Raw genomic sequence first — 70,799 nt, forward strand, 5'->3', positions numbered from 1 at the left:
ATCTGGGTTACATCAAGCACAGCATTGCTTGCTGGTCAAAGGAAGTGATTGTCCCACTCTACTCTGCACTGGTGCGGCCTCCCCTCAAGTGCTGTGTACAGAATTGGTCACCGCAATCTAACGACATAAAACTCTTAGAGATTGTCAAAAGGAGCACTACAGAGATGGTGAAGGGCTTAGAGGGCAAAATGTACGAGGAATGGCTGCAGTCCCTTGGTTTGTTCATTCCAGAGAAGAGGAGGCTTCACCGGAGCCTACAGCTTCCTCACAAGGGAGCGGAGGGACAGGTGCTGATCTCTTCTCTCTGGTGAGCAGCAGTAGGACCCGAGGGAACAGCCTGAAGCTGTGTCAGGGGAGGTTCAGCTTGGATATTAGGGAAAGGCTCTTTCCCGAGAGGGTGGTTGGGCATGGGAACAGGCTCCTCAGGGAAGCCATCACAGCACCAAGCTTGCTGGAGCACAAGACAACACCCTCAGAAATGTGGTTAGATTTTTGGGTGGTCCTGTGTGGAGCCACGAGTTGGACGCGATGATCCTCGTCGGTCCCTCACAACTTGGTCTATTCTGTGATTACATGATTCCATCGCATTTGCTGCCTCCCTGCCTTTCTAACAACTCGCTAAGCCAGTCTTTACCCTTGTCTTTCCCATTGGGTGTGCTGTATAGGTAGCTTGGTGGCCGTGGTGCTTGGAAGGTTGTAGGTGGGAGAAAGGAGGCTGCCTGTTTTGTCTTGTGCAAGCTTGGGGCCATCCTTGTGGGTGGCAGTCCAAGGAGGCAGGAGGGGGCTGCTTGTGAAAGCAGGCTGTTGTCCCATGTGGCCTGGTACTGAGCTCACAAGCCCTTTGATGTCAGCAGTCCTGCCATTTTCTCAAAGATTTGCTTTGGCCACTCCATAGCGCTCCCCTTTGCTGACGCCAGCATCTTCCCAGGCTAGGCTTTGGCCCAACGTACTGCTTAATAGGGGCCCCTTGGGACAATTGGGGATGCCTGTGAGATGCCTTGAGACTCATGAGAGGCTGAGGGAGTGGAACTGCGAGGAAGGGCAAGCTGGGGAGCCCGGGTGTTGGGGGTGAGTGCCTTTAGGGTGAGTGTCAAGGTGACAGCTATTTTTATGCCCTATGTTTGATGGTCAGAAAGAGGATCTGGATGTTTCAGAGGGGAGCTGGAGGCATACAGATTAGTAGACCTTGTGCTGATGTTTGCATTCCAAAGGGCGGAATGATGGCAAGGCCTGCCCGAGGGCAGCTGAGGTGGGTGTTTTGCAGGCTGTCTCTCAGGTGAGCAGAGCTTCTTGCAGAGGCAGATGTGTAGGTTGTGCATCTGGATGTGCATAAGTAATCAGGACCTGACGGGTTGCACCCAAAAATGCCGAGGGTTCTGGCTGATATCTGTGTAAGGCCACTTTCAATTATCTTTGAAAGGTTATGGTGACTGGGACAGGACCTGGAAACTGGAAGAAACTCACTCCACTCCTATGTTCAACAAGATGAAGAAGGAAGGTCTGGGAAACTGCAGGCTGGTTGTTCTGTCATCGGTCACTGGGAAGGTTCTGAAAGAAATCCTCCTGGAAAGCACTGACAAGCACATGAGTGATAAGAAAGAGATGGGGAGTAGTCAGCATGGATCTACAAAGAGCAGATCATACAGGTGCCTTCTCACTGTCTTCTGTGTTGAAGTGACCTGCTGGGTGGACAAGGGGAGAGCAACAGCTGTTGCTTACCTTGCCTTTAGTAAAGGCTTTGCTGCTTGCTCCCGTGAAATGCACGCAGAGAATCTGACAAGTACGGGTTACACCAACAAACAGTGGAGTGGTCTGAAAAGTGGCTGCATGCCACTGCACATGGTCCTACACAGCCTGCTGACTGTCCTTGACCACGGAAGTTGTACTACCCGCTGTCAAGAGCTTCCTTCCTGATTATATCATTCTGAGATAGTGTTTCTTGTGATGGTGTAGGATCATAATACAGAAGGAAGCAGCAGTAGGGCGTGTAACACGGGGAAATTTTTTGAGAGGGCATGGGCAGAAGAGCGTTAGCATGATGAAGTCTGTGCTTGGGCACTTGTAGGTCTTGGGTGATGTGTTTTAAGGTCTTGTGGCCCTTTTGGACATGCCCCAATGACCACTTGAGCTTTGCCTTTGTACTGAGGGAAGTGGGAAAGGCGCTGGGAGAAGAAGGGAAGAGGAGGAGCGTCAGGCTGGCATGCTTGAGAACTTTATTGAGGAAAGCGCATGGAAAGGAAGGAGCAGCAAGTGGCACATCCCCGGGGGGTCTTGGATGCACGTAGGGTGACCAACAACGTCATCGTTGTGCGCGGTAAATTTTCTCGGAGCACGGAAATCCTCCAGCCCTGTGATGGGAGCAGCAGAGAGGGAGTCGATCCCTGGTGGCGTTTGGCTTGTGAGCACGTCATAGTAGCAGAGAGAACCAGACATACGAGACAGTGCAAGTCAAGGAAAGAAGTGGCAGAATGGTAGAATGTAAGTCGGCCATGTTTCCAAACATCACGGAATAGCCCACTTCCTTGCTTCTCTGGTTCATGCCTTGAGAGAAATAGCCGTGGTTGTGGAGCTGAAGACGCAGTGGGTCATCGACGGCACAAAGGTGCATCCTCAATCCACGAGGAGTCTCGCACCATATGTGTGGTGTCCGTGTGACGGACAACCCTGTTAAATCATACTGGCCTCACTAGAGGCCCCAGAGGGACACCACTCCTCCCTGGTCTCCACCTGAGCACTGAGCTGTTGACCGCAACTCTTGGTATGTGACCATGCAGGCAATTCATTGTCTGCTGAGTGGCCCATCATGTCTTTCCATTTTAGTGACAAGGATCTATGTAAGAGCATTGTCCAAACGCTTCTTGAACACCACCAGGCTTGGGCCCTGATGGCCACTTGAGCCCTGCTTTTTGTTCTTTTTGTCAGGTGAAGTTGGAAGAGCGTTGGGAGAAGAAAGGAAGAGGAGGCATCTGAGGATGTGGGATGCAGGCGGATTTTATTGAGGAAAACATGAAAAAGAGGGAGCGTCAAGTGGAAGGTGCACATTCGGAGGTGCCTGGAGGGCGACCACCAGCCTATGTCCCTTGCGTAGAGCAGATTTTCCCAGAGCCCCAAGGTCTCGCTACCGTGTGGTGGGAGCAGCCCCAGAAGGTCTCTGGAGGGATTGTGCTAGTGAGCAAGGCATTGCAGCAGAGAGTAGCGGCCGTAGAAGGTGGTGCTATGGACAGGAGAAAGAGGAAGAAAGAAGGAGGTATGTTGGCCTTGTGTCCTGACAGCATGGGCTGGCCCCTTCCTTGCTTGCTTGCTTTGTTGTGCCATGGAATGATGAGCCGCGGCTGGCGAGCCCAGGTGCCATGAAGAGCGCAGAAGTGCGTCCTCAGTCCGAGAGCTGTTTTGCATGGTGTTGGAGGCTTCTGTCAGGGGTGTTGGCGTGGGTCCTTAGCAGGGGTAGCAGGCTCTTCCGCCATTGATGCAGCCCAGGCCTCCAAAGCCAAAGCCTCCAAGGCCAAAGCCTCCAAATCCCCCGGAGGAGATGGGCACTCCCTGGGAGCTGAGGTTGCTGCCCACGGCAGCTGATGCGGAGGATCCAACGGCGGTGTTCTGGGGGAAGGAGCTGAGGATGGGTCCTGGCAGGGTGACCAGCACGGCAGGAGGCTGGATGACGACACGGGAATCCTCGCACTGCCTGACACAGGGCTCGTTGCAGCTGTTAGCCAGCGGGGTGGGTCCGCAGGGGCGGCAGATGTCGTAGCAGGACATGTCTGTGGTGTGGAGGGTCCCTGGAAGAGAGGGCGTTGGGAAGGTGGAGGGTGTTGGGGAGGCGGAGGGTGTTGGGGGCATGAGGAGCGGTGCTGGGGGAGGCCAAGGGAGTGGGAAGGCCCAGGGTGGTACTGTGAGGAGCATGGAGGTGGGGAGGCAGAAGGGCTGCTGAGGCTGGGGGTAAAAGGCCTGTGGAGAGATGGGGCCAATTGGGTGGGTGAAGGAGGGGAGCGGGGTTCAGGCTTACCTTGTTGGGCGCAGGGGAGAAGGCGTCGGGAGGATTGTGTGAGGGTGTGAGACGCAGGGCCGGCTTTTATGCTGGTCCTTGAGTGCCCGCAGGGCGAGAGAGCCTTTGCGCATGACAGCATTTGGCGTGACGTGCTCTTGTATTCCAAAGCCTCCTGTTTAGTATGAGGCAAGTGGTCTTGCCTTGGTCTTTATTACTGTCACTTGTAATGCGCTGCCAAGATTCTGTGAAACAGACACATCCTAAATAAGAGAAAATGAAAAGGGAGCATTGTGGGAATGACAACACACACCACCTCATTACTTGCCATGCTTTGGAATGCAAGAGCAACTCACGCCAAATACTGTCATGCGCAAAGGCTCTCTCGCCCCGCGGGCACTCAAGGACCAGCATAAAAGCCGGCCCTGCGCCTCTCACACTCACAAACTCCTCCCGACGCCTTCTCCCCTGCGCCCAACAAGGTGAGCCTGAACCCCACCCCCTTCCTTCACCCGCCCCAACAGGCCTAGCTCTTCATACGCCCTCTGCCCCCAGCCTCAGCAGCCCTTCCGCCTCCCCACTGCCATGCTCCTCACAGTACCACCCTGGGCCTCCCCACTCCATTGGCCTCCCCCAGCACCACTCCTCACGCCCCCAACACCCTCCGCCTCCCCAACACCCTCTCTTCCAGGGACCCTCCGCACCACAGACATGTCCTGCTACAACCTCTGCCGCCCCTGCGGACCCACCCCGCTGGCTAACAGCTGCAACGAGCCCTGTGTCAGGCAGTGCGAGGACTCCCACGTCGCCATCCAGCCTTCCACCGTGGTGGTCACCCTGCCAGGACCCATCCTCAGCTCCTTCCCCCAGAACACCGCCGTTGGATCCTCCGCATCAGCTGCTGTGGGCAGCAACCTCAGCTCCCAGGGAGTGCCCATCTCCTCCGGGGGATTCGGAGGCTTTGGCCTTGGAGGCTTTGGCTTCGGAGGCCTGGGCTGCTTCTCTGGCAGAAGAGCCTGCTACCCCTGCTAAGGTCCCACACCAACACCATGCAAGCCAGCTCTTCAACTGAGGACACACCTCTGTGCTGTTCATAGCTCATGGGCTCACCAGCCACAGCTCTTCTTCTCAGGGCACTCCACACTCTAGCAGGGAACGGGGCCAGTCCATGCTGCCTGGAAACATGGCTGATGGACAGCCTACTCCTCTCTCACTTCCTTGTTCTCCTTCCACCGTCTTCCATGTCCAGTACTCTCCACTGCAATGACTTGCTCGCAAAGTCCAAAAACACACTTGGCACCTTCCATGTACTGATTCTATTGCAGTGCATGAAGACCTTGGGGCTCTGCGAAAATCTGCTCTACCATGGGACACAGGCTGATGGTTGCACTACTTGCACCACAGAACAGGTCCCTTCTACTCTGCATAACTTTGTACTCTTGTTTTCCACAATAAAGTTCTCGTGCATGTCAGCCTGTGATGTCTCCTCTTCCTTTCTGCTCCCAACACTCCTTCAACTTCACTCAACATTAAGCAGGGCTCAGCAGGCCAGCAGGGCCCAAGCCTGTTGCTGTTCAAGAAGCATCTGGACAGAACTCTTACATACATCCTTGTTTTTAAAATGGAGAGTCACTGTTTTGACAGACGGACCACTTAGCAGACAACTAATTGGCTGGATGAGCACATATAAGGAGTTGCGGCCAACAGCTCAGTGCACACATAGAGACCAGTGAGGAGAGCTTTCTCTCAGGATTCTATCCTGGGACCAGTGTTATTTGACCTCTTTGTTGCTGACATGCCTGGTGGGATTGAGCAGGCCCTCAGCAAGTTTGTGAATGGCACCAAGCTCTGTGGGGTAGCCGACACCTTAGGGGAAAAAGGAATGGAAGGACCTTGACAGGCTTGACAGGTGGGCCCAAGCAAACGCAAAGGCATTCAACAAGGCCGAGTGCAAGGTCCTGCTTTTGGGTCGAGACAATCCCCACCATGAATACAGGCTGAGCAACGAGTGGATTATGAGCTGCCCAGTGAAGAATGATTTAGGGGTATTGGTGGGGAAATGTCTCAACCTGAGCAGCCAGTGCACTCGCAGCCCAGAAAGCCAGCCGTCTCCTGGGCTGCATCATAAGAATTGCAGCTGGCAAAAGGAGGGAGGCTATTCTCCCCCTGTACTCTGCTCTTGTCAGACCCCACCTGCAAGACTGTGTTGAGTGCTTGGGCCCCCAGCATAAGACAGATCTGGAACTGTCAGAGCAGGTTGCGAGGAGGGACACAAAGATGGTCAGACAGCTGGTGCAACTCTCCTACAAAGACAGGCTGAGAGAGCCGGGCTTGTTCAGCCTGGAGAAGAGAAGGCTCCAGGCAGACGTTATAGAGACCCTCCAGTAATTAAAACAGGCCTACAGGAATCATGGAATTAGCATGCCTTCCAACTGAAAACATTCAATCATTCAATTATTCTATCTGGTTTAACACCCAGGTTGCCTTGTATGTTGTCAGGACTCGGACTCATGGAGCCTCAAGGATCTGGATACTCTACAGTATCTCACAGTCAAGATAGTCTACAATTCTAAGAGTCTATGAAAAGGGACACAAGACCTCTCTCAGCAAGTATGTCACTGACAACAGCACCAATGGGCTGCTACTGTTCTTCTGGCATATGACACAAGCCCTTCACTTGCAAAACCAAAGGCCTGGGCACACTAAGGGACTTCTGCATGGGTCAGAAATCAGCACGCACTGAACAACTCTCTTTCCCATCAGGATTTTCTGGCCACCACCTCTGACAAATACCATCAAGACGCTGCAAGCAATGACATGGAATGAGGGTTGCACCTCTGGCATGAGTCTGGATCTTGGGCTCACCAAATTCTCAACCATGGCTCTTTCTCAAAGAAACCCGTACTTTCTCAGCTTCAGAATGGCCATGTCGTCTGAGGGAGCATCAAAGCTTTTACTAAAGGCAAGGTAAGCAACAGACACGGCTCTTCCCTCATTTACCAGGAGAGTTACTTCAACGCAGAAGACACTGAGGAGGCTCAAGCATGACTTCAGTTCTCTAAATCCATGCTGAATACTCCCCATCGCATTCTTATCATTTGTGTGCTGGGCAGTGCTTCCCAAGAGGATTTCCTTCCGCACCTTCCCAGAGACTGATGGCAGGCAAACCATCCTGCGGTTCCCCAGACCTTCCTTCTTGATCTTGTTGAACATAGGAGTGGGATGAGTCTATTCCAGTCTTCAGGAGCCCAGTCACCATCAACTTTCAAAGAAAGCTGAAAGTAGCCTTGTGAAGATATCAGCCAGGACTCTCAGCATTTGTGGGTGCAACCTGACAGGTCCTGTGCACTTCAGTACATCCAGTGGCACAACTTCTCCATCTTCCTCAGCAACATGCACTACTCACCTGTCAGACAGCCTGCAAACCAGTCACCTTGCCTAACCAGTGGAAGGCTTTGATATCACCCACCCTTTTGAGTTGCAGACCGCATGCCTCCAGTTCCCATCTGAAATGTCCAAATCATCTTTCTAAAAATCAAAAACAGGTTTCCCTTTGACCTCACTGATGACACCACACCTCTCCCTTTCTTTGGATGCATCTTCTATCCAGCCTTACACGCACCTTCAAGAACTATTTTTTGGTCTTTAATACTGACACTTGAAATGCGCCGCCATGATCATTGGCCATGCCCTCAGCAGAAGGACCCAAAAAGGGAACATTTGGGGTAGGAAAACACACCCCACTTCATTACTCAACTTACTGTCAACTAGAAGCCACAGATCCCTTTCTTTGGGGCAGCTCCCCAGTACCTCATCCCCCAGTCTGTACATATACTGGGACAGGTTACCGTGCCCCAGGTGCAGAATCTGGTACTTACTCTTCTTAAACTTCATATGACTAGTGATTGCACAGCCCTGTGGTCTGTCAAGATCTCTCTGCACAGCCTCTCCACCCTTGAGGGAGACAACAGCAACTCCTTATTTCCTGTCATCTGTAAACTTACTGAGTATGCATTTGAGGCCTGTATCCAGATCATCTGCAAAAACATCAAAGAGAACTGGGTCCAAAATGGAGTCCTGGGAAACCCCACTAGTGACTGCAGCAAGCGTGACGAACCCCCCCTTTACTACAACCCTTTGAACTTGACCAGTCAGACAACAGTCCACCAACTGTGTTATATATTTATCTACCTGCGTGCCGGACGTTTTGTCCAGGAGGATGTTTTGAGAAACAGTATCAAAAAGGTTTGCTGAAATCCAAAGAAATTGCATGTACTGCCTTCCTTTGGTCAATTAGATGGGTAACCTTGTCATAAAAGGAAGTGGCTGCACTTCATGCCCAGCACATCCAGGAAGCCCCTCCTCACAACACAGCCGCAATCACACCACATGAGAGCAGCACCATGACCTCACTGAAAACACCGCTGCTCTCCTATGCTTGGGTCACGTCTTCTGCTCGCCCTGACATGCACCTTCAGGAACAATCCTTTGGCCTTTAATAATTACTTTGACGTAAAAGGTGCCACTATTGCCAAATGGACATGTCCTCAAGAGAAGGACGTGAAAATTGAGTGTTGCAGGATCAAAAACATGCCCCACCTCATTACTTGCCAGGCTTTGGAATGCAAGAGCAGGTCATGCCAACTGCTGTCACGTGCAAAGGCTCTCTTGCCCCATGGGCACTTGGGGACCAGCATAAAAGCCGGCCCTGTGCCTCGCACCCTCACACAATCCTCCTGACGCCTTCTCCCGTGCGCCCAACAAGGTGAGCCTGAACCGCGCTCCCCTCCTTCGCCCACCTCACCGACCCCATCTCTCCTCAAACCCTCTGCCCCCAGCCTCAGCAGGCCTTCCGCCTCCCCACCGCCATGCTCCCCAAAGTCCCACCCTAGGCCTCCCCAACTCCCTTGGCCTCCCCCAGCACCACTCCTCACGCCCCCAACACCCTCCGACTTCCCAGCACCCTCTCTTCCAGGGACCCTCCGCGCCACAGACATGTCCTGCTACAACCTCTGCCGCCCCTGCGGACCCACCCCGCTGGCTAACAGCTGCAACGAGCCCTGTGTCAGGCAGTGCGAGGACTCCCACGTCGCCATCCAGCCTTCCACCGTGGTGGTCACCCTGCCAGGACCCATCCTCAGCTCCTTCCCCCAGAACACCGCCGTTGGATCCTCCGCATCAGCTGCCGTGGGCAGCAACCTCAGCGCCCAGGGAGTGCCCATCTCCTCCGGGGGATTCGGAGGCTTTGGCCTTGGAGGCTTTGGCTTCGGAGGCCTGGGCTGCTTCTCTGGCAGAAGAGCCTGCTACCCCTGCTAAGGACCCACACCAATATTGCTGACAGCAGTCTCCAACACCGTGAAAGCCAGCTCTCAGACTGTGGATGCACCTCTGTGCTGTTCATGGCACACGGGCTCACCAGCCATAGTTCTTCTTTTCATGGCACTTTCTTCCTCTTTCTCCTTTCCACAGTGCCTCCTTCTATGTCAAGTACTTTCTGCTGCAATTACTCAGAGCAAGAAGCCCTTGGAGACCTCCTTTTTGGTGAATTTATCACAGTACAGGAAGACCTTTTTGCTCTGGGAAAATCTGCTGTGCACAAGGCACGTAAGCCGATGATTGCCCTACTTGCACCTTTGTATTCGTCCCTTTTATTCTGTATGCCTTCCTTTTTGATGTTTTTTCTTCAATAAAATCATCCTGCAATGCATTCTGAGATGCCTCCTCTTCCTTTCTTCTCCCAACACTCTTTCAACTTCATCCACAAGAAAGACAGGGCTCAAGAGGTCATCATTCCAGATGGTGAAGGGCCTTGTGCTCAGACTCCATCAAGCCTAACACAGAAATCCCATCCCAACATAAACACAGGGATGGCTTGAGAAAGCTATTGGTGAGTTCCCCAAGGTGCCAAGACCTATCCCAAGAAGTATGTTCACCACAGCCAGCATAGCTTGGCACAATTTTTCCTTCCAGAACATGACACAAGCCTTTCACTTGTCCAAACAATGGCTTGGGTATATAAAGACCATCTGGTCAGGTATCTGATGCAATCTCCCTGTGTCACCACACACCTAACTCTCTTCCCCAGCACCACTCTCCAGCCCTCCTAAGATATGTTACCACAGAAGCAGAAAGAAAAGCAAAGAAACAAACAATGAAAAGAAAGAAGAGAGGAACAACGTGACTTCACAGTAAGGGCTCAGCTCCATTGTCACAAAGGGAACATTACTGGCCATGGCCTATGCCCCGTGTCATGTAAAGGCTAAGAATGTCCTGCAGGAAGCATTGCACCCCTCATCCAACCACTCTCCTGCTCCTCAGCTGTTCATCTATTCAAGGCTTTAGGGCTCCTGCACATTTTCCTGAACAAGATGAGACTGTAATAGGCTGCAAGGGAATCTCACAAAAATATCCACAGAGCCTTCCGCTGGCTGCCTCACACAGAAAGATGAATGGAGCAGGAACTGCAGTTCTCAATGGCCACACAGCCTTTTCCAAGACTTCCAGGGCTAAAAGGAAAGACACACAACAGGAAAGAGGGCCCACAAGCAACCATATGGCCACAGGGACAACGAGGATTGAGCATGAGAGTGGGTACAAGGGTTCTGGCACAAATATGCAGCTCACACTGCAACCACCCTTCCAAGTCTCCTTCCTCCAGCACAGAAACCCTTCTCTCCCCCCCACAAAGTCACCAACCTGTCTCACAGCAGGCCCCCAGCCCAGCATGGCATTCCTCCCCCATGCCTCTTCCCTGTCAGTCACCCCAGCGCCCAACAACAGAGAAACGCAGTCACCCTTCCCACCTCACCTCACCTCCTTCAGCAACAAGCCCTGCTTACCTGAGAGACAATGCACAGAACATCCACATGCATCACAGGAAGGCAGGCCACCCACAAACTCCCAGAAAGCGATTTATCCATCCCATTGACCATCTCTAAAGACCTGGGATGCTCCTTCACAAAACAGCCTGTCCCCTGCCTCCTCCCTGCACATCTCTCCCGCAGAGTCCGTGGGCAGCTATTGCAGCCCTCCAGTCATACAAGCTGTCCCACCAGCCTCAGGTAATCCCATGATGCCACAGTTCTCTGAGCTGACACAGGGCTCTTGCTCCTCCTGCCTACTTCCCAGGCTCTGTGCTTTTGCATACGGGCACCTCAGGTGAATCCTTTTCCCACCTCTTGCTTCTTCCCAAGACTTCTGTAGCTCAGTCACCACACCCTATGTACTGACAACCCAACCTCTGTTTCCCCACTTACCTGCAACCTACAATCTTTCAACAGAACCAGCTTACATCCCTACTCATCTGGTTTCACAGTATTGTGGAATGGTTGAGGTTGGAAGGGACCTCTGGCAGTCACCTCATTCATCCCCTCTGCTCAAGCAGCACCACCAAGACCAGATTACCCCAGATTGTCTCCAGGTGGCTTTTGAGTACCTCCAAGGAGGAGAACTTGGTCACCCACACTGTAAAAAAGGTTTCTACAGATTTACGCAGAACATCTGGTCTTCTACTTTGTGCCCATTACCTCTTGTCCTGGCACCACAGAATCACAGAATGGTTGAGGTTGGAGGGAACCTCTGAAGATCATCTAGTCCAATGCTCCTGCCAAGCAGGATCACCTAGAGCACATTGTACAGGATAGTATCCAGGCATGTTTTGAATATCTTCAGAGAAGGAGACTTCACGACCTCTCTGGGCAACCTGTTCCAGTGCTCTTTCACCCTCACAGTAAAGAAGTGCCCTCTCATATTCAGATGAAACTTCCCGTGCTTCAGTCTGTGCCCTTTGCCTCTCGTCCTGGCACTGGACACAACTGAAAAGAGTCTGGTTCCATCCTCTTGACACCCTCCCTTCATATATTTATATGCATTGATGAGATCTCCCCTCGGTCTTCTCTTTTCCAAGCTAAACAGGCCCAGTTCTCTCAGCCTGTCCTCGTATGACAGGTGCTCCAGTCCTCTAATCATCTTCATAGCCCTCCTCTGGCCTTGCTCCAGTAGTTCCATGTCCCTCTTGTACTGGGGAGCCCAGAACTGGACACAATACTCCAGGTGTGGCCTCACCAGGACTGAGCAGGCAGGCAGGATCACCTCCCTTGACCTGCTGGCAACACTCTTCCAAATGCACCCCATGATACCAATGGCCTTCTTGGCCACAAGGGCACATTGCTGACTCATGGTCAGCCTGCTGTCCACCAGGACTCCCAGCTCCCTCTCTGCAGAGCTGCTCCCCAGCAGGTCAGCCCCCAGCCTGTACTGGTTCTTGGGGTTATTCCTCCCTAGGTGCAGGAACCTGCACTTGCCTTTGTTGAACTTCGTGAGGTTCCCCTCAGCCCATCTCTCCAGCCTGTCCAGGTCCCTCTGAATGCCAGCACAGCCCTCTGGGGTATCAGCCACTCCTCCGAGCTTTGTGTCATCAGCAAACTTCCGGAGGGTGCACTCTGTTCCATCGTCGAGGTCATTAATGAATAAGTTGAACAAAACTGGACCCAGTACTGATGCCTGAGGGACACTTCTAGCTACAGGCCTGTAACTAGACTCCTCACCACTGAGCACAACCCTCTGAGCTCTGCCATCCAGCCAATTATCAATCCACCTCAGTGTCCACTCATCTAGCCCGCACATCCTGAGCTTGCCTATGAGGATGTTATGGGAGACAGTGTCAAAAGCCTTGCTGAAGCCAAGGTAGATCACATCCACCGCTCTCCCCTCATCTACCCAGCTAGTCATCTCATCATTGAAAGTTATCAGATTAGTTAAGTATGATTTCCCCTTGGTAAATCCATGCTGACTACTCCTGATCACTCTCTAATCCTCCACATGCTTGGAGATGACCTCCAGGATGAGCTGCTCCATCACCTTTCCAGAAATGGAGGTGAGGCTGACTGGCCTGTATTTTCCTGAGTTCTCCTTCCTGCCCTTTTTGAAGACTGATGTGACATTGGCTTTCTTCCAGTCTTCAGGCACCTCTCTTGCACAACTCACAAGACCCTGGCTTCATCCTCTCTGCACCCTCCCTTCAGGTATTCGTAGACATATGTGAGATCTCTCATGAGCCACGTCTTCTCCAGGCTCAACAGTCCAAGCTCTCTTAGCACTTCCTCATTGAGGAGGCCCAGGTTGGGCCTCACCACTGCTGAGTAGAGGGGAAGGATCACCTCTCTTGATGTGCTGGCAACATTCCCTCTAATATAATGCAAGACACCATTAACCCTCCTACCTGCAAGGGCACATTGCTGCCCCGTGTTCAACCTGGTGTCCACCAGGACACCCAGGTCATTTTCTGCTAAGCTGCTTTCCAGATGGGCAGCCCCCAGCATGTCCTGGTGCCTGGGGCTGTTCCTCCCGAGCTGCAGGGCTTGGCACTTTCCCTGTTTGAACTCCAAGAGGTTCCCATCAGCCTGCTTCTCCAGCCTGTCAAGGTCCTTCAGGATGCCAAGACAATGCTGTGGCAGATCAGCCATTCCTTGGTGTTCTGTCAGCAGGAACCACGTAGAGGCTATGCTCTGCTGCATCACCCGCACCATAAATGAAGATGTTTACCAGGACTGGACCCAGCATTCTCCTCTGGGATCAATCTCTGACTCTCGACCTTAGGCCTGGCTGCTCACCCTGTTTTTGATCCACCTCACTGCTTGATCATCGAGCCCATACTTCAACAGCTTCTCTATAAAAATCTGATGGGAGACAGTGTCAAAAGCCTGACTGAAGTCAGGCAGACAGACAACATCCACTGCTTTCCTGTCTTTTACCAAGCCAGTCATTTCAGCCCAGAGGGTTATCAGGCCAGTCAAGTGTGACTTCCCCTTTGGGAATCCATACTCCTGATGACGTTCTTGTCCTCTGTGTGCCTGGAAATGAATCACCTTCCCAGGGATCAAGGTTAGGCTGACTGGTTTCCAGTTCCTCGGGTCCTCCTTCTTGCCTTTCTTCAAGGAGGAGTGATGTTTGCTTTCCTCCAGTCCTCAGGCCTCCTTCAGTCCTCCTTCACTCCCCATGACCATTTGCACATTACTGAGAGTGGCGTTGCAATGACATCAGCCAGCTCCTTCAGTACTCCTGGGTGCATCCCTTTGTAGCCCTTAGACTTGTGTATGGCTGCTTGACTAGGGGACCTCTTCCTTGCTCCTGAATTTCATGCTGGTCTCTGGGACATTGGATTCCTGAAGGCTGCTCTTGCTAGTGGAGACTCAAGTGAAGAAGACATTCACTACCTCCACCTTTTCCATGTCCTCTGTCATCCACCTCCACCTCATTCAGTGCCTTCCCTACTCTTGCTTTTACTGCTTTACACTTCGAGAACCCATTCTCATTGCCTTTGACATCCCTGGATGTTTGTAAGCAGGTGGACAAAGAGCTCTTACCACGCTGTGTCACAAACATCCCATCTCTCTCCAAAGCATGCCAGCAGCTACTACCACACAGCCGAGCCAGGACAGGCTCTCTTCAACATTCAAGCTCAGCTCAAGCAGCTAGCCCTCATGTCCTGAGTGTCCTGCCGGCGAGGCCATGGCCACTGCAGCACCAAGTCCTGCAACAGCAGTGCCATGGCAACCCTGCATGGCATGTGTTGGGCTCTAGGCCCCGCTACCTCCTGTCATCGCCCACCTCTGCTCCAGCAGTCGCAGCCTACCCTCAGCACAGCCAGGTACTTGCAGCCCGCAGGGACTCCTCAGCCAATCATGAGGCAGTTAACAACCAGCACCTTCCAGTCAGGAGGCAGCTGACAGGCCCCAGCTGCAGCAGAAAAGACAACCAACCATCCTGTTAGAAAGGCCCGTTGAAACAAATTGTTCAGATCAACCAAAGGGCTTACAAAAACAACCAAAAAGAGAGGGAAAAAGAATCAGTCAATAAAACAAAACCCTGAGAACAAAATGGCAAGGAATCCCCAAACAGGGGTTATAAATAAATAAATAAATAAGGGGGGAGGGAGGAGCAGGTGGGGCTGGAAAAATGCTGATTAAAAAGTACTCATGAAAATAAAGTAGATAGACCACACATGTAGGGTTCTGTCATGGTCCCCCCATACTGCAGGGTCCCAGACCCAATGTCCCCATGACTTCCTAGGGCCACAGTCTCACTAACTGCGTATTACCCACTCAGTCTATGAGAGCTATAAAAAATACTGTCCAGCCTTCATATGGAGTCCAGAAGACCCACATGGCCTCAACATACTCAAGACTGCAACCCAGGCAGCATGAAACGTCCTTTCTTGTAGCTACAACCTTACAAGCAAGAAGGGCACTAGGCCACTGACACTGCACACCCAGTGGGAAAGGCAAGGGCTGTAGAGTCTACCTCGACTTCAGCAAGGCCTTTGACACAGTCTCCCATAGTATTCTCCTGGAGAAGCTGGCAGCCCATGGCTTGGACAGGTACACTCTTCGCTGGGTTAAAAACTGGCTGGACGGCCAGACCCAGAGAGTGGTGGTGAACAGAGTGAAATCCAGCTGGCGACCGGTCACCAGTGGTATTCCCCAGGGGTTGGTGTTGGGGTCCATCCTCTTTAATATCTTTTTTGATGATTTGGATGAGGGAATTGAGTGCACCCTCAGTAAGTTTGCAAATGACATCAAGCTGGGGGGAAATGCTAATCTGCCAGAGGGTAGGAAGGCCCTGCAGAGGGACCTGGATAGGATGGGTCCATGGGCAAAGGCCAATGGGATGAGGTTCAACGTGGCTAAGTGCTGGTTCCTGCACTTTGGCCACAACAACCCCATGCAGCGCTACAGGCTTGGGGAAGGCTGGCTGGAAAGCTGTGCAGATGATAAGGATCTGGGGGTGCTAGTTGATGCTCGCCTGAACATGAGCCGGCAGTGTGCCCAGGTGGCCAAGAAGGCCAACAGCATCCTGGCCTGTATCAGGAATAGTGCAGCCAGCAGGACCAGGGAGGTGATCGTTCCCCTGTACTCAGCTCTGGTGAGACTGCACCTCAAGTACTGTGTTCAGCTTTGGGCCCCTCAGTACAAGAAGGACATTGAGGCCCTGGAACGTGTCTAGAGAAGGGTGACGAAGCTGGTGAAGGGCCTGGAACACAAATCCTGTGCACTTGAGGGAGCTGGGGTTGTTTAGTCTGGAGAAGAGGAGGCTCAAGGGAGACGTTACTGCTCTCTACAACTACCTGAGAAGAAGTGGTGGGTAGCTGGGGGTCAGCCTCTTCTCGCAGATAACTAGTGATAGGACTAGAGAGAATGGCTTTGAGTTGCACCAGGGGAGGCTTAGGTTGGAAATTAAGAGACATTTCTTCTCAGAAAGAGTAGTTAGGCATTGGAACAGGTTGCCCAGGGAAGTGCTGAAGTCACCGTCCCTGGGGGTGTTCAAGGAAAGGTTGGACCTGGTACTTAGGGACATGGTGTAGTGGGTGACATTGGTAGTAGGGAGACGGTTAGACCAGATGATCTTGAAGGTCTTTTCCAACCTTAATGATTCTATGATTCTGTGAAGCAATTTTATTCATAATTGCAATGGCAGGTGTCCTGCAAGCAGGAGTGCACAGCAAAAGTATATCATAACCTTATATTACCAATTACCCAACGCTTGATTCCTCCCTGGTTCCTCATCGACTGAGTAATACAGGTTCACAAACTACTTGACGCTTATTATTATACCATATATGTACAATTTTATTTGACCAGCTACTAACTTCTCTTTTTCCTTCTATTTTTCCTTCTCGTCTCATGACAAGAGGGACCTGATTATTTGTTTATACGGATTTCGCACTTCTCCTCCTCTTTTTGTAAGCTGTGCTCCTTAGCTGGGGACAGTGGCACCTTCCCCTTATCTGGTTAACATACTCCCCACTCCCATGCCACTGTCATGCTTGCGCAATCACTTTTCAATATGCAAGGTTTGTGGAATTTTCTACTGCAAAAACACACTCAATGGCAAAAACACCACATTTTTTTTTTTTTTCACATACCCTGCCAAAGCAGGACACACGATGGGAAAGACAAGGGCTAACCGCAGGCTTGCTGAGTTGGGTTGAAGGCACGGAGGGAGTGAACGTGATGCAAGTGGTAGCGCATCATGCCCAGATACCTGGGAAGCCCAGAACAGCCTGCTGGGGATACCAGCAAATGGGCCCCCCTTCTCAAAACAAAGCCACAGAAAACAACTCATGAGTGCCAACCCATGACCTCACTGATGACAACGCACCTCTCCCATGCCTTGGATGGATCTTCTACCCGCCCTTTTGCACACCTTCAAGAACTATTCTTTGGTCTTTATTATTCTCACTTGAAATGTGCCACCAAACCAAACAGACACATACTCAAGAGTAGAAAATGAAAAGGTCGAGTTGTGGGAACGACAATGCACCCCACCTCATTACATGATCGGCTTTGGCATGTAAGAAGAGCTCACACCAAATGCTGTAATGCGCAAAGGCTCTCTCGCCCCGCGGGCACTCACGGACCAGCATAAAAGCCAGCCCTGCACCTCTCACCCTCACACACTCCTCCCGACGCCTTTTCCCCTGCACCCAACAAGGTAAGCCTGGACCCCACTCCCCTCCTTCATCTCTCCACACTCCCTCTGTCCCCAGCCTCAGCATCCTTTCTGCCTCCCCACCGCCATGTTCCCCACAACTCCACCCTAGGCTTTCCCACTCCCTTGGCCTCCGCCAGCACCGCTCCTCACGCCCCCAACACCCTCCGCCTTCCCAACACCATCCGCCTTCCCAACACCCTCCACCTTCCCAACACCCTCTCTTCCAGGGACCCTCCGCACCACAGACATGTCCTGCTACGACATCTGCCGCCCCTGCGGACCCACCCCGCTGGCTAACAGCTGCAACGAGCCCTGTGTCAGGCAGTGCGAGGACTCCCACGTCGCCATCCAGCCTTCCACCGTGGTGGTCACCCTGCCAGGACCCATCCTCAGCTCCTTCCCCCAGAACACCGCCGTTGGATCCTCCGCATCAGCTGCCGTGGGCAGCAACCTCAGCTCCCAGGGAGTGCCCGTCTCCTCTGGAGGCTTTGGAGGATGGGGCCTTGGAGGCTGGGGCCTTGGAGGCCTGGGCTGCTTCTCTGGCAGAAGAGCCTGCTACCCCTGCTAAGGACCCACGCCAGCACCCCTGACAGCAGCTAACAATGCCCTGCAAGCCACTTCATGGACTGAGGATGCTCTCGTCTCCGTGCTCTGGGAATAGCTCCCACACAAAATGCATAGCTGCTGATGGTCACTCTGCTTGCACCTCTGACCACGGCCCTTCTGTTTGTGCTCCTTCCTTTTCATGAGTCTTCCTCAATAAAGTTCTAATGCATGCCAGCCTGAAACTCCTCCTTTCTTCACTCAACGCTCTTCAGCCAAAGGGACCTGGACAGGCTGCAAAAGCGGGCTCATGTGAACCACATGAGCTTCAACAAGTCCAAGTTCAAGGTGTTGCACCTGGGTCGGGGCAATCCCAGTCAGGAGGACAGACTGGGAGAAGAACTCATTGAGAGCAGCCCTGCAGAGATGGACTTGGGTTGTTCTGGTGGACCAAAGGCTCGACAGGACCCAGCAGTGCACGCCTGCAGCCCAGAAAGCCACCTGCACCCTGGGCTGCTTCAACAGAGGTGTGACCAGCAGGTCGAGGGACGTGATTGTCCCCCTCTGCTCTCTCCTCGTGAGGCACCACCTTGAGCACCTCCCCTATGAAAGAAGGCTCAGAGAGCTCGGGATGTTCAGCCTGGAGAAGTGCAGGCTCTGCGGAGACTTCCTTGAGACCTTTCAGTACTTAAAGGGGTCTTCTAAAAAAGACGGAGAACGTCTCTTTCCTTGGGTAGATAATGACAGGACAAGGGGGAATGATCTTCAACTAAAAGAGGATAGATTTAGACTAGTCATGAAAAGGAAATTCTTCACTGTGAGAGGATGAGGCACTGGAACAGGTTGCCAAGAGAAGTTGTGGTTACCCCAGGCGTGGAGGTGTTCAAGGCCAGCCTGGATGGGGCCTTGGCCAACGTGATCTGGTGGGTGGCATCCCTGCCTCCGGCAGGGGGCTGGAGTTAGATGATCCTTAAGGTCCCTTCCAAGGTGAGCCATTCTATGATTCTATGATGACTCCCACTTCACCCTGTATAAATACACGGTTCAAGATCAGGTTGAAAAGTGCCACAAGACCTCCCCTAGTGTTCTGTTTTTACGTGGCAAGGTTTTGGTAGTGGGGGCTGCAGGGGTGGCCTCTATGAGAACAATCCAGCAGTTGCCCCATGTTTGATAAGGGCCTCTTTCAGCCATCTACAAAGGGACCTGCCGCTGCCCAGTGCTGAGCCAATAAGCGATGTTTTTTGTGCCTCTGTGATCCTACACCTTCACAACAAACACTATCACAGAGTCATATATGTAGGACGTCAGTCACTTCTCCGTAGAAGATGCTATGTAGGCACACAGGGGATACGCTCTGTATAAATCCACGCTGACTACTCTCCATCACTTTTCCGTACTTGAGAACACATTCTGGGAGGATTTCCTTCAGAACCTTCCCAGACTCTGACCTCAGGCTGACCAGGCTGCAGTTTCCCAGACATTCCTCCTTCATCTTTTGAACATAAGAGTGGGATGAGTCTCTTCCACTTTTCAGGAACCTCTCCCAGTCGCCATGACTTTTCAAAGGTAACTGAGAGAGCTATTTATTGAAAACATATCAGCCACGACACTCAGCATTTGCAGGTGCAGCCTGTCAGGTCCCACGGACTCCTGCATAACCAGCTACACAGCCTCCCCATCATCCTCGTCAACAAGCTCCAGTGGGACAGCCTACAAAACACTCACCTCGGCAGATCAGGGGCTGCACTTGCCATTCCCCAATCCTCGCAATGCAGCCATCACCACTGGGGCCCCATGTTCACAGCTACAAGCAGCATGCACACCTCCAGCTCCCCTCTAAAACGTCCATATCGTCTGTCTCAACGTTGAACACCACGCACAGAAATAGGATTCCCCCTTGACCCCCACCACAAAGAACAGCCTAAGGGACTCCCACCAAACTGCAGGAGGCCAAAGCCCCGGCTGTCAACATGCTGGCCCCACAAAAGGGAGCGCTACGGAGTCGCCAACGCAACCCTTCGGGAAGCACGGCAGGACTCCCAACGCACTTAGTCCTGTCAGCCCTAAGACAGGCCCGCGACTACAACATCCTGCTATGCAAACTCCCCTCCTCTGCCTCTTTTGACTGCGGCCCCAAGGACAAGACAGGGAGCCCACTTGCTCCCAGATACATCCTCTACCTACAAGATGACCACCAAGCCACCAATGCAGCACACCAAACAGGAAAGACAAGGGCTAAAAGCAGGCTCGTGAGTTGGGATGAAGGCACGGAGGGAGTGAATGTGATGCAAGTGGTAGCGCATCACGCCCAGCATACCTGAGAAGCCCTGACCAGCCTGCTGGGGATGCCAACAACGGGGGCCCCCTCCTCACAACAGAGCCACCGACCACACCTCAGGAGTGCCAAACTATGACCTCACTGACAACAATGCACTTCTCCCATGTCATGCATGCATCTTCTGCCAGCCCTTTAACGAACCTTCAGGAACTATCCCTTTAATACTCTCACTTGAAATGTTCCGCCACTTCCAACATCCTCAACAGGAGGAAATGAAGATGGAGCATCGTGGGGACAACACACCCCACCTCATTACTTCATGGGTTTTGGCATATAAGAGCAGCTCACGCCAAATGCTGTCATGCGCAAAGGCTCTCTCACCCCGCGGGCACCCAAGGACCAGCATAAAAGCGGCCCTGCACCTCGCACCCTCACACACTCCTCCCGACACCTTCTCCTCTGCGCCCCACAAGGTGAGCCTGAGCCCCGCTCCCCTCCTTCACCTGCCCCACTGGACCCATCTCTCCAGATTCTTTCTGCCCCCAGCCTCAACAGCCCTTCCGCTTCACCACCGCCATACTCCCCAAAGTCCCACCCTAGGCCTCCCCACTCCCTTGGCCTCCCCCAGCACCGCTCCTCACGCCCCCAACACCCTCTGACTTCCCAGCACCCTCTCTTCCAGGGACCCTCCGCACCACAGACATGTCCTGCTACGACATCTGCCGCCCCTGCGGACCCACCCCACTGGCTAACAGCTGCAACGAGCCCTGTGTCAGACAGTGCGAGGACTCCCACGTCGCCATCCAGCCTCCCACCGTGCTGGTCACCCTGCCAGGACCCATCCTCAGCTCCTTCCCCCAGAACACCGCCGTTGGATCCTCCGCATCAGCTGCCGTGGGCAGCAACCTCAGCTCCCAGGGAGTGCCCATCTCCTCCGGTGGCTTTGGAGGCTTTGGCCTTGGAGGCCTGGGCTGCTTCTCTGGCGGAAGGGCCTGCTACCCCTGCTAAGGACCCACACCAACACCCCCGACAGAAGCCTCCAACTCCATGCAAGCCAGCTCTTCGACTGAGGACGCACCTCTGCGCTCTTCATAGCGCACAGGCTCCCCAGCCTCGGCTCTTCTTCTCAGGGCACTCCGCACTCTAGCAGGGAACGGGGCCAGTCCATGCTGCCTGGAAACATGGCTGATGGACAGCCTACTCCTCTCTCACTTCCTTGTTCTCCTTCCACCGTCTTCCATGTCCAGTATTCTCCACTGCAATGGCTTACTCCCAGCCACAAACACACCCGGCACCTCCCATGTGCTGATTCTATTGCAGTGCACAAAGACCTTGGGGCTCTGCGAAAACCTGCTGTTCCATGGGACACAGGCTGATGGTGGCACTACTTGCACCACAGAACAGGTCCCTTCTACTCTGCAAGCCTTTGCACTCTTTTTTTCCACAATAAAGTTCTCGTGCATGTCAGCCTGTGATGTCTCCTCTTCCTTTCTGCTCCCAACACTCCTTCAACTTCACTCAACATTAAGCAGGGCTCAGCAGGCCGGCAGGGCCCAAGCCTCTTGCTGTTCAGGAAGCAGCTAGACAGCACTCTTACATATATCCTGGTTTTTAAACAAGAGGAGGCACACATTTGACGGACAGACCACTTAGCAGACAACTAATTGGCTGGATGAGCACATTCAAGGAGTAGCGGCCAACACTTCGATGCCCAGGTAGATAAAATGGAGGAGTGCTTTCTCTCAGGGGTCTGTCCTGGGACCTGTGTTATTTCACCTCCTTGCCCCTGACATACACAGTGGGATGGAGCGGGCCCTCAGCAAGTTTGCACATGGCACCAAGCTCTGTGGGGGGGCCGACACCTTAGAGGAAAGGGATGCCATCTGGAAGGACCTTGACAGGCTTGACAGGTGGGCCCAAGCAAACCTCAAGGAGTTCAACAGGGCCGAATGCAAAGTCCTGCATTTGGGTCGACACAATCCCCAACATGAATACAGCCTGTGCAACGAGTGGATTGAGAGCAGCCCCGCAGAAAATGACTTGGGGGTATTGGTGGAGAAACATCTCAATGTGAGCCAGCGATGTACACTCGCGGCCCAGAAAGCCAGCAATCTCCAGGGCTGCACCAATAGAAGTCAGCACGCACTGAACTACTCTCTTTCCCACTGGGATTTTCTGGACACCACCCATGACAGATACCATCAAGACACTTCAATCAACGTCATAGAATGACGGTTGTGCCTCTGAGATGAGGCTGGATCTTGGGCTCACCAAATCCCCAACCATGGCTCTTTCTCAAAGAGACCCGTACTTCCTCAGCTTCTGAATGGCCATGTCATTGGAGCAATCATCAAAGCCTTTACTAAAGGCAAGGTAAGCAACAATTCCTGCTCTCCCCTTGTCCACCCAGCACGTCACTTCAACGTAGTTCTCACTTCACTGAGAAGGCTCAAGTATGATCTGCTCTTTGTAGATCCATGCTGACTAGTCCCCATCTCTTTCTTACCGTTCATGGGCTTGTCAATGCTTTGCAGGAGGATTTCTTTCAAACCATTCCCAGCGACGGATGACAGAGTGACCAGCCTGCAGTTTCCCAGAACTTCCTTCTCCATCTTGTTGAACATCAGAGTGGGACGAGTCTATTCCAGTCTTCAGGAACCCAGTCACCAAGAACTTTCAAAGAAAGCTGAATGAAGCCTTGTGAAGATTTCAGCCAGGACTCTCAGCATTTGTGGGTGCAACCTGATAGGTCCTGTGCACTTAAGCACATCCAGTGGCACAGCCTCCCCGTCTTCCTCAGCAACACGCACCACTCACCTGTTGGACAGCCTGCAAAACACTCACCTTGGCTAAGCAGTGGAAGGCCTTGACATTCGCCCACACTTTGGAGTTGCAGACCACATGCCTCCAGTTCCGTCTGAAATGTCCAAATCACCTTGCAGAAAATCAAACACTGGGCAGAGAAATAGGTTTCTCCCTTGACACAAATGCCAAATATCACCCCCAATAACACAATGGCTCCCAGCTGGCCCTTTCTGACAGTACCTCTTGTCCTCCGCCTTTCATGAATCTCAGGGCCGCTCATGGACCTCCCCACCCAGCCCAAAACATCCCATCAAGCAGAGCGTCAAGGCTTGACTTTTCTGGTGGCTTCGGCTTTGGAGGAAAGGCGAGGAAGCCTACGGTGTCAGGAAACATGGCCAGTGGAGGACCTACTCATCTCTCATTCCTTCTTTTCATAGCACCCTCTTCTATGCCCGATACGCTCCACTGCAATGATTTCCTCACAGCCACAAAGCCCAGTGTGGCTGGGCCACACCACATAAATGCCATGCAAAGACCTCACTCATGACACCACACCTCAGCCAGCCTTTGGCCACATCATCTACCTGCCCTGCCATGCACCTTTCACAGAAATGCTCCAGCCTCTAATACTCTCACTTTGAAGGTGCCACCACGACCCAACACCATGTCCTCAACAGGAGGAAATGAAAAGGTCGAGTTGTGGGAAGGACACCACACCCCACCTCATTACTTGCCAGGCTTTGGCATGCAAGAGCAGCTCATGCCAAATGCTGTCATGCGCAAAGCCTCTCTCGCCCCGCGGGCACTCAAGGACCAGCATAAAAGCCGGCCCTGCACCTCTCACACTCACACACTCCTCCCGACGCCTTCTCCCCTGCGCCGAACAAGGTGAGCCTGAACCCCACCCCCTTCCTTCACCCGCCCCAACAGGCCTAGCTCTTCATATGCCCTCTGCCCCCAGCCTCAGCAGCCCTTCCGCCTCCCCACTGCCATGCTCCGCAAAACCCCAGGCCTCCCCACTCCCTTGGCTTCCCCCAGCACTGCTTCTCGTGCCCCCAACACCCTCCACCTTCCCAACACCCTCTCTTCCAGGGACCCTCCGCACCACAGACATGTCCTGCTACGACATCTGCCGCCCCTGCGGACCCACCCCGCTGGCTAACAGCTGCAACGAGCCCTGTGTCAGACAGTGCGAGGACTCCCACGTCGCCATCCAGCCTTCCACCGTGGTGGTCACCCTGCCAGGACCCATCCTCAGCTCCTTCCCCCAGAACACCGCCGTTGGATCCTCCGCATCAGCTGCCGTGGGCAGCAACCTCAGCTCCCAGGGAGTGCCCGTCTCCTCTGGAGGCTTTGGAGGATGGGGCCTTGGAGGCTGGGGCCTTGGAGGCCTGGGCTGCTTCTCTGGCAGAAGAGCCTGCTACCCCTGCTAAGGACCCACGCCAGCACCCCTGACAGCAGCTAACAATGCCCTGCAAGCCACTTCATGGACTGAGGATGCTCTCGTCTCCGTGCTCTGGGAATAGCTCCCACACAAAATGCATAGCTGCTGATGGTCACTCTGCTTGCACCTCTGACCACGGCCCTTCTGTTTGTGCTCCTTCCTTTTCATGAGTCTTCCTCAATAAAGTTCTAATGCATGCCAGCCTGACACTCCTCCTTTCTTCACTCAACGCTCTTCAGCCAAAGGGACCTGGACAGGCTGCAGAAGCGGGCTCATGTGAACCACATGAGCTTCAACAAGTCCAAGTTCAAGGTGTTGCACCTGGGTCGGGGCAATCCCAGTCAGGAGGACAGACTGGGAGAAGAACTCATTGAGAGCAGCCCTGCAGAGAAGGACTTGGGTTGTTCTGGTGGACCAAAGGCTCGACAGGACCCAGCAGGGCACGCCTGCAGCCCAGAAAGCCACCTGCACCCTGGGCTGCTTCAACAGAGGTGTGACCAGCAGGTCGAGGGACGTGATTGTCCCCCTCTGCTCTGTCCTTGTGAGGCACCACCTTGAGCACCTCCCCTATGAAAGAAGGCTCAGAGAGCACGGGATGTTCAGCCTGGAGAAGTGCAGGCTCTGCGGAGACTTCCTTGAGACCTTTCAGTACTTGAAGGGGTCTTCTGAAAAAGACGGAGAACGTCTCTTTCCTTGGGTAGATAATGACAGGACAAGGGGGAATGGTCTTCAACTAAAAGAGGATAGATTTAGACTAGACATGAAAAGGAAATTCTTCACTGTGAGAGGATGAGGCACTGGAACAGGTTGCCAAGAGAAGTTGTGGTTACCCCAGGCGTGGAGGTGTTCAAGGCCAGCCTGGATGGGGCCTTGGCCAACGTGATCTGGTGGGTGGCATCCCTGCCTCCGGCAGGGGGCTGGAGTTAGATGATCCTTAAGGTCCCTTCCAAGGTGAGCCATTCTATGATTCTATGATGACTCCCACTTCACCCTGTATAAATACACGGTTCAAGATCAGGTTGAAAAGTGCCACAAGACCTCCCCTAGTGTTCTGTTTTTACGTGGCAAGGTTTTGGTAGTGGGGGCTGCAGGGGTGGCCTCTATGAGAACAATCCAGCAGTTGCCCCATGTTTGATAAGGGCCTCTTTCAGCCATCTACAAAGGGACCTGCCGCTGCCCAGTGCTGAGCCAATAAGCGATGTTTTTTGTGCCTCTGTGATCCTACACCTTCACAACAAACACTATCACAGAGTCATATATGTAGGACGTCAGTCACTTCTCCGTAGAAGATGCTATGTAGGCACACAGGGGATATGCTCTCTATAAATCCACGCTGACTACTCTCCATCACTTTTCCGTACTTGAGAACACATTCTGGGAGGATTTCCTTCAGAACCGTCCCAGACTCTGACCTCAGGCTGACCAGGCTGCAGTTTCCCAGACATTCCTCCTTCATCTTTTGAACATAAGAGTGGGATGAGTCTCTTCCACTTTTCAGGAACCTCTCCCAGTCGCCGTGACTTTTCAAAGGTAACTGAGAGAGCTATTTATTGAAAACGTATCAGCCACGACACTCAGCATTTGCAGGTGCAGCCTGTCAGGTCCCACGGACTCCTGCATAACCAGCTACACAGCCTCCCCATCATCCTCGTCAACAAGCTCCAGTGGGACAGCCTACAAAACACTCACCTCGGCAGATCAGGGGCTGCACTTGCCATTCCCCAATCCTCGCAATGCAACCATCACCACTGGGGCCCCATGTTCACAGCTACAAGCAGCATGCACACCTCCAGCTCCCCTCTAAAACGTCCATATCGTCTGTCTCAACGTTGAACACCACGCACAGAAATAGGATTCCCCCTTGACCCCCACCACAAAGAACAGCCTAAGGGACTCCCACCAAACTGCAGGAGGCCAAAGCCCCAGCTGTCAACATGCTGGCCCCACAAAAGGGAGCGCTACGGAGTCGCCAACGCAACCCTTTGGGAAGCACGGCAGGACTCCCAACGCACTTAGTCCTGTCAGCCCTAAGACAGGCCCGCGACTACAACATCCTGCTATGCAAACTCCCCTCCTCTGCCTCTTTTGACTGCGGCCCCAAGGACAAGACAGGGAGCCCACTTGCTCCCAGATACATCCTCTACCTACAAGATGACCACCAAGCCACCAATGCAGCACACCAAACAGGAAAGACAAGGGCTAAAAGCAGGCTCGTGAGTTGGGATGAAGGCACGGAGGGAGTGAATGTGATGCAAGTGGTAGCGCATCACGCCCAGCATACCTGAGAAGCCCTGACCAGCCTGCTGGGGATGCCAACAACGGGGGCCCCCTCCTCACAACAGAGCCACCGACCACACCTCAGGAGTGCCAAACTATGACCTCACTGACAACAATGCACTTCTCCCATGTCATGCATGCATCTTCTGCCAGCCCTTTAACGAACCTTCAGGAACTATCCCTTTAATACTCTCACTTGAAATGTTCCGCCACTTCCAACATCCTCAACAGGAGGAAATGAAGATGGAGCATCGTGGGGACAACACACCCCACCTCATTACTTCATGGGTTTTGGCATATAAGAGCAGCTCACGCCAAATGCTGTCATGCGCAAAGGCTCTCTCACCCCGCGGGCACCCAAGGACCAGCATAAAAGCGGCCCTGCACCTCGCACCCTCACACACTCCTCCCGACGCCTTCTCCTCTGCGCCCCACAAGGTGAGCCTGAGCCCCGCTCCCCTCCTTCACCTGCCCCACTGGACCCATCTCTCCAGATTCTTTCTGCCCCCAGCCTCAACAGCCCTTCCGCTTCACCACCGCCATACTCCCCAAAGTCCCACCCTAGGCCTCCCCACTCCCTTGGCCTCCCCCAGCACCGCTCCTCACGCCCCCAACAAACTCCACCTTCCCAGCACCCTCTCTTCCAGGGACCCTCCGCACCACAGACATGTCCTGCTACGACATCTGCCGCCCCTGCGGACCCACCCCACTGGCTAACAGCTGCAACGAGCCCTGTGTCAGACAGTGCGAGGACTCCCACGTCGCCATCCAGCCTCCCACCGTGCTGGTCACCCTGCCAGGACCCATCCTCAGCTCCTTCCCCCAGAACACCGCCGTTGGATCCTCCGCATCAGCTGCCGTGGGCAGCAACCTCAGCTCCCAGGGAGTGCCCATCTCCTCCGGTGGCTTTGGAGGCTTTGGCCTTGGAGGCCTGGGCTGCTTCTCTGGCGGAAGGGCCTGCTACCCCTGCTAAGGACCCACACCAACACCCCCGACAGAAGCCTCCAACTCCATGCAAGCCAGCTCTTCGACTGAGGACGCACCTCTGCGCTCTTCATAGCGCACAGGCTCCCCAGCCTCGGCTCTTCTTCTCAGGGCACTCCGCACTCTAGCAGGGAACGGGGCCAGTCCATGCTGCCTGGAAACATGGCTGATGGACAGCCTACTCCTCTCTCACTTCCTTGTTCTCCTTCCACCGTCTTCCATGTCCAGTATTCTCCACTGCAATGGCTTACTCCCAGCCACAAACACACCCGGCACCTCCCATGTGCTGATTCTATTGCAGTGCACAAAGACCTTGGGGCTCTGCGAAAACCTGCTGTTCCATGGGACACAGGCTGATGGTGGCACTACTTGCACCACAGAACAGGTCCCTTCTACTCTGCAAGCCTTTGCACTCTTTTTTTCCACAATAAAGTTCTCGTGCATGTCAGCCTGTGATGTCTCCTCTTCCTTTCTGCTCCCAACACTCCTTCAACTTCACTCAACATTAAGCAGGGCTCAGCAGGCCGGCAGGGCCCAAGCCTCTTGCTGTTCAGGAAGCAGCTAGACAGCACTCTTACATATATCCTGGTTTTTAAACAAGAGGAGGCACACATTTGACGGACAGACCACTTAGCAGACAACTAATTGGCTGGATGAGCACATTCAAGGAGTAGCGGCCAACACTTCGATGCCCAGGTAGATAAAATGGAGGAGTGCTTTCTCTCAGGGGTCTGTCCTGGGACCTGTGTTATTTCACCTCCTTGCCCCTGACATACACAGTGGGATGGAGCGGGCCCTCAGCAAGTTTGCACATGGCACCAAGCTCTGTGGGGGGGCCGACACCTTAGAGGAAAGGGATGCCATCTGGAAGGACCTTGACAGGCTTGACAGGTGGGCCCAAGCAAACCTCAAGGAGTTCAACAAGGCCGAATGCAAAGTCCTGCATTTGGGTCGACACAATCCCCAACATGAATACAGCCTGAGCAACGAGTGGATTGCGAGCAGCCCCGCAGAGAATGACTTGGGGGTATTGGTGGAGAAACATCTCAATGTGAGCCAGCGATATACACTCGCGGCCCAGAAAGCCAGCCATCTCCTGGGCTGCACCAATAGAAGTCAGCACGCACTGAACTACTCTCTTTCCCATTGGGATTTTCTGGACACCACCCCTGACAGATACCATCAAGACACTTCAATCAACGTCATAGAATGACGGTTGCGCCTCTGAGATGAGGCTGGATCTTGGGCTCACCAAATCCCCAGCCATGGCTCTTTCTCAAAGAAACCCGTACTTCCTCAGCTTCTGAATGGCCATGTCATTGGAGCAATCATCAAAGCCTTTACTAAAGGCAAGGTAAGCAACAATTCCTGCTCTCCCCTTGTCCACCCAGCACATCACTTCAACGTAGAAGACACTGAGAAGGCTCAAGTATGATCTGCTCTTTGTAGATCCATGCTGACTAGTCCCCATCTCTTTCTTACCGTTCATGGGCTTGTCAATGCTTTGCAGGAGGATTTCTTTCAAAACATTCCCAGCGACGGATGACAGAGTGACCAGCCTGCAGTTTCCCAGACCTTCCTTCTCCATCTTGTTGAACATCAGAGTGGGATGAGTCTATTCCAGTCTTCAGGAACCCAGTCACCAAGAACTTTCAAAGAAAGCTGAATGTAGCCTTGTGAAGATTTCAGCCAGGACTCTCAGCATTTGTGGGTGCAACCTGATAGGTCCTGTGCACTTAAGCACATCCAGTGGCACAGCCTCCCCGTCTTCCTCAGCAACACGCACTACTCACCTGTTGGACAGCCTGCAAAACACTCACCTTGGCTAAGCAGTGGAAGGCCTTGACATTCGCCCACACTTTGGAGTTGCAGATCACTTGCCTCCAGTTCCGTCTGAAATGTCCAAATCACCTTTCAGAAAATCAAACACTGGGCAGAGAAATAGGTTTCTCCCTTGACACAAATGCCAAATATCACCCCCAATAACACAATGGCTCCCAGCTGGCCCTTTCTGACAGTACCTCTTGTCCTCCGCCTTTCATGAATCTCAGGGCCGCTCACGGACCTCCCCACCCAGCCCAAAACATCCCATCAAGCAGAGCGTCAAGGCTTGACTTTTCTGGTGGCTTCGGCTTTGGAGGAAAGGCGAGGAAGCCTACGGTGTCAGGAAACATGGCCAGTGGAGGACCTACTCATCTCTCATTCCTTCTTTTCATAGCACCCTCTTCTATGCCCGATACGCTCCACTGCAATGATTTCCTCACAGCCACAAAGCCCAGTGTGTCTGGGCCACACCACATAAATGCCATGCAAAGACCTCACTCATGACACCACACCTCAGCCAGCCTTTGGCCACATCATCTACCTGCCCTGCCATGCACCTTTCACAGAAATGCTCCAGCCTCTAATACTCTCACTTTGAAGGTGCCACCACGACCCAACACCATGTCCTCAACAGGAGGAAATGAAAAGGTCGAGTTGTGGGAAGGACACCACACCCCACCTCATTACTTGCCAGGCTTTGGCATGCAAGAGCAGCTCATGCCAAATGCTGTCATGCGCAAAGGCTCTCTCGCCCCGCGGGCACTCAAGGACCAGCATAAAAGCCGGCCCTGCACCTCTCACACTCACACACTCCTCCCGACGCCTTCTCCCCTTCACTCAACAAGGTGAGCCTGAACCCCACCCCCTTCCTTCACCCGCCCCAACAGGCCTAGCTCTTCATACACCCTCAGCCCCCAGCCTCAGCAGCCCTTCCGCCTCCCCACTGCCATGCTCCGCAAAACCCCAGGCCTCCCCACTCCCTTGGCTTCCCCCAGCACTGCTTCTAGTGCCCCCAACACCCTCCGACTTCCCAACACCCTCTCTTCCAGGGACCCTCCGCACCACAGACATGTCCTGCTACGACATCTGCCGCCCCTGCGGACCCACCCCGCTGGCTAACAGCTGCAACGAGCCCTGTGTCAGGCAGTGCGAGGACTCCCACGTCGCCATCCAGCCTTCCACCGTGGTGGTCACCCTGCCAGGACCCATCCTCAGCTCCTTCCCCCAGAACACCGCCGTTGGATCCTCCGCATCAGCTGCCGTGGGCAGCAACCTCAGCTCCCAGGGAGTGCCCATCTCCTCTGGAGGCTTTGGAGGCTGGGGCCTTGGAGGCTGGGGCCTTGGAGGCCTGGGCTGCTTCTCTGGCAGAAGAGCCTGCTACCCCTGCTAAGGACCCACGCCAGCACCCCTGACAGCAGCTAACAGTGCCCTGCAAGCCACTTCATGGACTGAGGATGCTCTCGTCTCCGTGCTCTGGGAATAGCTCCCACACAAAATGCATAGCTGCTGATGGTCACTCTGCTTGCACCTCTGACCACGGCCCTTCTGTTTGTGCTCCTTCCTTTTCATGAGTCTTCCTCAATAAAGTTCTAATGCATGCCAGCCTGACACTCCTCCTTTCTTCACTCAACGCTCTTCAGCCAAAGGGACCTGGACAGGCTGCAGAAGCGGGCTCATGTGAACCACATGAGCTTCAACAAGTCCAAGTTCAAGGTGTTGCACCTGGGTCGGGGCAATCCCAGTCAGGAGGACAGACTGGGAGAAGAACTCATTGAGAGCAGCCCTGCAGAGAAGGACTTGGGTTGTTCTGGTGGACCAAAGGCTCGACAGGACCCAGCAGGGCACGCCTGCAGCCCAGAAAGCCACCTGCACCCTGGGCTGCTTCAACAGAGGTGTGACCAGCAGGTCGAGGGACGTGATTGTCCCCCTCTGCTCTGTCCTTGTGAGGCACCACCTTGAGCACCTCCCCTATGAAAGAAGGCTCAGAGAGCACGGGATGTTCAGCCTGGAGAAGTGCAGGCTCTGCGGAGACTTCCTTGAGACCTTTCAGTACTTGAAGGGGTCTTCTGAAAAAGACGGAGAACGTCTCTTTCCTTGGGTAGATAATGACAGGACAAGGGGGAATGGTCTTCAACTAAAAGAGGATAGATTTAGACTAGACATGAAAAGGAAATTCTTCACTGTGAGAGGATGAGGCACTGGAACAGGTTGCCAAGAGAAGTTGTGGTTACCCCAGGCGTGGAGGTGTTCAAGGCCAGCCTGGATGGGGCCTTGGCCAACGTGATCTGGTGGGTGGCATCCCTGCCTCCGGCAGGGGGCTGGAGTTAGATGATCCTTAAGGTCCCTTCCAAGGTGAGCCATTCTATGATTCTATGATGACTCCCACTTCACCCTGTATAAATACACGGTTCAAGATCAGGTTGAAAAGTGCCACAAGACCTCCCCTAGTGTTCTGTTTTTACGTGGCAAGGTTTTGGTAGTGGGGGCTGCAGGGGTGGCCTCTATGAGAACAATCCAGCAGTTGCCCCATGTTTGATAAGGGCCTCTTTCAGCCATCTACAAAGGGACCTGCCGCTGCCCAGTGCTGAGCCAATAAGCGATGTTTTTTGTGCCTCTGTGATCCTACACCTTCACAACAAACACTATCACAGAGTCATATATGTAGGACGTCAGTCACTTCTCCGTAGAAGATGCTATGTAGGCACACAGGGGATATGCTCTCTATAAATCCACGCTGACTACTCTCCATCACTTTTCCGTACTTGAGAACACATTCTGGGAGGATTTCCTTCAGAACCGTCCCAGACTCTGACCTCAGGCTGACCAGGCTGCAGTTTCCCAGACATTCCTCCTTCATCTTTTGAACATAAGAGTGGGATGAGTCTCTTCCACTTTTCAGGAACCTCTCCCAGTCGCCGTGACTTTTCAAAGGTAACTGAGAGAGCTATTTATTGAAAACGTATCAGCCACGACACTCAGCATTTGCAGGTGCAGCCTGTCAGGTCCCACGGACTCCTGCATAACCAGCTACACAGCCTCCCCATCATCCTCGTCAACAAGCTCCAGTGGGACAGCCTACAAAACACTCACCTCGGCAGATCAGGGGCTGCACTTGCCATTCCCCAATCCTCGCAATGCAACCATCACCACTGGGGCCCCATGTTCACAGCTACAAGCAGCATGCACACCTCCAGCTCCCCTCTAAAACGTCCATATCGTCTGTCTCAACGTTGAACACCACGCACAGAAATAGGATTCCCCCTTGACCCCCACCACAAAGAACAGCCTAAGGGACTCCCACCAAACTGCAGGAGGCCAAAGCCCCAGCTGTCAACATGCTGGCCCCACAAAAGGGAGCGCTACGGAGTCGCCAACGCAACCCTTTGGGAAGCACGGCAGGACTCCCAACGCACTTAGTCCTGTCAGCCCTAAGACAGGCCCGCGACTACAACATCCTGCTATGCAAACTCCCCTCCTCTGCCTCTTTTGACTGCGGCCCCAAGGACAAGACAGGGAGCCCACTTGCTCCCAGATACATCCTCTACCTACAAGATGACCACCAAGCCACCAATGCAGCACACCAAACAGGAAAGACAAGGGCTAAAAGCAGGCTCGTGAGTTGGGATGAAGGCACGGAGGGAGTGAATGTGATGCAAGTGGTAGCGCATCACGCCCAGCATACCTGAGAAGCCCTGACCAGCCTGCTGGGGATGCCAACAACGGGGGCCCCCTCCTCACAACAGAGCCACCGACCACACCTCAGGAGTGCCAAACTATGACCTCACTGACAACAATGCACTTCTCCCATGTCATGCATGCATCTTCTGCCAGCCCTTTAACGAACCTTCAGGAACTATCCCTTTAATACTCTCACTTGAAATGTTCCGCCACTTCCAACATCCTCAACAGGAGGAAATGAAGATGGAGCATCGTGGGGACAACACACCCCACCTCATTACTTCATGGGTTTTGGCATATAAGAGCAGCTCACGCCAAATGCTGTCATGCGCAAAGGCTCTCTCACCCCGCGGGCACCCAAGGACCAGCATAAAAGCGGCCCTGCACCTCGCACCCTCACACACTCCTCCCGACGCCTTCTCCTCTGCGCCCCACAAGGTGAGCCTGAGCCCCGCTCCCCTCCTTCACCTGCCCCACTGGACCCATCTCTCCAGATTCTTTCTGCCCCCAGCCTCAACAGCCCTTCCGCTTCACCACCGCCATACTCCCCAAAGTCCCACCCTAGGCCTCCCCACTCCCTTGGCCTCCCCCAGCACCGCTCCTCACGCCCCCAACACCCTCTGACTTCCCAGCACCCTCTCTTCCAGGGACCCTCCGCACCACAGACATGTCCTGCTACGACATCTGCCGCCCCTGCGGACCCACCCCGCTGGCTAACAGCTGCAACGAGCCCTGTGTCAGACAGTGCGAGGACTCCCACGTCGCCATCCAGCCTCCCACCGTGCTGGTCACCCTGCCAGGACCCATCCTCAGCTCCTTCCCCCAGAACACCGCCGTTGGATCCTCCGCATCAGCTGCCGTGGGCAGCAACCTCAGCTCCCAGGGAGTGCCCATCTCCTCCGGTGGCTTTGGGGGCTTTGGCCTTGGAGGCCTGGGCTGCTTCTCTGGCGGAAGGGCCTGCTACCCCTGCTAAGGACCCACACCAACACCCCCGACAGAAGCCTCCAACTCCATGCAAGCCAGCTCTTCGACTGAGGACGCACCTCTGCGCTCTTCATAGCGCACAGGCTCCCCAGCCTCGGCTCTTCTTCTCAGGGCACTCCGCACTCTAGCAGGGAACGGGGCCAGTCCATGCTGCCTGGAAACATGGCTGATGGACAGCCTACTCCTCTCTCACTTCCTTGTTCTCCTTCCACCGTCTTCCATGTCCAGTATTCTCCACTGCAATGGCTTACTCCCAGCCACAAACACACCCGGCACCTCCCATGTGCTGATTCTATTGCAGTGCACAAAGACCTTGGGGCTCTGCGAAAACCTGCTGTTCCATGGGACACAGGCTGATGGTGGCACTACTTGCACCACAGAACAGGTCCCTTCTACTCTGCAAGCCTTTGCACTCTTTTTTTCCACAATAAAGTTCTCGTGCATGTCAGCCTGTGATGTCTCCTCTTCCTTTCTGCTCCCAACACTCCTTCAACTTCACTCAACATTAAGCAGGGCTCAGCAGGCCGGCAGGGCCCAAGCCTCTTGCTGTTCAGGAAGCAGCTAGACAGCACTCTTACATATATCCTGGTTTTTAAACAAGAGGAGGCACACATTTGACGGACAGACCACTTAGCAGACAACTAATTGGCTGGATGAGCACATTCAAGGAGTAGCGGCCAACACTTCGATGCCCAGGTAGATAAAATGGAGGAGTGCTTTCTCTCAGGGGTCTGTCCTGGGACCTGTGTTATTTCACCTCCTTGCCCCTGACATACACAGTGGGATGGAGCGGGCCCTCAGCAAGTTTGCACATGGCACCAAGCTCTGTGGGGGGGCCGACACCTTAGAGGAAAGGGATGCCATCTGGAAGGACCTTGACAGGCTTGACAGGTGGGCCCAAGCAAACCTCAAGGAGTTCAACAAGGCCGAATGCAAAGTCCTGCATTTGGGTCGACACAATCCCCAACATGAATACAGCCTGTGCAACGAGTGGATTGAGAGCAGCCCCGCAGAAAATGACTTGGGGGTATTGGTGGAGAAACATCTCAATGTGAGCCAGCGATGTACACTCGCGGCCCAGAAAGCCAGCAATCTCCAGGGCTGCACCAATAGAAGTCAGCACGCACTGAACTACTCTCTTTCCCACTGGGATTTTCTGGACACCACCCATGACAGATACCATCAAGACACTTCAATCAACGTCATAGAATGACGGTTGTGCCTCTGAGATGAGGCTGGATCTTGGGCTCACCAAATCCCCAACCATGGCTCTTTCTCAAAGAGACCCGTACTTCCTCAGCTTCTGAATGGCCATGTCATTGGAGCAATCATCAAAGCCTTTACTAAAGGCAAGGTAAGCAACAATTCCTGCTCTCCCCTTGTCCACCCAGCACGTCACTTCAACGTAGAAGACACTGAGAAGGCTCAAGTATGATCTGCTCTTTGTAGATCCATGCTGACTAGTCCCCATCTCTTTCTTACCGTTCATGGGCTTGTCAATGCTTTGCAGGAGGATTTCTTTCAAACCATTCCCAGCGACGGATGACAGAGTGACCAGCCTGCAGTTTCCCAGAACTTCCTTCTCCATCTTGTTGAACATCAGAGTGGGACGAGTCTATTCCAGTCTTCAGGAACCCAGTCACCAAGAACTTTCAAAGAAAGCTGAATGAAGCCTTGTGAAGATTTCAGCCAGGACTCTCAGCATTTGTGGGTGCAACCTGATAGGTCCTGTGCACTTAAGCACATCCAGTGGCACAGCCTCCCCGTCTTCCTCAGCAACACGCACCACTCACCTGTTGGACAGCCTGCAAAACACTCACCTTGGCTAAGCAGTGGAAGGCCTTGACATTCGCCCACACTTTGGAGTTGCAGACCACATGCCTCCAGTTCCGTCTGAAATGTCCAAATCACCTTGCAGAAAATCAAACACTGGGCAGAGAAATAGGTTTCTCCCTTGACACAAATGCCAAATATCACCCCCAATAACACAATGGCTCCCAGCTGGCCCTTTCTGACAGTACCTCTTGTCCTCCGCCTTTCATGAATCTCAGGGCCGCTCATGGACCTCCCCACCCAGCCCAAAACATCCCATCAAGCAGAGCGTCAAGGCTTGACTTTTCTGGTGGCTTCGGCTTTGGAGGAAAGGCGAGGAAGCCTACGGTGTCAGGAAACATGGCCAGTGGAGGACCTACTCATCTCTCATTCCTTCTTTTCATAGCACCCTCTTCTATGCCCGATACGCTCCACTGCAATGATTTCCTCACAGCCACAAAGCCCAGTGTGGCTGGGCCACACCACATAAATGCCATGCAAAGACCTCACTCATGACACCACACCTCAGCCAGCCTTTGGCCACATCATCTACCTGCCCTGCCATGCACCTTTCACAGAAATGCTCCAGCCTCTAATACTCTCACTTTGAAGGTGCCACCACGACCCAACACCATGTCCTCAACAGGAGGAAATGAAAAGGTCGAGTTGTGGGAAGGACACCACACCCCACCTCATTACTTGCCAGGCTTTGGCATGCAAGAGCAGCTCATGCCAAATGCTGTCATGCGCAAAGGCTCTCTCGCCCCGCGGGCACTCAAGGACCAGCATAAAAGCCGGCCCTGCACCTCTCACACTCACACACTCCTCCCGACGCCTTCTCCCCTGCGCCCAACAAGGTGAGCCTGAACCCCACCCCCTTCCTTCACCCGCCCCAACAGGCCTAGCTCTTCATATGCCCTCTGCCCCCAGCCTCAGCAGCCCTTCCGCCTCCCCACTGCCATGCTCCGCAAAACCCCAGGCCTCCCCACTCCCTTGGCTTCCCCCAGCACTGCTTCTCGTGCCCCCAACACCCTCCACCTTCCCAACACCCTCTCTTCCAGGGACCCTCCGCACCACAGACATGTCCTGCTACGACATCTGCCGCCCCTGCGGACCCACCCCGCTGGCTAACAGCTGCAACGAGCCCTGTGTCAGACAGTGCGAGGACTCCCACGTCGCCATCCAGCCTTCCACCGTGGTGGTCACCCTGCCAGGACCCATCCTCAGCTCCTTCCCCCAGAACACCGCCGTTGGATCCTCCGCATCAGCTGCCGTGGGCAGCAACCTCAGCTCCCAGGGAGTGCCCGTCTCCTCTGGAGGCTTTGGAGGATGGGGCCTTGGAGGCTGGGGCCTTGGAGGCCTGGGCTGCTTCTCTGGCAGAAGAGCCTGCTACCCCTGCTAAGGACCCACGCCAGCACCCCTGACAGCAGCTAACAATGCCCTGCAAGCCACTTCATGGACTGAGGATGCTCTCATCTCCGTGCTCTGGGAATAGCTCCCACACAAAATGCATAGCTGCTGATGGTCACTCTGCTTGCACCTCTGACCACGGCCCTTCTGTTTGTGCTCCTTCCTTTTCATGAGTCTTCCTCAATAAAGTTCTAATGCATGCCAGCCTGACACTCCTCCTTTCTTCACTCAACGCTCTTCAGCCAAAGGGACCTGGACAGGCTGCAGAAGCGGGCTCATGTGAACCACATGAGCTTCAACAAGTCCAAGTTCAAGGTGTTGCACCTGGGTCGGGGCAATCCCAGTCAGGAGGACAGACTGGGAGAAGAACTCATTGAGAGCAGCCCTGCAGAGAAGGACTTGGGTTGTTCTGGTGGACCAAAGGCTCGACAGGACCCAGCAGGGCACGCCTGCAGCCCAGAAAGCCACCTGCACCCTGGGCTGCTTCAACAGAGGTGTGACCAGCAGGTCGAGGGACGTGATTGTCCCCCTCTGCTCTGTCCTTGTGAGGCACCACCTTGAGCACCTCCCCTATGAAAGAAGGCTCAGAGAGCACGGGATGTTCAGCCTGGAGAAGTGCAGGCTCTGCGGAGACTTCCTTGAGACCTTTCAGTACTTGAAGGGGTCTTCTGAAAAAGACGGAGAACGTCTCTTTCCTTGGGTAGATAATGACAGGACAAGGGGGAATGGTCTTCAACTAAAAGAGGATAGATTTAGACTAGACATGAAAAGGAAATTCTTCACTGTGAGAGGATGAGGCACTGGAACAGGTTGCCAAGAGAAGTTGTGGTTACCCCAGGCGTGGAGGTGTTCAAGGCCAGCCTGGATGGGGCCTTGGCCAACGTGATCTGGTGGGTGGCATCCCTGCCTCCGGCAGGGGGCTGGAGTTAGATGATCCTTAAGGTCCCTTCCAAGGTGAGCCATTCTATGATTCTATGATGACTCCCACTTCACCCTGTATAAATACACGGTTCAAGATCAGGTTGAAAAGTGCCACAAGACCTCCCCTAGTGTTCTGTTTTTACGTGGCAAGGTTTTGGTAGTGGGGGCTGCAGGGGTGGCCTCTATGAGAACAATCCAGCAGTTGCCCCATGTTTGATAAGGGCCTCTTTCAGCCATCTACAAAGGGACCTGCCGCTGCCCAGTGCTGAGCCAATAAGCGATGTTTTTTGTGCCTCTGTGATCCTACACCTTCACAACAAACACTATCACAGAGTCATATATGTAGGACGTCAGTCACTTCTCCGTAGAAGATGCTATGTAGGCACACAGGGGATATGCTCTCTATAAATCCACGCTGACTACTCTCCATCACTTTTCCGTACTTGAGAACACATTCTGGGAGGATTTCCTTCAGAACCGTCCCAGACTCTGACCTCAGGCTGACCAGGCTGCAGTTTCCCAGACATTCCTCCTTCATCTTTTGAACATAAGAGTGGGATGAGTCTCTTCCACTTTTCAGGAACCTCTCCCAGTCGCCGTGACTTTTCAAAGGTAACTGAGAGAGCTATTTATTGAAAACGTATCAGCCACGACACTCAGCATTTGCAGGTGCAGCCTGTCAGGTCCCACGGACTCCTGCATAACCAGCTACACAGCCTCCCCATCATCCTCGTCAACAAGCTCCAGTGGGACAGCCTACAAAACACTCACCTCGGCAGATCAGGGGCTGCACTTGCCATTCCCCAATCCTCGCAATGCAACCATCACCACTGGGGCCCCATGTTCACAGCTACAAGCAGCATGCACACCTCCAGCTCCCCTCTAAAACGTCCATATCGTCTGTCTCAACGTTGAACACCACGCACAGAAATAGGATTCCCCCTTGACCCCCACCACAAAGAACAGCCTAAGGGACTCCCACCAAACTGCAGGAGGCCAAAGCCCCGGCTGTCAACATGCTGGCCCCACAAAAGGGAGCGCTACGGAGTCGCCAACGCAACCCTTTGGGAAGCACGGCAGGACTCCCAACGCACTTAGTCCTGTCAGCCCTAAGACAGGCCCGCGACTACAACATCCTGCTATGCAAACTCCCCTCCTCTGCCTCTTTTGACTGCGGCCCCAAGGACAAGACAGGGAGCCCACTTGCTCCCAGATACATCCTCTACCTACAAGATGACCACCAAGCCACCAATGCAGCACACCAAACAGGAAAGACAAGGGCTAAAAGCAGGCTCGTGAGTTGGGATGAAGGCACGGAGGGAGTGAATGTGATGCAAGTGGTAGCGCATCACGCCCAGCATACCTGAGAAGCCCTGACCAGCCTGCTGGGGATGCCAACAACGGGGGCCCCCTCCTCACAACAGAGCCACCGACCACACCTCAGGAGTGCCAAACTATGACCTCACTGACAACAATGCACTTCTCCCATGTCATGCATGCATCTTCTGCCAGCCCTTTAACGAACCTTCAGGAACTATCCCTTTAATACTCTCACTTGAAATGTTCCGCCACTTCCAACATCCTCAACAGGAGGAAATGAAGATGGAGCATCGTGGGGACAACACACCCCACCTCATTACTTCATGGGTTTTGGCATATAAGAGCAGCTCACGCCAAATGCTGTCATGCGCAAAGGCTCTCTCACCCCGCGGGCACCCAAGGACCAGCATAAAAGCGGCCCTGCACCTCGCACCCTCACACACTCCTCCCGACGCCTTCTCCTCTGCGCCCCACAAGGTGAGCCTGAGCCCCGCTCCCCTCCTTCACCTGCCCCACTGGACCCATCTCTCCAGATTCTTTCTGCCCCCAGCCTCAACAGCCCTTCCGCTTCACCACCGCCATACTCCCCAAAGTCCCACCCTAGGCCTCCCCACTCCCTTGGCCTCCCCCAGCACCGCTCCTCACGCCCCCAACACCCTCTGACTTCCCAGCACCCTCTCTTCCAGGGACCCTCCACACCACAGACATGTCCTGCTACGACATCTGCCGCCCCTGCGGACCCACCCCACTGGCTAACAGCTGCAACGAGCCCTGTGTCAGACAGTGCGAGGACTCCCACGTCGCCATCCAGCCTCCCACCGTGCTGGTCACCCTGCCAGGACCCATCCTCAGCTCCTTCCCCCAGAACACCGCCGTTGGATCCTCCGCATCAGCTGCCGTGGGCAGCAACCTCAGCTCCCAGGGAGTGCCCATCTCCTCCGGTGGCTTTGGAGGCTTTGGCCTTGGAGGCCTGGGCTGCTTCTCTGGCAGAAGGGCCTGCTACCCCTGCTAAGGACCCACACCAACACCCCCGACAGAAGCCTCCAACTCCATGCAAGCCAGCTCTTCGACTGAGGACGCACCTCTGCGCTCTTCATAGCGCACAGGCTCCCCAGCCTCGGCTCTTCTTCTCAGGGCACTCCGCACTCTAGCAGGGAACGGGGCCAGTCCATGCTGCCTGGAAACATGGCTGATGGACAGCCTACTCCTCTCTCACTTCCTTGTTCTCCTTCCACCGTCTTCCATGTCCAGTATTCTCCACTGCAATGGCTTACTCCCAGCCACAAACACACCCGGCACCTCCCATGTGCTGATTCTATTGCAGTGCACAAAGACCTTGGGGCTCTGCGAAAACCTGCTGTTCCATGGGACACAGGCTGATGGTGGCACTACTTGCACCACAGAACAGGTCCCTTCTACTCTGCAAGCCTTTGCACTCTTTTTTTCCACAATAAAGTTCTCGTGCATGTCAGCCTGTGATGTCTCCTCTTCCTTTCTGCTCCCAACACTCCTTCAACTTCACTCAACATTAAGCAGGGCTCAGCAGGCCGGCAGGGCCCAAGCCTCTTGCTGTTCAGGAAGCAGCTAGACAGCACTCTTACATATATCCTGGTTTTTAAACAAGAGGAGGCACACATTTGACGGACAGACCACTTAGCAGACAACTAATTGGCTGGATGAGCACATTCAAGGAGTAGCGGCCAACACTTCGATGCCCAGGTAGATAAAATGGAGGAGTGCTTTCTCTCAGGGGTCTGTCCTGGGACCTGTGTTATTTCACCTCCTTGCCCCTGACATACACAGTGGGATGGAGCGGGCCCTCAGCAAGTTTGCACATGGCACCAAGCTCTGTGGGGGGGCCGACACCTTAGAGGAAAGGGATGCCATCTGGAAGGACCTTGACAGGCTTGACAGGTGGGCCCAAGCAAACCTCAAGGAGTTCAACAAGGCCGAATGCAAAGTCCTGCATTTGGGTCGACACAATCCCCAACATCAATACAGCCTGAGCAACGAGTGGATTGCGAGCAGCCCCGCAGAGAATGACTTGGGGGTATTGGTGGAGAAACATCTCAATGTGAGCCAGCGATATACACTCGCGGCCCAGAAAGCCAGCCATCTCCTGGGCTGCACCAATAGAAGTCAGCACGCACTGAACTACTCTCTTTCCCATTGGGATTTTCTGGACACCACCCCTGACAGATACCATCAAGACACTTCAATCAACGTCATAGAATGACGGTTGCGCCTCTGAGATGAGGCTGGATCTTGGGCTCACCAAATCCCCAGCCATGGCTCTTTCTCAAAGAAACCCGTACTTCCTCAGCTTCTGAATGGCCATGTCATTGGAGCAATCATCAAAGCCTTTACTAAAGGCAAGGTAAGCAACAATTCCTGCTCTCCCCTTGTCCACCCAGCACATCACTTCAACGTAGAAGACACTGAGAAGGCTCAAGTATGATCTGCTCTTTGTAGATCCATGCTGACTAGTCCCCATCTCTTTCTTACCGTTCATGGGCTTGTCAATGCTTTGCAGGAGGATTTCTTTCAAAACATTCCCAGCGACGGATGACAGAGTGACCAGCCTGCAGTTTCCCAGACCTTCCTTCTCCATCTTGTTGAACATCAGAGTGGGATGAGTCTATTCCAGTCTTCAGGAACCCAGTCACCAAGAACTTTCAAAGAAAGCTGAATGAAGCCTTGTGAAGATTTCAGCCAGGACTCTCAGCATTTGTGGGTGCAACCTGATAGGTCCTGTGCACTTAAGCACATCCAGTGGCACAGCCTCCCCGTCTTCCTCAGCAACACGCACTACTCACCTGTTGGACAGCCTGCAAAACACTCACCTTGGCTAAGCAGTGGAAGGCCTTGACATTCGCCCACACTTTGGAGTTGCAGATCACTTGCCTCCAGTTCCGTCTGAAATGTCCAAATCACCTTTCAGAAAATCAAACACTGGGCAGAGAAATAGGTTTCTCCCTTGACACAAATGCCAAATATCACCCCCAATAACACAATGGCTCCCAGCTGGCCCTTTCTGACAGTACCTCTTGTCCTCCGCCTTTCATGAATCTCAGGGCCGCTCACGGACCTCCCCACCCAGCCCAAAACATCCCATCAAGCAGAGCGTCAAGGCTTGACTTTTCTGGTGGCTTCGGCTTTGGAGGAAAGGCGAGGAAGCCTACGGTGTCAGGAAACATGGCCAGTGGAGGACCTACTCATCTCTCATTCCTTCTTTTCATAGCACCCTCTTCTATGCCCGATACGCTCCACTGCAATGATTTCCTCACAGCCACAAAGCCCAGTGTGGCTGGGCCACACCACATAAATGCCATGCAAAGACCTCACTCATGACACCACACCTCAGCCAGCCTTTGGCCACATCATCTACCTGCCCTGCCATGCACCTTTCACAGAAATGCTCCAGCCTCTAATACTCTCACTTTGAAGGTGCCACCACGACCCAACACCATGTCCTCAACAGGAGGAAATGAAAAGGTCGAGTTGTGGGAAGGACACCACACCCCACCTCATTACTTGCCAGGCTTTGGCATGCAAGAGCAGCTCATGCAAAATGCTGTCATGCGCAAAGGCTCTCTCGCCCCGCGGGCACTCAAGGACCAGCATAAAAGCCGGCCCTGCACCTCTCACACTCACACACTCCTCCCGACGCCTTCTCCCCTGCACCCAACAAGGTGAGCCTGAACCCCACCCCCTTCCTTCACCCGCCCCAACAGGCCTAGCTCTTCATACACCCTCAGCCCCCAGCCTCAGCAGCCCTTCCGCCTCCCCACTGCCATGCTCCGCAAAACCCCAGGCCTCCCCACTCCCTTGGCTTCCCCCAGCACTGCTTCTAGTGCCCCCAACACCCTCCGACTTCCCAACACCCTCTCTTCCAGGGACCCTCCGCACCACAGACATGTCCTGCTACGACATCTGCCGCCCCTGCGGACCCACCCCGCTGGCTAACAGCTGCAACGAGCCCTGTGTCAGGCAGTGCGAGGACTCCCACGTCGCCATCCAGCCTTCCACCGTGGTGGTCACCCTGCCAGGACCCATCCTCAGCTCCTTCCCCCAGAACACCGCCGTTGGATCCTCCGCATCAGCTGCCGTGGGCAGCAACCTCAGCTCCCAGGGAGTGCCCATCTCCTCTGGAGGCTTTGGAGGATGGGGCCTTGGAGGCTGGGGCCTTGGAGGCCTGGGCTGCTTCTCTGGCAGAAGAGCCTGCTACCCCTGCTAAGGACCCACGCCAGCACCCCTGACAGCAGCTAACAGTGCCCTGCAAGCCACTTCATGGACTGAGGATGCTCTCGTCTCCGTGCTCTGGGAATAGCTCCCACACAAAATGCATAGCTGCTGATGGTCACTCTGCTTGCACCTCTGACCACGGCCCTTCTGTTTGTGCTCCTTCCTTTTCATGAGTCTTCCTCAATAAAGTTCTAATGCATGCCAGCCTGACACTCCTCCTTTCTTCACTCAACGCTCTTCAGCCAAAGGGACCTGGACAGGCTGCAGAAGCGGGCTCATGTGAACCACATGAGCTTCAACAAGTCCAAGTTCAAGGTGTTGCACCTGGGTCGGGGCAATCCCAGTCAGGAGGACAGACTGGGAGAAGAACTCATTGAGAGCAGCCCTGCAGAGAAGGACTTGGGTTGTTCTGGTGGACCAAAGGCTCGACAGGACCCAGCAGGGCACGCCTGCAGCCCAGAAAGCCACCTGCACCCTGGGCTGCTTCAACAGAGGTGTGACCAGCAGGTCGAGGGACGTGATTGTCCCCCTCTGCTCTGTCCTTGTGAGGCACCACCTTGAGCACCTCCCCTATGAAAGAAGGCTCAGAGAGCACGGGATGTTCAGCCTGGAGAAGTGCAGGCTCTGCGGAGACTTCCTTGAGACCTTTCAGTACTTGAAGGGGTCTTCTGAAAAAGACGGAGAACGTCTCTTTCCTTGGGTAGATAATGACAGGACAAGGGGGAATGGTCTTCAACTAAAAGAGGATAGATTTAGACTAGACATGAAAAGGAAATTCTTCACTGTGAGAGGATGAGGCACTGGAACAGGTTGCCAAGAGAAGTTGTGGTTACCCCAGGCGTGGAGGTGTTCAAGGCCAGCCTGGATGGGGCCTTGGCCAACGTGATCTGGTGGGTGGCATCCCTGCCTCCGGCAGGGGGCTGGAGTTAGATGATCCTTAAGGTCCCTTCCAAGGTGAGCCATTCTATGATTCTATGATGACTCCCACTTCACCCTGTATAAATACACGGTTCAAGATCAGGTTGAAAAGTGCCACAAGACCTCCCCTAGTGTTCTGTTTTTACGTGGCAAGGTTTTGGTAGTGGGGGCTGCAGGGGTGGCCTCTATGAGAACAATCCAGCAGTTGCCCCATGTTTGATAAGGGCCTCTTTCAGCCATCTACAAAGGGACCTGCCGCTGCCCAGTGCTGAGCCAATAAGCGATGTTTTTTGTGCCTCTGTGATCCTACACCTTCACAACAAACACTATCACAGAGTCATATATGTAGGACGTCAGTCACTTCTCCGTAGAAGATGCTATGTAGGCACACAGGGGATATGCTCTCTATAAATCCACGCTGACTACTCTCCATCACTTTTCCGTACTTGAGAACACATTCTGGGAGGATTTCCTTCAGAACCGTCCCAGACTCTGACCTCAGGCTGACCAGGCTGCAGTTTCCCAGACATTCCTCCTTCATCTTTTGAACATAAGAGTGGGATGAGTCTCTTCCACTTTTCAGGAACCTCTCCCAGTCGCCGTGACTTTTCAAAGGTAACTGAGAGAGCTATTTATTGAAAACGTATCAGCCACGACACTCAGCATTTGCAGGTGCAGCCTGTCAGGTCCCACGGACTCCTGCATAACCAGCTACACAGCCTCCCCATCATCCTCGTCAACAAGCTCCAGTGGGACAGCCTACAAAACACTCACCTCGGCAGATCAGGGGCTGCACTTGCCATTCCCCAATCCTCGCAATGCAACCATCACCACTGGGGCCCCATGTTCACAGCTACAAGCAGCATGCACACCTCCAGCTCCCCTCTAAAACGTCCATATCGTCTGTCTCAACGTTGAACACCACGCACAGAAATAGGATTCCCCCTTGACCCCCACCACAAAGAACAGCCTAAGGGACTCCCACCAAACTGCAGGAGGCCAAAGCCCCAGCTGTCAACATGCTGGCCCCACAAAAGGGAGCGCTACGGAGTCGCCAACGCAACCCTTTGGGAAGCACGGCAGGACTCCCAACGCACTTAGTCCTGTCAGCCCTAAGACAGGCCCGCGACTACAACATCCTGCTATGCAAACTCCCCTCCTCTGCCTCTTTTGACTGCGGCCCCAAGGACAAGACAGGGAGCCCACTTGCTCCCAGATACATCCTCTACCTACAAGATGACCACCAAGCCACCAATGCAGCACACCAAACAGGAAAGACAAGGGCTAAAAGCAGGCTCGTGAGTTGGGATGAAGGCACGGAGGGAGTGAATGTGATGCAAGTGGTAGCGCATCACGCCCAGCATACCTGAGAAGCCCTGACCAGCCTGCTGGGGATGCCAACAACGGGGGCCCCCTCCTCACAACAGAGCCACCGACCACACCTCAGGAGTGCCAAACTATGACCTCACTGACAACAATGCACTTCTCCCATGTCATGCATGCATCTTCTGCCAGCCCTTTAACGAACCTTCAGGAACTATCCCTTTAATACTCTCACTTGAAATGTTCCGCCACTTCCAACATCCTCAACAGGAGGAAATGAAGATGGAGCATCGTGGGGACAACACACCCCACCTCATTACTTCATGGGTTTTGGCATATAAGAGCAGCTCACGCCAAATGCTGTCATGCGCAAAGGCTCTCTCACCCCGCGGGCACCCAAGGACCAGCATAAAAGCGGCCCTGCACCTCGCACCCTCACACACTCCTCCCGACGCCTTCTCCTCTGCGCCCCACAAGGTGAGCCTGAGCCCCACTCCCCTCCTTCACCTGCCCCACTGGACCCATCTCTCCAGATTCTTTCTGCCCCCAGCCTCAACAGCCCTTCCGCTTCACCACCGCCATACTCCCCAAAGTCCCACCCTAGGCCTCCCCACTCCCTTGGCCTCCCCCAGCACCGCTCCTCACGCCCCCAACACCCTCTGACTTCCCAGCACCCTCTCTTCCAGGGACCCTCCGCACCACAGACATGTCCTGCTACGACATCTGCCGCCCCTGCGGACCCACCCCGCTGGCTAACAGCTGCAACGAGCCCTGTGTCAGACAGTGCGAGGACTCCCACGTCGCCATCCAGCCTCCCACCGTGCTGGTCACCCTGCCAGGACCCATCCTCAGCTCCTTCCCCCAGAACACCGCCGTTGGATCCTCCGCATCAGCTGCCGTGGGCAGCAACCTCAGCTCCCAGGGAGTGCCCGTCTCCTCCGGTGGCTTTGGAGGCTTTGGCCTTGGAGGCCTGGGCTGCTTCTCTGGCGGAAGGGCCTGCTACCCCTGCTAAGGACCCACACCAACACCCCCGACAGAAGCCTCCAACTCCATGCAAGCCAGCTCTTCGACTGAGGACGCACCTCTGCGCTCTTCATAGCGCACAGGCTCCCCAGCCTCGGCTCTTCTTCTCAGGGCACTCCGCACTCTAGCAGGGAACGGGGCCAGTCCATGCTGCCTGGAAACATGGCTGATGGACAGCCTACTCCTCTCTCACTTCCTTGTTCTCCTTCCACCGTCTTCCATGTCCAGTATTCTCCACTGCAATGGCTTACTCCCAGCCACAAACACACCCGGCACCTCCCATGTGCTGATTCTATTGCAGTGCACAAAGACCTTGGGGCTCTGCGAAAACCTGCTGTTCCATGGGACACAGGCTGATGGTGGCACTACTTGCACCACAGAACAGGTCCCTTCTACTCTGCAAGCCTTTGCACTCTTTTTTTCCACAATAAAGTTCTCGTGCATGTCAGCCTGTGATGTCTCCTCTTCCTTTCTGCTCCCAACACTCCTTCAACTTCACTCAACATTAAGCAGGGCTCAGCAGGCCGGCAGGGCCCAAGCCTCTTGCTGTTCAGGAAGCAGCTAGACAGCACTCTTACATATATCCTGGTTTTTAAACAAGAGGAGTCACACATTTGACGGACAGACCACTTAGCAGACAACTAATTGGCTGGATGAGCACATTCAAGGAGTAGCGGCCAACACTTCGATGCCCAGGTAGATAAAATGGAGGAGTGCTTTCTCTCAGGGGTCTGTCCTGGGACCTGTGTTATTTCACCTCCTTGCCCCTGACATACACAGTGGGATGGAGCGGGCCCTCAGCAAGTTTGCACATGGCACCAAGCTCTGTGGGGGGGCCGACACCTTAGAGGAAAGGGATGCCATCTGGAAGGACCTTGACAGGCTTGACAGGTGGGCCCAAGCAAACCTCAAGGAGTTCAACAAGGCCGAATGCAAAGTCCTGCATTTGGGTCGACACAATCCCCAACATGAATACAGCCTGTGCAACGAGTGGATTGAGAGCAGCCCCGCAGAAAATGACTTGGGGGTATTGGTGGAGAAACATCTCAATGTGAGCCAGCGATGTACACTCGCGGCCCAGAAAGCCAGCAATCTCCAGGGCTGCACCAATAGAAGTCAGCACGCACTGAACTACTCTCTTTCCCACTGGGATTTTCTGGACACCACCCATGACAGATACCATCAAGACACTTCAATCAACGTCATAGAATGACGGTTGTGCCTCTGAGATGAGGCTGGATCTTGGGCTCACCAAATCCCCAACCATGGCTCTTTCTCAAAGAGACCCGTACTTCCTCAGCTTCTGAATGGCCATGTCATTGGAGCAATCATCAAAGCCTTTACTAAAGGCAAGGTAAGCAACAATTCCTGCTCTCCCCTTGTCCACCCAGCACGTCACTTCAACGTAGAAGACACTGAGAAGGCTCAAGTATGATCTGCTCTTTGTAGATCCATGCTGACTAGTCCCCATCTCTTTCTTACCGTTCATGGGCTTGTCAATGCTTTGCAGGAGGATTTCTTTCAAACCATTCCCAGCGACGGATGACAGAGTGACCAGCCTGCAGTTTCCCAGAACTTCCTTCTCCATCTTGTTGAACATCAGAGTGGGACGAGTCTATTCCAGTCTTCAGGAACCCAGTCACCAAGAACTTTCAAAGAAAGCTGAATGAAGCCTTGTGAAGATTTCAGCCAGGACTCTCAGCATTTGTGGGTGCAACCTGATAGGTCCTGTGCACTTAAGCACATCCAGTGGCACAGCCTCCCCGTCTTCCTCAGCAACACGCACCACTCACCTGTTGGACAGCCTGCAAAACACTCACCTTGGCTAAGCAGTGGAAGGCCTTGACATTCGCCCACACTTTGGAGTTGCAGACCACATGCCTCCAGTTCCGTCTGAAATGTCCAAATCACCTTGCAGAAAATCAAACACTGGGCAGAGAAATAGGTTTCTCCCTTGACACAAATGCCAAATATCACCCCCAATAACACAATGGCTCCCAGCTGGCCCTTTCTGACAGTACCTCTTGTCCTCCGCCTTTCATGAATCTCAGGGCCGCTCATGGACCTCCCCACCCAGCCCAAAACATCCCATCAAGCAGAGCGTCAAGGCTTGACTTTTCTGGTGGCTTCGGCTTTGGAGGAAAGGCGAGGAAGCCTACGGTGTCAGGAAACATGGCCAGTGGAGGACCTACTCATCTCTCATTCCTTCTTTTCATAGCACCCTCTTCTATGCCCGATACGCTCCACTGCAATGATTTCCTCACAGCCACAAAGCCCAGTGTGGCTGGGCCACACCACATAAATGCCATGCAAAGACCTCACTCATGACACCACACCTCAGCCAGCCTTTGGCCACATCATCTACCTGCCCTGCCATGCACCTTTCACAGAAATGCTCCAGCCTCTAATACTCTCACTTTGAAGGTGCCACCACGACCCAACACCATGTCCTCAACAGGAGGAAATGAAAAGGTCGAGTTGTGGGAAGGACACCACACCCCACCTCATTACTTGCCAGGCTTTGGCATGCAAGAGCAGCTCATGCCAAATGCTGTCATGCGCAAAGGCTCTCTCGCCCCGCGGGCACTCAAGGACCAGCATAAAAGCCGGCCCTGCACCTCTCACACTCACACACTCCTCCCGACGCCTTCTCCCCTGCGCCCAACAAGGTGAGCCTGAACCCCACCCCCTTCCTTCACCCGCCCCAACAGGCCTAGCTCTTCATATGCCCTCTGCCCCCAGCCTCAGCAGCCCTTCCGCCTCCCCACTGCCATGCTCCGCAAAACCCCAGGCCTCCCCACTCCCTTGGCTTCCCCCAGCACTGCTTCTCGTGCCCCCAACACCCTCCACCTTCCCAACACCCTCTCTTCCAGGGACCCTCCGCACCACAGACATGTCCTGCTACGACATCTGCCGCCCCTGCGGACCCACCCCGCTGGCTAACAGCTGCAACGAGCCCTGTGTCAGACAGTGCGAGGACTCCCACGTCGCCATCCAGCCTTCCACCGTGGTGGTCACCCTGCCAGGACCCATCCTCAGCTCCTTCCCCCAGAACACCGCCGTTGGATCCTCCGCATCAGCTGCCGTGGGCAGCAACCTCAGCTCCCAGGGAGTGCCCGTCTCCTCTGGAGGCTTTGGAGGATGGGGCCTTGGAGGCTGGGGCCTTGGAGGCCTGGGCTGCTTCTCTGGCAGAAGAGCCTGCTACCCCTGCTAAGGACCCACGCCAGCACCCCTGACAGCAGCTAACAATGCCCTGCAAGCCACTTCATGGACTGAGGATGCTCTCATCTCCGTGCTCTGGGAATAGCTCCCACACAAAATGCATAGCTGCTGATGGTCACTCTGCTTGCACCTCTGACCACGGCCCTTCTGTTTGTGCTCCTTCCTTTTCATGAGTCTTCCTCAATAAAGTTCTAATGCATGCCAGCCTGACACTCCTCCTTTCTTCACTCAACGCTCTTCAGCCAAAGGGACCTGGACAGGCTGCAGAAGCGGGCTCATGTGAACCACATGAGCTTCAACAAGTCCAAGTTCAAGGTGTTGCACCTGGGTCGGGGCAATCCCAGTCAGGAGGACAGACTGGGAGAAGAACTCATTGAGAGCAGCCCTGCAGAGAAGGACTTGGGTTGTTCTGGTGGACCAAAGGCTCGACAGGACCCAGCAGTGCACGCCTGCAGCCCAGAAAGCCACCTGCACCCTGGGCTGCTTCAACAGAGGTGTGACCAGCAGGTCGAGGGACGTGATTGTCCCCCTCTGCTCTGTCCTTGTGAGGCACCACCTTGAGCACCTCCCCTATGAAAGAAGGCTCAGAGAGCACGGGATGTTCAGCCTGGAGAAGTGCAGGCTCTGCGGAGACTTCCTTGAGACCTTTCAGTACTTGAAGGGGTCTTCTGAAAAAGACGGAGAACGTCTCTTTCCTTGGGTAGATAATGACAGGACAAGGGGGAATGGTCTTCAACTAAAAGAGGATAGATTTAGACTAGACATGAAAAGGAAATTCTTCACTGTGAGAGGATGAGGCACTGGAACAGGTTGCCAAGAGAAGTTGTGGTTACCCCAGGCGTGGAGGTGTTCAAGGCCAGCCTGGATGGGGCCTTGGCCAACGTGATCTGGTGGGTGGCATCCCTGCCTCCGGCAGGGGGCTGGAGTTAGATGATCCTTAAGGTCCCTTCCAAGGTGAGCCATTCTATGATTCTATGATGACTCCCACTTCACCCTGTATAAATACACGGTTCAAGATCAGGTTGAAAAGTGCCACAAGACCTCCCCTAGTGTTCTGTTTTTACGTGGCAAGGTTTTGGTAGTGGGGGCTGCAGGGGTGGCCTCTATGAGAACAATCCAGCAGTTGCCCCATGTTTGATAAGGGCCTCTTTCAGCCATCTACAAAGGGACCTGCCGCTGCCCAGTGCTGAGCCAATAAGCGATGTTTTTTGTGCCTCTGTGATCCTACACCTTCACAACAAACACTATCACAGAGTCATATATGTAGGACGTCAGTCACTTCTCCGTAGAAGATGCTATGTAGGCACACAGGGGATATGCTCTCTATAAATCCACGCTGACTACTCTCCATCACTTTTCCGTACTTGAGAACACATTCTGGGAGGATTTCCTTCAGAACCGTCCCAGACTCTGACCTCAGGCTGACCAGGCTGCAGTTTCCCAGACATTCCTCCTTCATCTTTTGAACATAAGAGTGGGATGAGTCTCTTCCACTTTTCAGGAACCTCACCCAGTCGCCGTGACTTTTCAAAGGTAACTGAGAGAGCTATTTATTGAAAACATATCAGCCATGACACTCAGCATTTGCAGGTGCAGCCTGTCAGGTCCCACGGACTCCTGCATAACCAGCTACACAGCCTCCCCATCTTCCTCGTCAACAAGCTCCAGTGGGACAGCCTACAAAACACTCACCTCGGCAGATCAGGGGCTGCACTTGCCATTCCCCAATCCTCGCAATGCAACCATCACCACTGGGGCCCCATGTTCACAGCTACAAGCAGCATACACACCTCCAGCTCCCCTCTAAAACGTCCATATCGTCTGTCTCAACGTTGAACACCACGCACAGAAATAGGATTCCCCCTTGACCCCCACCACAAAGAACAGCCTAAGGGACTCCCACCAAACTGCAGGAGGCCAAAGCCCCGGCTGTCAACATGCTGGCCCCACAAAAGGGAGCGCTACGGAGTCGCCAACGCAACCCTTTGGGAAGCATGGCAGGACTCCCAACGCACTTAGTCCTGTCAGCCCTAAGACAGGCCCGCGACTACAACATCCTGCTATGCAAACTCCCCTCCTCTGCCTCTTTTGACTGCGGCCCCAAGGACAAGACAGGGAGCCCACTTGCTCCCAGATACATCCTCTACCTACAAGATGACCACCAAGCCACCAATGCAGCACACCAAACAGGAAAGACAAGGGCTAAAAGCAGGCTCGTGAGTTGGGATGAAGGCACGGAGGGAGTGAATGTGATGCAAGTGGTAGCGCATCACGCCCAGCATACCTGAGAAGCCCTGACCAGCCTGCTGGGGATGCCAACAACGGGGGCCCCCTCCTCACAACAGAGCCACCGACCACACCTCAGGAGTGCCAAACTATGACCTCACTGACAACAATGCACTTCTTCCATGTCATGCATGCATCTTCTGCCAGCCCTTTAACGAACCTTCAGGAACTATCCCTTTAATACTCTCACTTGAAATGTTCCGCCACTTCCAACATCCTCAACAGGAGGAAATGAAGATGGAGCATCGTGGGGACAACACACCCCACCTCATTACTTGATGGGTTTTGGCATATAAGAGCAGCTCACGCCAAATGCTGTCATGCGCAAAGGCTCTCTCACCCCGCGGGCACCCAAGGACCAGCATAAAAGCGGCCCTGCACCTCGCACCCTCACACACTCCTCCCGACGCCTTCTCCTCTGCGCCCCACAAGGTGAGCCTGAGCCCCGCTCCCCTCCTTCACCTGCCCCACTGGACCCATCTCTCCAGATTCTTTCTGCCCCCAGCCTCAACAGCCCTTCCGCTTCACCACCGCCATACTCCCCAAAGTCCCACCCTAGGCCTCCCCACTCCCTTGGCCTCCCCCAGCACCGCTCCTCACGCCCCCAACACCCTCTGACTTCCCAGCACCCTCTCTTCCAGGGACCCTCCGCACCACAGACATGTCCTGCTACGACATCTGCCGCCCCTGCGGACCCACCCCCCTGGCTAACAGCTGCAACGAGCCCTGTGTCAGACAGTGCGAGGACTCCCACGTCGCCATCCAGCCTCCCACCGTGCTGGTCACCCTGCCAGGACCCATCCTCAGCTCCTTCCCCCAGAACACCGCCGTTGGATCCTCCACATCAGCTGCCGTGGGCAGCAACCTCAGCTCCCAGGGAGTGCCCATCTCCTCCGGTGGCTTTGGAGGCTTTGGCCTTGGAGGCCTGGGCTGCTTCTCTGGCGGAAGGGCCTGCTACCCCTGCTAAGGACCCACACCAACACCCCCGACAGAAGCCTCCAACTCCATGCAAGCCAGCTCTTCGACTGAGGACGCACCTCTGCGCTCTTCATAGCGCACAGGCTCCCCAGCCTCGGCTCTTCTTCTCAGGGCACTCCGCACTCTAGCAGGGAACGGGGCCAGTCCATGCTGCCTGGAAACATGGCTGATGGACAGCCTACTCCTCTCTCACTTCCTTGTTCTCCTTCCACCGTCTTCCATGTCCAGTATTCTCCACTGCAATGGCTTACTCCCAGCCACAAACACACCCGGCACCTCCCATGTGCTGATTCTATTGCAGTGCACAAAGACCTTGGGGCTCTGCGAAAACCTGCTGTTCCATGGGACACAGGCTGATGGTGGCACTACTTGCACCACAGAACAGGTCCCTTCTACTCTGCAAGCCTTTGCACTCTTTTTTTCCACAATAAAGTTCTCGTGCATGTCAGCCTGTGATGTCTCCTCTTCCTTTCTGCTCCCAACACTCCTTCAACTTCACTCAACATTAAGCAGGGCTCAGCAGGCCGGCAGGGCCCAAGCCTCTTGCTGTTCAGGAAGCAGCTAGACAGCACTCTTACATATATCCTGGTTTTTAAACAAGAGGAGGCACACATTTGACGGACAGACCACTTAGCAGACAACTAATTGGCTGGATGAGCACATTCAAGGAGTAGCGGCCAACACTTCGATGCCCAGGTAGATAAAATGGAGGAGTGCTTTCTCTCAGGGGTCTGTCCTGGGACCTGTGTTATTTCACCTCCTTGCCCCTGACATACACAGTGGGATGGAGCGGGCCCTCAGCAAGTTTGCACATGGCACCAAGCTCTGTGGGGGGGCCGACACCTTAGAGGAAAGGGATGCCATCTGGAAGGACCTTGACAGGCTTGACAGGTGGGCCCAAGCAAACCTCAAGGAGTTCAACAAGGCCGAATGCAAAGTCCTGCATTTGGGTCGACACAATCCCCAACATCAATACAGCCTGAGCAACGAGTGGATTGCGAGCAGCCCCGCAGAGAATGACTTGGGGGTATTGGTGGAGAAACATCTCAATGTGAGCCAGCGATATACACTCGCGGCCCAGAAAGCCAGCCATCTCCTGGGCTGCACCAATAGAAGTCAGCACGCACTGAACTACTCTCTTTCCCATTGGGATTTTCTGGACACCACCCCTGACAGATACCATCAAGACACTTCAATCAACGTCATAGAATGACGGTTGCGCCTCTGAGATGAGGCTGGATCTTGGGCTCACCAAATCCCCAGCCATGGCTCTTTCTCAAAGAAACCCGTACTTCCTCAGCTTCTGAATGGCCATGTCATTGGAGCAATCATCAAAGCCTTTACTAAAGGCAAGGTAAGCAACAATTCCTGCTCTCCCCTTGTCCACCCAGCACATCACTTCAACGTAGAAGACACTGAGAAGGCTCAAGTATGATCTGCTCTTTGTAGATCCATGCTGACTAGTCCCCATCTCTTTCTTACCGTTCATGGGCTTGTCAATGCTTTGCAGGAGGATTTCTTTCAAAACATTCCCAGCGACGGATGACAGAGTGACCAGCCTGCAGTTTCCCAGACCTTCCTTCTCCATCTTGTTGAACATCAGAGTGGGATGAGTCTATTCCAGTCTTCAGGAACCCAGTCACCAAGAACTTTCAAAGAAAGCTGAATGTAGCCTTGTGAAGATTTCAGCCAGGACTCTCAGCATTTGTGGGTGCAACCTGATAGGTCCTGTGCACTTAAGCACATCCAGTGGCACAGCCTCCCCGTCTTCCTCAGCAACACGCACTACTCACCTGTTGGACAGCCTGCAAAACACTCACCTTGGCTAAGCAGTGGAAGGCCTTGACATTCGCCCACACTTTGGAGTTGCAGATCACTTGCCTCCAGTTCCGTCTGAAATGTCCAAATCACCTTTCAGAAAATCAAACACTGGGCAGAGAAATAGGTTTCTCCCTTGACACAAATGCCAAATATCACCCCCAATAACACAATGGCTCCCAGCTGGCCCTTTCTGACAGTACCTCTTGTCCTCCACCTTTCATGAATCTCAGGGCCGCTCACGGACCTCCCCACCCAGCCCAAAACATCCCATCAAGCAGAGCGTCAAGGCTTGACTTTTCTGGTGGCTTCGGCTTTGGAGGAAAGGCGAGGAAGCCTACGGTGTCAGGAAACATGGCCAGTGGAGGACCTACTCATCTCTCATTCCTTCTTTTCATAGCACCCTCTTCTATGCCCGATACGCTCCACTGCAATGATTTCCTCACAGCCACAAAGCCCAGTGTGGCTGGGCCACACCACATAAATGCCATGCAAAGACCTCACTCATGACACCACACCTCAGCCAGCCTTTGGCCACATCATCTACCTGCCCTGCCATGCACCTTTCACAGAAATGCTCCAGCCTCTAATACTCTCACTTTGAAGGTGCCACCACGACCCAACACCATGTCCTCAACAGGAGGAAATGAAAAGGTCGAGTTGTGGGAAGGACACCACACCCCACCTCATTACTTGCCAGGCTTTGGCATGCAAGAGCAGCTCATGCCAAATGCTGTCATGCGCAAAGGCTCTCTCGCCCCGCGGGCACTCAAGGACCAGCATAAAAGCCGGCCCTGCACCTCTCACACTCACACACTCCTCCCGACGCCTTCTCCCCTGCACCCAACAAGGTGAGCCTGAACCCCACCCCCTTCCTTCACCCGCCCCAACAGGCCTAGCTCTTCATACACCCTCAGCCCCCAGCCTCAGCAGCCCTTCCGCCTCCCCACTGCCATGCTCCGCAAAACCCCAGGCCTCCCCACTCCCTTGGCTTCCCCCAGCACTGCTTCTAGTGCCCCCAACACCCTCCGACTTCCCAACACCCTCTCTTCCAGGGACCCTCCGCACCACAGACATGTCCTGCTACGACATCTGCCGCCCCTGCGGACCCACCCCGCTGGCTAACAGCTGCAACGAGCCCTGTGTCAGGCAGTGCGAGGACTCCCACGTCGCCATCCAGCCTTCCACCGTGGTGGTCACCCTGCCAGGACCCATCCTCAGCTCCTTCCCCCAGAACACCGCCGTTGGATCCTCCGCATCAGCTGCCGTGGGCAGCAACCTCAGCTCCCAGGGAGTGCCCATCTCCTCTGGAGGCTTTGGAGGCTGGGGCCTTGGAGGCTGGGGCCTTGGAGGCCTGGGCTGCTTCTCTGGCAGAAGAGCCTGCTACCCCTGCTAAGGACCCACGCCAGCACCCCTGACAGCAGCTAACAGTGCCCTGCAAGCCACTTCATGGACTGAGGATGCTCTCGTCTCCGTGCTCTGGGAATAGCTCCCACACAAAATGCATAGCTGCTGATGGTCACTCTGCTTGCACCTCTGACCACGGCCCTTCTGTTTGTGCTCCTTCCTTTTCATGAGTCTTCCTCAATAAAGTTCTAATGCATGCCAGCCTGACACTCCTCCTTTCTTCACTCAACGCTCTTCAGCCAAAGGGACCTGGACAGGCTGCAGAAGCGGGCTCATGTGAACCACATGAGCTTCAACAAGTCCAAGTTCAAGGTGTTGCACCTGGGTCGGGGCAATCCCAGTCAGGAGGACAGACTGGGAGAAGAACTCATTGAGAGCAGCCCTGCAGAGAAGGACTTGGGTTGTTCTGGTGGACCAAAGGCTCGACAGGACCCAGCAGTGCACGCCTGCAGCCCAGAAAGCCACCTGCACCCTGGGCTGCTTCAACAGAGGTGTGACCAGCAGGTCGAGGGACGTGATTGTCCCCCTCTGCTCTGTCCTTGTGAGGCACCACCTTGAGCACCTCCCCTATGAAAGAAGGCTCAGAGAGCACGGGATGTTCAGCCTGGAGAAGTGCAGGCTCTGCGGAGACTTCCTTGAGACCTTTCAGTACTTGAAGGGGTCTTCTGAAAAAGACGGAGAACGTCTCTTTCCTTGGGTAGATAATGACAGGACAAGGGGGAATGGTCTTCAACTAAAAGAGGATAGATTTAGACTAGACATGAAAAGGAAATTCTTCACTGTGAGAGGATGAGGCACTGGAACAGGTTGCCAAGAGAAGTTGTGGTTACCCCAGGCGTGGAGGTGTTCAAGGCCAGCCTGGATGGGGCCTTGGCCAACGTGATCTGGTGGGTGGCATCCCTGCCTCCGGCAGGGGGCTGGAGTTAGATGATCCTTAAGGTCCCTTCCAAGGTGAGCCATTCTATGATTCTATGATGACTCCCACTTCACCCTGTATAAATACACGGTTCAAGATCAGGTTGAAAAGTGCCACAAGACCTCCCCTAGTGTTCTGTTTTTACGTGGCAAGGTTTTGGTAGTGGGGGCTGCAGGGGTGGCCTCTATGAGAACAATCCAGCAGTTGCCCCATGTTTGATAAGGGCCTCTTTCAGCCATCTACAAAGGGACCTGCCGCTGCCCAGTGCTGAGCCAATAAGCGATGTTTTTTGTGCCTCTGTGATCCTACACCTTCACAACAAACACTATCACAGAGTCATATATGTAGGACGTCAGTCACTTCTCCGTAGAAGATGCTATGTAGGCACACAGGGGATATGCTCTCTATAAATCCACGCTGACTACTCTCCATCACTTTTCCGTACTTGAGAACACATTCTGGGAGGATTTCCTTCAGAACCGTCCCAGACTCTGACCTCAGGCTGACCAGGCTGCAGTTTCCCAGACATTCCTCCTTCATCTTTTGAACATAAGAGTGGGATGAGTCTCTTCCACTTTTCAGGAACCTCTCCCAGTCGCCGTGACTTTTCAAAGGTAACTGAGAGAGCTATTTATTGAAAACGTATCAGCCACGACACTCAGCATTTGCAGGTGCAGCCTGTCAGGTCCCACGGACTCCTGCATAACCAGCTACACAGCCTCCCCATCATCCTCGTCAACAAGCTCCAGTGGGACAGCCTACAAAACACTCACCTCGGCAGATCAGGGGCTGCACTTGCCATTCCCCAATCCTCGCAATGCAACCATCACCACTGGGGCCCCATGTTCACAGCTACAAGCAGCATGCACACCTCCAGCTCCCCTCTAAAACGTCCATATCGTCTGTCTCAACGTTGAACACCACGCACAGAAATAGGATTCCCCCTTGACCCCCACCACAAAGAACAGCCTAAGGGACTCCCACCAAACTGCAGGAGGCCAAAGCCCCAGCTGTCAACATGCTGGCCCCACAAAAGGGAGCGCTACGGAGTCGCCAACGCAACCCTTTGGGAAGCACGGCAGGACTCCCAACGCACTTAGTCCTGTCAGCCCTAAGACAGGCCCGCGACTACAACATCCTGCTATGCAAACTCCCCTCCTCTGCCTCTTTTGACTGCGGCCCCAAGGACAAGACAGGGAGCCCACTTGCTCCCAGATACATCCTCTACCTACAAGATGACCACCAAGCCACCAATGCAGCACACCAAACAGGAAAGACAAGGGCTAAAAGCAGGCTCGTGAGTTGGGATGAAGGCACGGAGGGAGTGAATGTGATGCAAGTGGTAGCGCATCACGCCCAGCATACCTGAGAAGCCCTGACCAGCCTGCTGGGGATGCCAACAACGGGGGCCCCCTCCTCACAACAGAGCCACCGACCACACCTCAGGAGTGCCAAACTATGACCTCACTGACAACAATGCACTTCTCCCATGTCATGCATGCATCTTCTGCCAGCCCTTTAACGAACCTTCAGGAACTATCCCTTTAATACTCTCACTTGAAATGTTCCGCCACTTCCAACATCCTCAACAGGAGGAAATGAAGATGGAGCATCGTGGGGACAACACACCCCACCTCATTACTTCATGGGTTTTGGCATATAAGAGCAGCTCACGCCAAATGCTGTCATGCGCAAAGGCTCTCTCACCCCGCGGGCACCCAAGGACCAGCATAAAAGCGGCCCTGCACCTCGCACCCTCACACACTCCTCCCGACGCCTTCTCCTCTGCGCCCCACAAGGTGAGCCTGAGCCCCGCTCCCCTCCTTCACCTGCCCCACTGGACCCATCTCTCCAGATTCTTTCTGCCCCCAGCCTCAACAGCCCTTCCGCTTCACCACCGCCATACTCCCCAAAGTCCCACCCTAGGCCTCCCCACTCCCTTGGCCTCCCCCAGCACCGCTCCTCACGCCCCCAACACCCTCTGACTTCCCAGCACCCTCTCTTCCAGGGACCCTCCGCACCACAGACATGTCCTGCTACGACATCTGCCGCCCCTGCGGACCCACCCCGCTGGCTAACAGCTGCAACGAGCCCTGTGTCAGACAGTGCGAGGACTCCCACGTCGCCATCCAGCCTCCCACCGTGCTGGTCACCCTGCCAGGACCCATCCTCAGCTCCTTCCCCCAGAACACCGCCGTTGGATCCTCCGCATCAGCTGCCGTGGGCAGCAACCTCAGCTCCCAGGGAGTGCCCATCTCCTCCGGTGGCTTTGGAGGCTTTGGCCTTGGAGGCCTGGGCTGCTTCTCTGGCGGAAGGGCCTGCTACCCCTGCTAAGGACCCACACCAACACCCCCGACAGAAGCCTCCAACTCCATGCAAGCCAGCTCTTCGACTGAGGACGCACCTCTGCGCTCTTCATAGCGCACAGGCTCCCCAGCCTCGGCTCTTCTTCTCAGGGCACTCCGCACTCTAGCAGGGAACGGGGCCAGTCCATGCTGCCTGGAAACATGGCTGATGGACAGCCTACTCCTCTCTCACTTCCTTGTTCTCCTTCCACCGTCTTCCATGTCCAGTATTCTCCACTGCAATGGCTTACTCCCAGCCACAAACACACCCGGCACCTCCCATGTGCTGATTCTATTGCAGTGCACAAAGACCTTGGGGCTCTGCGAAAACCTGCTGTTCCATGGGACACAGGCTGATGGTGGCACTACTTGCACCACAGAACAGGTCCCTTCTACTCTGCAAGCCTTTGCACTCTTTTTTTCCACAATAAAGTTCTCGTGCATGTCAGCCTGTGATGTCTCCTCTTCCTTTCTGCTCCCAACACTCCTTCAACTTCACTCAACATTAAGCAGGGCTCAGCAGGCCGGCAGGGCCCAAGCCTCTTGCTGTTCAGGAAGCAGCTAGACAGCACTCTTACATATATCCTGGTTTTTAAACAAGAGGAGGCACACATTTGACGGACAGACCACTTAGCAGACAACTAATTGGCTGGATGAGCACATTCAAGGAGTAGCGGCCAACACTTCGATGCCCAGGTAGATAAAATGGAGGAGTGCTTTCTCTCAGGGGTCTGTCCTGGGACCTGTGTTATTTCACCTCCTTGCCCCTGACATACACAGTGGGATGGAGCGGGCCCTCAGCAAGTTTGCACATGGCACCAAGCTCTGTGGGGGGGCCGACACCTTAGAGGAAAGGGATGCCATCTGGAAGGACCTTGACAGGCTTGACAGGTGGGCCCAAGCAAACCTCAAGGAGTTCAACAAGGCCGAATGCAAAGTCCTGCATTTGGGTCGACACAATCCCCAACATGAATACAGCCTGTGCAACGAGTGGATTGAGAGCAGCCCCGCAGAAAATGACTTGGGGGTATTGGTGGAGAAACATCTCAATGTGAGCCAGCGATGTACACTCGCGGCCCAGAAAGCCAGCAATCTCCAGGGCTGCACCAATAGAAGTCAGCACGCACTGAACTACTCTCTTTCCCACTGGGATTTTCTGGACACCACCCATGACAGATACCATCAAGACACTTCAATCAACGTCATAGAATGACGGTTGTGCCTCTGAGATGAGGCTGGATCTTGGGCTCACCAAATCCCCAACCATGGCTCTTTCTCAAAGAGACCCGTACTTCCTCAGCTTCTGAATGGCCATGTCATTGGAGCAATCATCAAAGCCTTTACTAAAGGCAAGGTAAGCAACAATTCCTGCTCTCCCCTTGTCCACCCAGCACGTCACTTCAACGTAGAAGACACTGAGAAGGCTCAAGTATGATCTGCTCTTTGTAGATCCATGCTGACTAGTCCCCATCTCTTTCTTACCGTTCATGGGCTTGTCAATGCTTTGCAGGAGGATTTCTTTCAAACCATTCCCAGCGACGGATGACAGAGTGACCAGCCTGCAGTTTCCCAGAACTTCCTTCTCCATCTTGTTGAACATCAGAGTGGGACGAGTCTATTCCAGTCTTCAGGAACCCAGTCACCAAGAACTTTCAAAGAAAGCTGAATGAAGCCTTGTGAAGATTTCAGCCAGGACTCTCAGCATTTGTGGGTGCAACCTGATAGGTCCTGTGCACTTAAGCACATCCAGTGGCACAGCCTCCCCGTCTTCCTCAGCAACACGCACCACTCACCTGTTGGACAGCCTGCAAAACACTCACCTTGGCTAAGCAGTGGAAGGCCTTGACATTCGCCCACACTTTGGAGTTGCAGACCACATGCCTCCAGTTCCGTCTGAAATGTCCAAATCACCTTGCAGAAAATCAAACACTGGGCAGAGAAATAGGTTTCTCCCTTGACACAAATGCCAAATATCACCCCCAATAACACAATGGCTCCCAGCTGGCCCTTTCTGACAGTACCTCTTGTCCTCCGCCTTTCATGAATCTCAGGGCCGCTCATGGACCTCCCCACCCAGCCCAAAACATCCCATCAAGCAGAGCGTCAAGGCTTGACTTTTCTGGTGGCTTCGGCTTTGGAGGAAAGGCGAGGAAGCCTACGGTGTCAGGAAACATGGCCAGTGGAGGACCTACTCATCTCTCATTCCTTCTTTTCATAGCACCCTCTTCTATGCCCGATACGCTCCACTGCAATGATTTCCTCACAGCCACAAAGCCCAGTGTGGCTGGGCCACACCACATAAATGCCATGCAAAGACCTCACTCATGACACCACACCTCAGCCAGCCTTTGGCCACATCATCTACCTGCCCTGCCATGCACCTTTCACAGAAATGCTCCAGCCTCTAATACTCTCACTTTGAAGGTGCCACCACGACCCAACACCATGTCCTCAACAGGAGGAAATGAAAAGGTCGAGTTGTGGGAAGGACACCACACCCCACCTCATTACTTGCCAGGCTTTGGCATGCAAGAGCAGCTCATGCCAAATGCTGTCATGCGCAAAGGCTCTCTCGCCCCGCGGGCACTCAAGGACCAGCATAAAAGCCGGCCCTGCACCTCTCACACTCACACACTCCTCCCGACGCCTTCTCCCCTGCGCCCAACAAGGTGAGCCTGAACCCCACCCCCTTCCTTCACCCGCCCCAACAGGCCTAGCTCTTCATATGCCCTCTGCCCCCAGCCTCAGCAGCCCTTCCGCCTCCCCACTGCCATGCTCCGCAAAACCCCAGGCCTCCCCACTCCCTTGGCTTCCCCCAGCACTGCTTCTCGTGCCCCCAACACCCTCCACCTTCCCAACACCCTCTCTTCCAGGGACCCTCCGCACCACAGACATGTCCTGCTACGACATCTGCCGCCCCTGCGGACCCACCCCGCTGGCTAACAGCTGCAACGAGCCCTGTGTCAGACAGTGCGAGGACTCCCACGTCGCCATCCAGCCTTCCACCGTGGTGGTCACCCTGCCAGGACCCATCCTCAGCTCCTTCCCCCAGAACACCGCCATTGGATCCTCCGCATCAGCTGCCGTGGGCAGCAACCTCAGCTCCCAGGGAGTGCCCGTCTCCTCTGGAGGCTTTGGAGGATGGGGCCTTGGAGGCTGGGGCCTTGGAGGCCTGGGCTGCTTCTCTGGCAGAAGAGCCTGCTACCCCTGCTAAGGACCCACGCCAGCACCCCTGACAGCAGCTAACAATGCCCTGCAAGCCACTTCATGGACTGAGGATGCTCTCATCTCCGTGCTCTGGGAATAGCTCCCACACAAAATGCATAGCTGCTGATGGTCACTCTGCTTGCACCTCTGACCACGGCCCTTCTGTTTGTGCTCCTTCCTTTTCATGAGTCTTCCTCAATAAAGTTCTAATGCATGCCAGCCTGACACTCCTCCTTTCTTCACTCAACGCTCTTCAGCCAAAGGGACCTGGACAGGCTGCAGAAGCGGGCTCATGTGAACCACATGAGCTTCAACAAGTCCAAGTTCAAGGTGTTGCACCTGGGTCGGGGCAATCCCAGTCAGGAGGACAGACTGGGAGAAGAACTCATTGAGAGCAGCCCTGCAGAGAAGGACTTGGGTTGTTCTGGTGGACCAAAGGCTCGACAGGACCCAGCAGGGCACGCCTGCAGCCCAGAAAGCCACCTGCACCCTGGGCTGCTTCAACAGAGGTGTGACCAGCAGGTCGAGGGACGTGATTGTCCCCCTCTGCTCTGTCCTTGTGAGGCACCACCTTGAGCACCTCCCCTATGAAAGAAGGCTCAGAGAGCACGGGATGTTCAGCCTGGAGAAGTGCAGGCTCTGCGGAGACTTCCTTGAGACCTTTCAGTACTTGAAGGGGTCTTCTGAAAAAGACGGAGAACGTCTCTTTCCTTGGGTAGATAATGACAGGACAAGGGGGAATGGTCTTCAACTAAAAGAGGATAGATTTAGACTAGACATGAAAAGGAAATTCTTCACTGTGAGAGGATGAGGCACTGGAACAGGTTGCCAAGAGAAGTTGTGGTTACCCCAGGCGTGGAGGTGTTCAAGGCCAGCCTGGATGGGGCCTTGGCCAACGTGATCTGGTGGGTGGCATCCCTGCCTCCGGCAGGGGGCTGGAGTTAGATGATCCTTAAGGTCCCTTCCAAGGTGAGCCATTCTATGATTCTATGATGACTCCCACTTCACCCTGTATAAATACACGGTTCAAGATCAGGTTGAAAAGTGCCACAAGACCTCCCCTAGTGTTCTGTTTTTACGTGGCAAGGTTTTGGTAGTGGGGGCTGCAGGGGTGGCCTCTATGAGAACAATCCAGCAGTTGCCCCATGTTTGATAAGGGCCTCTTTCAGCCATCTACAAAGGGACCTGCCGCTGCCCAGTGCTGAGCCAATAAGCGATGTTTTTTGTGCCTCTGTGATCCTACACCTTCACAACAAACACTATCACAGAGTCATATATGTAGGACGTCAGTCACTTCTCCGTAGAAGATGCTATGTAGGCACACAGGGGATATGCTCTCTATAAATCCACGCTGACTACTCTCCATCACTTTTCCGTACTTGAGAACACATTCTGGGAGGATTTCCTTCAGAACCGTCCCAGACTCTGACCTCAGGCTGACCAGGCTGCAGTTTCCCAGACATTCCTCCTTCATCTTTTGAACATAAGAGTGGGATGAGTCTCTTCCACTTTTCAGGAACCTCTCCCAGTCGCCGTGACTTTTCAAAGGTAACTGAGAGAGCTATTTATTGAAAACGTATCAGCCACGACACTCAGCATTTGCAGGTGCAGCCTGTCAGGTCCCACGGACTCCTGCATAACCAGCTACACAGCCTCCCCATCATCCTCGTCAACAAGCTCCAGTGGGACAGCCTACAAAACACTCACCTCGGCAGATCAGGGGCTGCACTTGCCATTCCCCAATCCTCGCAATGCAACCATCACCACTGGGGCCCCATGTTCACAGCTACAAGCAGCATGCACACCTCCAGCTCCCCTCTAAAACGTCCATATCGTCTGTCTCAACGTTGAACACCACGCACAGAAATAGGATTCCCCCTTGACCCCCACCACAAAGAACAGCCTAAGGGACTCCCACCAAACTGCAGGAGGCCAAAGCCCCGGCTGTCAACATGCTGGCCCCACAAAAGGGAGCGCTACGGAGTCGCCAACGCAACCCTTTGGGAAGCATGGCAGGACTCCCAACGCACTTAGTCCTGTCAGCCCTAAGACAGGCCCGCGACTACAACATCCTGCTATGCAAACTCCCCTCCTCTGCCTCTTTTGACTGCGGCCCCAAGGACAAGACAGGGAGCCCACTTGCTCCCAGATACATCCTCTACCTACAAGATGACCACCAAGCCACCAATGCAGCACACCAAACAGGAAAGACAAGGGCTAAAAGCAGGCTCGTGAGTTGGAATGAAGGCACGGAGGGAGTGAATGTGATGCAAGTGGTAGCGCATCACGCCCAGCATACCTGAGAAGCCCTGACCAGCCTGCTGGGGATGCCAACAACGGGGGCCCCCTCCTCACAACAGAGCCACCGACCACACCTCAGGAGTGCCAAACTATGACCTCACTGACAACAATGCACTTCTCCCATGTCATGCATGCATCTTCTGCCAGCCCTTTAACGAACCTTCAGGAACTATCCCTTTAATACTCTCACTTGAAATGTTCCGCCACTTCCAACATCCTCAACAGGAGGAAATGAAGATGGAGCATCGTGGGGACAACACACCCCACCTCATTACTTCATGGGTTTTGGCATATAAGAGCAGCTCACGCCAAATGCTGTCATGCGCAAAGGCTCTCTCACCCCGCGGGCACCCAAGGACCAGCATAAAAGCGGCCCTGCACCTCGCACCCTCACACACTCCTCCCGACGCCTTCTCCTCTGCGCCCCACAAGGTGAGCCTGAGCCCCGCTCCCCTCCTTCACCTGCCCCACTGGACCCATCTCTCCAGATTCTTTCTGCCCCCAGCCTCAACAGCCCTTCCGCTTCACCACCGCCATACTCCCCAAAGTCCCACCCTAGGCCTCCCCACTCCCTTGGCCTCCCCCAGCACCGCTCCTCACGCCCCCAACACCCTCTGACTTCCCAGCACCCTCTCTTCCAGGGACCCTCCGCACCACAGACATGTCCTGCTACGACATCTGCCGCCCCTGCGGACCCACCCCGCTGGCTAACAGCTGCAACGAGCCCTGTGTCAGACAGTGCGAGGACTCCCACGTCGCCATCCAGCCTCCCACCGTGCTGGTCACCCTGCCAGGACCCATCCTCAGCTCCTTCCCCCAGAACACCGCCGTTGGATCCTCCGCATCAGCTGCCGTGGGCAGCAACCTCAGCTCCCAGGGAGTGCCCATCTCCTCCGGTGGCTTTGGAGGCTTTGGCCTTGGAGGCCTGGGCTGCTTCTCTGGCAGAAGGGCCTGCTACCCCTGCTAAGGACCCACACCAACACCCCCGACAGAAGCCTCCAACTCCATGCAAGCCAGCTCTTCGACTGAGGACGCACCTCTGCGCTCTTCATAGCGCACAGGCTCCCCAGCCTCGGCTCTTCTTCTCAGGGCACTCCGCACTCTAGCAGGGAACGGGGCCAGTCCATGCTGCCTGGAAACATGGCTGATGGACAGCCTACTCCTCTCTCACTTCCTTGTTCTCCTTCCACCGTCTTCCATGTCCAGTATTCTCCACTGCAATGGCTTACTCCCAGCCACAAACACACCCGGCACCTCCCATGTGCTGATTCTATTGCAGTGCACAAAGACCTTGGGGCTCTGCGAAAACCTGCTGTTCCATGGGACACAGGCTGATGGTGGCACTACTTGCACCACAGAACAGGTCCCTTCTACTCTGCAAGCCTTTGCACTCTTTTTTTCCACAATAAAGTTCTCGTGCATGTCAGCCTGTGATGTCTCCTCTTCCTTTCTGCTCCCAACACTCCTTCAACTTCACTCAACATTAAGCAGGGCTCAGCAGGCCGGCAGGGCCCAAGCCTCTTGCTGTTCAGGAAGCAGCTAGACAGCACTCTTACATATATCCTGGTTTTTAAACAAGAGGAGGCACACATTTGACGGACAGACCACTTAGCAGACAACTAATTGGCTGGATGAGCACATTCAAGGAGTAGCGGCCAACACTTCGATGCCCAGGTAGATAAAATGGAGGAGTGCTTTCTCTCAGGGGTCTGTCCTGGGACCTGTGTTATTTCACCTCCTTGCCCCTGACATACACAGTGGGATGGAGCGGGCCCTCAGCAAGTTTGCACATGGCACCAAGCTCTGTGGGGGGGCCGACACCTTAGAGGAAAGGGATGCCATCTGGAAGGACCTTGACAGGCTTGACAGGTGGGCCCAAGCAAACCTCAAGGAGTTCAACAAGGCCGAATGCAAAGTCCTGCATTTGGGTCGACACAATCCCCAACATCAATACAGCCTGAGCAACGAGTGGATTGCGAGCAGCCCCGCAGAGAATGACTTGGGGGTATTGGTGGAGAAACATCTCAATGTGAGCCAGCGATATACACTCGCGGCCCAGAAAGCCAGCCATCTCCTGGGCTGCACCAATAGAAGTCAGCACGCACTGAACTACTCTCTTTCCCATTGGGATTTTCTGGACACCACCCCTGACAGATACCATCAAGACACTTCAATCAACGTCATAGAATGACGGTTGCGCCTCTGAGATGAGGCTGGATCTTGGGCTCACCAAATCCCCAGCCATGGCTCTTTCTCAAAGAAACCCGTACTTCCTCAGCTTCTGAATGGCCATGTCATTGGAGCAATCATCAAAGCCTTTACTAAAGGCAAGGTAAGCAACAATTCCTGCTCTCCCCTTGTCCACCCAGCACATCACTTCAACGTAGAAGACACTGAGAAGGCTCAAGTATGATCTGCTCTTTGTAGATCCATGCTGACTAGTCCCCATCTCTTTCTTACCGTTCATGGGCTTGTCAATGCTTTGCAGGAGGATTTCTTTCAAAACATTCCCAGCGACGGATGACAGAGTGACCAGCCTGCAGTTTCCCAGACCTTCCTTCTCCATCTTGTTGAACATCAGAGTGGGATGAGTCTATTCCAGTCTTCAGGAACCCAGTCACCAAGAACTTTCAAAGAAAGCTGAATGTAGCCTTGTGAAGATTTCAGCCAGGACTCTCAGCATTTGTGGGTGCAACCTGATAGGTCCTGTGCACTTAAGCACATCCAGTGGCACAGCCTCCCCGTCTTCCTCAGCAACACGCACTACTCACCTGTTGGACAGCCTGCAAAACACTCACCTTGGCTAAGCAGTGGAAGGCCTTGACATTCGCCCACACTTTGGAGTTGCAGATCACTTGCCTCCAGTTCCGTCTGAAATGTCCAAATCACCTTTCAGAAAATCAAACACTGGGCAGAGAAATAGGTTTCTCCCTTGACACAAATGCCAAATATCACCCCCAATAACACAATGGCTCCCAGCTGGCCCTTTCTGACAGTACCTCTTGTCCTCCGCCTTTCATGAATCTCAGGGCCGCTCACGGACCTCCCCACCCAGCCCAAAACATCCCATCAAGCAGAGCGTCAAGGCTTGACTTTTCTGGTGGCTTCGGCTTTGGAGGAAAGGCGAGGAAGCCTACGGTGTCAGGAAACATGGCCAGTGGAGGACCTACTCATCTCTCATTCCTTCTTTTCATAGCACCCTCTTCTATGCCCGATACGCTCCACTGCAATGATTTCCTCACAGCCACAAAGCCCAGTGTGTCTGGGCCACACCACATAAATGCCATGCAAAGACCTCACTCATGACACCACACCTCAGCCAGCCTTTGGCCACATCATCTACCTGCCCTGCCATGCACCTTTCACAGAAATGCTCCAGCCTCTAATACTCTCACTTTGAAGGTGCCACCACGACCCAACACCATGTCCTCAACAGGAGGAAATGAAAAGGTCGAGTTGTGGGAAGGACACCACACCCCACCTCATTACTTGCCAGGCTTTGGCATGCAAGAGCAGCTCATGCCAAATGCTGTCATGCGCAAAGGCTCTCTCGCCCCGCGGGCACTCAAGGACCAGCATAAAAGCCGGCCCTGCACCTCTCACACTCACACACTCCTCCCGACGCCTTCTCCCCTGCACCCAACAAGGTGAGCCTGAACCCCACCCCCTTCCTTCACCCGCCCCAACAGGCCTAGCTCTTCATACACCCTCAGCCCCCAGCCTCAGCAGCCCTTCCGCCTCCCCACTGCCATGCTCCGCAAAACCCCAGGCCTCCCCACTCCCTTGGCTTCCCCCAGCACTGCTTCTAGTGCCCCCAACACCCTCCGACTTCCCAACACCCTCTCTTCCAGGGACCCTCCGCACCACAGACATGTCCTGCTACGACATCTGCCGCCCCTGCGGACCCACCCCGCTGGCTAACAGCTGCAACGAGCCCTGTGTCAGGCAGTGCGAGGACTCCCACGTCGCCATCCAGCCTTCCACCGTGGTGGTCACCCTGCCAGGACCCATCCTCAGCTCCTTCCCCCAGAACACCGCCGTTGGATCCTCCGCATCAGCTGCCGTGGGCAGCAACCTCAGCTCCCAGGGAGTGCCCATCTCCTCTGGAGGCTTTGGAGGCTGGGGCCTTGGAGGCTGGGGCCTTGGAGGCCTGGGCTGCTTCTCTGGCAGAAGAGCCTGCTACCCCTGCTAAGGACCCACGCCAGCACCCCTGACAGCAGCTAACAGTGCCCTGCAAGCCACTTCATGGACTGAGGATGCTCTCGTCTCCGTGCTCTGGGAATAGCTCCCACACAAAATGCATAGCTGCTGATGGTCACTCTGCTTGCACCTCTGACCACGGCCCTTCTGTTTGTGCTCCTTCCTTTTCATGAGTCTTCCTCAATAAAGTTCTAATGCATGCCAGCCTGACACTCCTCCTTTCTTCACTCAACGCTCTTCAGCCAAAGGGACCTGGACAGGCTGCAGAAGCGGGCTCATGTGAACCACATGAGCTTCAACAAGTCCAAGTTCAAGGTGTTGCACCTGGGTCGGGGCAATCCCAGTCAGGAGGACAGACTGGGAGAAGAACTCATTGAGAGCAGCCCTGCAGAGAAGGACTTGGGTTGTTCTGGTGGACCAAAGGCTCGACAGGACCCAGCAGTGCACGCCTGCAGCCCAGAAAGCCACCTGCACCCTGGGCTGCTTCAACAGAGGTGTGACCAGCAGGTCGAGGGACGTGATTGTCCCCCTCTGCTCTGTCCTTGTGAGGCACCACCTTGAGCACCTCCCCTATGAAAGAAGGCTCAGAGAGCACGGGATGTTCAGCCTGGAGAAGTGCAGGCTCTGCGGAGACTTCCTTGAGACCTTTCAGTACTTGAAGGGGTCTTCTGAAAAAGACGGAGAACGTCTCTTTCCTTGGGTAGATAATGACAGGACAAGGGGGAATGGTCTTCAACTAAAAGAGGATAGATTTAGACTAGACATGAAAAGGAAATTCTTCACTGTGAGAGGATGAGGCACTGGAACAGGTTGCCAAGAGAAGTTGTGGTTACCCCAGGCGTGGAGGTGTTCAAGGC

At 54.3% G+C, this 70,799-nt stretch overlaps 5 protein-coding genes and 1 pseudogene across 6 annotated transcripts; 5 read left to right on the top strand and 1 right to left on the bottom strand.

Annotated features, from left to right (window-relative positions):
* Nucleotides 1-3,435: 3,435 nt before the first annotated feature.
* Nucleotides 3,436-4,234, bottom strand: LOC310895289 (feather keratin 1-like; annotated as a pseudogene). Its single transcript has 2 exons — nucleotides 4,004-4,234; nucleotides 3,436-3,776 (listed from the first exon to the last, which is right to left on the bottom strand). The product of its transcript is annotated as a feather keratin 1-like (transcript).
* Nucleotides 4,235-4,693: 459 nt separating this feature from the next.
* On the top strand, nucleotides 4,694-5,014 carry LOC310894068 (feather keratin 1-like; the record flags this gene model as incomplete). Its single annotated transcript, XM_083823771.1, has 1 exon — nucleotides 4,694-5,014. One exon carries the CDS (start codon nucleotides 4,694-4,696, stop codon nucleotides 5,012-5,014), a length of 321 nt encoding a protein of 106 aa, XP_083679897.1.
* A 2,641-nt stretch (nucleotides 5,015-7,655) lies between these two features.
* LOC310894069 (feather keratin 1-like) lies at nucleotides 7,656-9,298 on the top strand (the record flags this gene model as incomplete). Its single annotated transcript, XM_083823772.1, has 2 exons — nucleotides 7,656-7,707; nucleotides 8,958-9,298. The coding sequence occupies 2 exons, from the start codon at nucleotides 7,656-7,658 to the stop codon at nucleotides 9,296-9,298; spliced, it is 393 nt and encodes a 130-aa protein (XP_083679898.1).
* An 8,163-nt stretch (nucleotides 9,299-17,461) lies between these two features.
* LOC310895881 (feather keratin 1-like) lies at nucleotides 17,462-18,201 on the top strand. Its single transcript, XM_083827629.1, has 2 exons — nucleotides 17,462-17,473; nucleotides 17,701-18,201. The coding sequence occupies exon 2, from the start codon at nucleotides 17,721-17,723 to the stop codon at nucleotides 18,039-18,041; it is 321 nt and encodes a 106-aa protein (XP_083683755.1). The 5' UTR covers nucleotides 17,462-17,473; nucleotides 17,701-17,720; the 3' UTR covers nucleotides 18,042-18,201.
* Nucleotides 18,202-27,487: 9,286 nt separating this feature from the next.
* On the top strand, nucleotides 27,488-27,793 carry LOC310894070 (feather keratin 1-like; the record flags this gene model as incomplete). Its single annotated transcript, XM_083823773.1, has 1 exon — nucleotides 27,488-27,793. One exon carries the CDS (start codon nucleotides 27,488-27,490, stop codon nucleotides 27,791-27,793), a length of 306 nt encoding a protein of 101 aa, XP_083679899.1.
* Nucleotides 27,794-43,424: 15,631 nt separating this feature from the next.
* LOC310895171 (feather keratin 1-like) lies at nucleotides 43,425-45,877 on the top strand. The gene is made up of 2 exons (XM_083826096.1): nucleotides 43,425-43,445; nucleotides 43,650-45,877. The coding sequence occupies exon 2, from the start codon at nucleotides 43,670-43,672 to the stop codon at nucleotides 43,988-43,990; it is 321 nt and encodes a 106-aa protein (XP_083682222.1). The 5' UTR covers nucleotides 43,425-43,445; nucleotides 43,650-43,669; the 3' UTR covers nucleotides 43,991-45,877.
* Nucleotides 45,878-70,799: the final 24,922 nt, after the last annotated feature.

This window comes from Anser anser, assembly GCF_964211835.1.
Source record: "Anser anser genome assembly, chromosome: 2".
Taxonomy (NCBI): Eukaryota; Metazoa; Chordata; class Aves; order Anseriformes; family Anatidae; genus Anser; species Anser anser.

What these genes read in the sequence shown, in the direction of transcription:
- LOC310895881 (XM_083827629.1), top strand. Translation starts at nt 17,721, where the DNA reads ATGTCCTGCTACGACATCTGCCGCCCCTGCGGACCCACCCCGCTGGCT.
- LOC310895171 (XM_083826096.1), top strand. Translation starts at nt 43,670, where the DNA reads ATGTCCTGCTACGACATCTGCCGCCCCTGCGGACCCACCCCGCTGGCT.